At 39.4% G+C, this 72,089-nt stretch overlaps 2 protein-coding genes across 2 annotated transcripts; both read right to left on the bottom strand.

The window, feature by feature from the left end:
• Positions 1-33,831: 33,831 nt before the first annotated feature.
• Positions 33,832-34,809, bottom strand: LOC128745829 (uncharacterized). The gene has a single exon (XM_053842900.1). The coding sequence runs from the start codon at positions 34,807-34,809 to the stop codon at positions 33,832-33,834; it is 978 nt and encodes a 325-aa protein (XP_053698875.1).
• A 671-nt stretch (positions 34,810-35,480) lies between these two features.
• Positions 35,481-38,805, bottom strand: LOC128745828 (uncharacterized). The gene is made up of 2 exons (XM_053842899.1): positions 35,818-38,805; positions 35,481-35,570 (listed from the first exon to the last, which is right to left on the bottom strand). The coding sequence occupies exons 1-2, from the start codon at positions 38,803-38,805 to the stop codon at positions 35,481-35,483; spliced, it is 3,078 nt and encodes a 1,025-aa protein (XP_053698874.1).
• Positions 38,806-72,089: the final 33,284 nt, after the last annotated feature.

The following is a 72,089-nucleotide window of genomic DNA, read 5'->3' as shown; positions in this document are numbered from 1 at the left end:
TAGTCTATTCCAGTCCGTCCTTGACCAGATACTGCAGGGAATTCCCAAAGTCAAATCATTCATTGATGATATTAAAATCGGAGGTAAGAATGAGCAGAAACCTCGTGAAATATTTAAACTCGATATGAGTCGATTAAACCAGCATAATGTCAAACTAAACTTTTAAAAATGCGTGTTTTTCGCACCGTCGGTTTACTATTTAGGTCACGCCACAGGAATCAGACCGACTAAAGAAAAGATTGAAGCTATAGTAAATACCGTGACCGCACATAATTGCGATCAACTCCTAATTCCACGCAAATGCTATGCCGTGACAAAAGGAAACCGTCAAAAGTACGATGCGATTTTCGAAGTGGATGCAGTAACGTATCATAAAATTATGGCACAAGGAAAATTATTGTGTAATTGGGATAGCTGTCGAAAATTCGATGGGTTAGATGTGTTGAGATGTTATAAATGCTGCGGCTATAATCACAAAGGGGCAGATTGTACAGAAAATAAAGAAATAAATCCTGCTACTATTAATCATGCGGCATGGAGTGAAAAATGTCCTGTTTATGAAAGTCTTAAGAATAAAAAGAAGAAAACCATAGAGTCTATGGCATAGACTACAGTATATAGCAATCAGGTATCGAAGTGACATATGCAAATGTTGCGATTTGCAGTCATATTGATGAATTGAGATTGATAGTTCAACAGCGTAATCCAAAAATCGTCATCTTATCCGAAACTCATTTGACACAAAATCACGATATATCACAGCTTGAGATAAGTGGATATGATATGATAAACTGTCTATCACACTCCAGCCATACGGGTGGACTATCATTTTACGTTAGTAAACGACTAATGTGGAAAGTAATTTCCAATGAATCAGAATCTGGAAATTGGTTTTTAAGTATTAATGTACTTTGAGGAGAAATGGCAGGTATTTATGCAGGTGTCTATCACTCACCAAATGCTGGAGATGCATCGTTTTTAAATTGTTTTGAACATACTTGGTTGCCCAAAATTATTGATGAATCAAAGCAAATGATATTAGTCGGAGATTTTAACATTGATTGGCTGAAGGATAATGATAGACGAGAATTTAAACATGTTATAGAATCAGTAGCGCTAAACCAAATAGTAAATTTTGTCACTAGAAAAAATATGCGTCTCTATATGTCTGATCATGAAACTATTGGGGTGGTCCGAATGCATATTCAAAGCGAAATTGAGTCCCCGGCCAAACTAAAGGTAACATCGTGGAAAAACTACTCTAAAGGAGAACTACATTATGATTTACGAAGACGGTTGGAAAATTTCGAAGGGATTTCGGATATGAACCATACAGCTAGTCACCTTAGCGATTCTCTTGAACAAAGTGTGGCAAGCATGATTCGAGAAAAGGAAGTAATCGTATCTAATCAATGTGAGTAGTATACAGCTGAACTAGCCAAATTGAAAACCGATTGCGACTAGGCCTCAGTGAAGTCTTTTTTATTAATTTTTTTTGGTTTTGTTTAACGAGTAGGGAAATCTGCTATCAGACACCTGAGAAGACAACTCAGGGAGTGGGGTTTGGTATCCCGACCCCCCTGCTGGGGCGTGAGGATCCAGACCCACTAAAACCCTACTCGAGTCTCCAGCCTCAGTCCTCCCTGGCACCACCTTATCGGCATTACTTCAGGGAGGGGCTATTGTGCTTAACGCACACTCTTAGATAACTACTGGACTATGGTAGTTAGGCTGTTTATTCGCCGTTGATCGGCTTTCCAGCGGTTTTGTAGCTCAAGTACGATCTGGGTAGCAGCCGCATTGACCGCTCCCCAGACATCCGAGCTAGAACACATCATTTGGACTAAGTTATCCGGAGTAGTGTCCTGTCCGCTCACTGCCATCATGCTGCTTCTCACGCCCGCGAAAGGAGGGCATATGAAGAAAGCATGTTCTGCAGTTTCCTCAACGTCCACGCATTCGGGACACGCGGGGGACTCCGCCTGCCCAAACTTGTGCAGATACTGTCTAAAACAACCATGCCCTGACAGAATTTGCGTCAGGTGGAAGTTGACTTCGCCGTGGCGCCTGTTGACCCACCCGGATGGTTCCGGGATAAGTCGGTGTGTCTACCGGCCTTTTGTGGAATTAGACCATGCCCGCTGCCATGTGATCATCGAGGCCGATCTTGTGGTACTCCGTATGCCTCTAGTTCCACGTTGGTTGAAGCACTCTACGTCCTCGCTGATGATGATACCAATAGGCATCATACCCGTTAAGACGCAGATTGCTTCATGTGAAACTGTGCGATACGCATTAATAGCCGCTTTAATGACCATATTCGGGATACCGTCTGGCCCCGGTGCCTTGCTCACCTTTAGGGATTTGGCGATCTCGATGAGCTCCTCGTTCGTAACCGTCACTTCCTCCCCGACCTCCAAACCGCCGTCGATCACGTTACTTTGGATGTTCGGCTGGGAGGCCGACCATCCTTCGCGATGGTCTGAGATACTGGAACGTCGGTCGTGGGACGACTCAGCGGGCTGGGGCCAGGGCCTTGGCTCGTGGCGCGGAAAGAGGCCCTCGATGATCCGCTCCAGCATCTCTGGCGATTGCTCTGCGGGCGCCATCACGCCCTTGGTCTTTGCCATTACGACCCTGTAGGCATCACCCCACGGATTCGCATTGGCACTAGCACATAACCTTTCAAAGCAGGCTCGTTTACTAGCTTTTATCCCACTCATAAGCGCTGCGCGTGCAGCAACAAGTGCTACCAACATTCAACCCTGCCTTCGTCCCAACGAGCTCTTTGCATAATTCTCCTCGCACGAAAGCAGGCTCCGCGGTGTTCCGCAATTTCATCTGTCCACCAGTAAGCCGGTGACCTGTCATACCTAGGTCGACCTTTCCTAGACATGGTAGCGTCACACGATCGCGACAGTACCTCAACCAAATGATCAGCGTTCGGATCGGGCATACCGCGATCACCGCACTCTCTCCGGATCGCTTCCACAAATACTTCGGGATCGAAGTATGATGTTTTCCATCCACATTCCATCCACGGGTGGTTGGAGTGTTGGCTCTACTCGCCACCTGCCGCCTCGTTATCTGACCGACACCATAGCGGACCGCCTGATGGTCACTGTGAATGTAGCCATTGTCTACCCTCCAGTCTCCTATCAGACCAGGACTGCCGAATGTCACGTCGGTGATAGACTCCGCACCGTTCCTACTGAAGGTACTTGTGGTGCCGACGTTGGCCAAATCTACGTTGAGCTTTGCCAGAGCCTCAAGCAGAATCCGACCCCTATGCTTCGTGCGACGACTTCCCCACTCTACCGCCCAAGCGTTAAAGTCTCCCGCCACAACCACCGACCTTAGACCAGTCAGCGCAACTGATACTCGGTCTACCATCCGCGTAAACTACTCGATAGACCATCTTGGCGGAGCATAACAGCTGCAGTAGAACACTCCACCCACTTTGCCAACCGCAAATCCCTCGTCTGCGGTTGACACAACCTCTTGAACCGGGAACCTGCTTGTCGTCCATATAGCCGCCGTCCCGGACCCATCCGACACCCAGTTGCCGTTTCCGGCAGGGACGCGATATGGGTCCGAGATGATGGCAACGTCCGTTGCCGACTCGGAAACTGCTTGGTGTAACAGCTGCTGAGCCGTGCTGTAGTGGTTCAGGTTGAGTTATGTCACTTGCACTATGATCGTGGCTTGGTCGCCGGCACACCAGCCGGGCACCTTGGACCTCCCGTTACGTGCTTTGCGTCCCTTTTACCGGTACAGGTCAAGCACTGGGGAGGCTTCGCGCAGTCCCTTGCTTTATGGCCAACACTGCCACATCTCCTGCATAATTGGCTCCTATCTGGCCCTTTGCAGTTCCAGCCCTTATGCCCGTGCTCGAAGCATCGGAAGCAAGCCTTCGATTGCTTCAGCACGCTTAGTGGGCATACCGACCACCCCACTTTTAGCCTAGCAGCTTTCAGGGCTTCGTTTCCGTCCGCCAGCGGAAGTCGTATGGTGGCTACCTGGGTCCCGACAGGACCCTTGCGCAGACGAACCGCCTCGGTTGCCGCCACCACTCCACTTTGCTCTTTGAGGGCCTGTACGATCTCACACATATCGGTGATCTCATCCAGGTTTTTAAGCTGGAGAGTCATTTCTGGTGTGAGAGCACGTACCTGCACTCCCTCCCCGAGCACTTCTTCCGCTATCGACTTGTATGCGGAACTCTTCTTGGTGGCGTCCTTCTCCAACTCAAGGATCATTTCGCCCGTGCGTGAGCGGCGGATGCTCCGCACGTCCGCGCCCAGGTCCTTGAGTAGGGCATCTCCTCTCATGGCCTTCAGAACCTCCGAGTATTTCGACCCGTCGGTTTTCAGGATAAGAGCGTCGCCCTTCTTCGCTCGCTTCCATGTCGGTTTAGGTGAAGCTTTCTTTTTGGTGGAGCTTCCTCTTTTCTTTCTCTTAGCCGTGACCTCGATCCGCCCGTCTTGGTGTTTCCCGCTGCTTGGTCGGTTGGCTCCACCAACTCGCTAGCCTGAGGACTTTTACCGATCAGGCGTTTTTTTGGTCCACCAGGGGTGCCATCCCCCGGGGACTGTCTCAGACGCTTAGCAGATGCCTTACCGCTGTTGGTAGCGCTCTCCGTGGCTTCCAAGGCCACGTTGCGACACGTCGTCAACGAGCAGGCATCCGTTTGTACCGACTGCGACGCCTTCACGGTCTTCACCTCTCCTACATGCGCCACGAGGTCGTTGTGCACTTTGGTCGCAGCACACAAGGTTCTCCGAAGCATGAGCAAGCTCTGCTTCAAGTCCTTGGAGAAATTGCCGCGACCTGACGTGAACTCGATGATTAAATCGAGCTACTGTGACGCGGCTACCACTTTGGGTAGTTCCTCCCTATTCTTTCCCATCGCCTTGATTAGCGATGGGCCGTTCATCGCTGTGTCTGGCGTGGCAGGCGTACCGCTGCCCTTGCCGCCCACACTAGCACTTCGGGTTGCATCCTTCTCCACCCTTGGTGGAGAACGTTGGATGCCTCCCCTCGCGAAAGTGTTTTCCACCGTATCTGCACTTGCTGTAAATTTGTTTAAAAGACTCATTTTGATTCTAAAGGGTCCCACTTCAAGCCGCTATCCAAACCCATTTGAAGTAGTCGCTTTAATGATCCCATGGCGATCTATGGAACAGGGAGAACCATGCGAGGGTTGGGGCAGCGCCTTATGGGCAACTGCACCTCAGAGCCAGATCGGCGTAAATCAGGAAAAAGCCCGGTGGTCACCGGTCGATAGATTTGGAACGTACTTGAAGGCCTGCCAGGTTTTATGGGACGGAGACACATGCACCGTTTGCCACCTCGCCGTTTCAAGTCGCTATCACGTGACTTTACTAGGGGAGCTCGTCGCAAATGCCACCCCTAAGTCGTGTTGTATATCGTGTCCGAATCATGTCCAATGACATAGCCGCCAGTTTACCGAAGTTGAAACCTTACTGGCATCGGCCCCAATGGGTCCCAACGGACCGTTCAGACACCTTGTAGACCAGAAGTTTAAGGTCTAGGTGTCCCTCTCTCCCTGTCTGTTTACAACCACGGGTCCAACCAGAGGGGAGTTTCTGGTTTTTCCCGGGACTTGGTTGTATTACCAGCTGGCACCACGAGGAGGTAGGGATAAGAGTTGCTATAACTGAAAGTGGTTAGGTTACACTGTTATAGCCATTCACCAGCCTTAGTGAAGTCTAGAATGACTGGACAGTTACGACATTGGAACGAATATAAGCGAATGAGAAACCGGTATGTACCGGCTATAAAGCAATCCAAGGGAAGAATCATACAAAATGAGATTGAATCCTGTCGAGGCGACTCGAAAAAGTTATGGAAAACTTTGAAGAAGCTAATTAAACCTCTAGTAGCTATCCAAATGTTGTCTTTGATATCAATGAGCCAAACTTATCAAACGAAATTATTGCAAATAAACTAAATAGATACTTCGTGAATAGCGTGATCGAATTGCATGACAGTATTCCAGTACCGAGTGCTACTAGATGCGATGACAACAGACAGACCAACCGGCATTGGAGAGTATTTCATCAGGTTTCGATGGCTAAACTGATAAAGATTGTTGATTACCTGAAAGTGTGTGGCGGCGTGAAAAACGTGAACACACGCGTAATGTGGGATGCTTTTGAAGTTATAAAAAACCCACTACTGTCAATAGTAAATAAATCGCTAGCACAAGGGGAGTTTCCTAGTGCGTGGAAAACATCACTAATTGTACCGCTTCCGAAAGTTTCTAATTCGAAAAATCCCGCAGATCGACGACCGATAAACATGTTACCATTATACGAGAAGGTATTGGAAGTAGTCGTGAAGAAACAATTAGATGAATTTCTGGACGAAAATGAAATACTGCTTAACGAACAATCCGGCTTTCGAAAGAAGCACTCGTGCGAAACATCACTTAATATATTGCAATATAAATGGAAACAAGCAATACAGGACAAAAAGGTTATTTTGGCTGTGTTCTTGGATCTGAAGCGAGCATTTGGAACCATTGATAGAACGAAACTGATAAGAGTGCTAAGGAAAATTGGATTAGAAGGTACGGTTCTCAGCTGGTTTGAAAGTTACTTAACATCTAAACACCAAATGACAATATACAATGGAGTGGTGTCCGAGCCAGTCGACGTTAAACTTGGTGTTCCGCAAGGCAGTGTGCTAGGACCATTACTGTTTATATTGTATGTAAACGACATAAAAGAGACGATAACCGTTGCAGACGTGAACCTGTTTGCGGATGATACAGTGATGTTCGTTACTGCAGACAACATCCAAGAAGCATACACCTTGATAAGAACAGACATTAGTAAAATAGTTGAGTGGCTCAAAGAAAAGAAGTTAATGTTAAATATAAAGAAAACAAAATACATGTTGATCACTAACAAACAAAGGAATGGACGCGAGGAATCACTTCGTATTGACGGAGAAGACATAGAACGCGTAAAGGTAATGAAATATCTCGGCGTAATGGTGGACGAAAAATTGAACTTCAATGAACATATAGGTAAAAAAGGCGGCACAGAAATTCGGGGTACTTTGTCGAGTTCATAGCAATCTAACTACAGAAAAGAAGATTATGTTATATAAAGCAATAGTGGCCCCACATTTTGAATATTGCGCGTCAATTCTATTTTTGGCAAACAAACAGCAAAAAAGAAGAATGCAACTGATTCAAAACAAGGTAATGCATCTCATTCTTGGCTGTGATAGGTTAACATCGATACTTGCAATGAGACAGTGTATGCAGTGGTTGTCTGTTGAGCAGAGAGTTTTGTACTGTACACTTGTGTTAGTTTTCAAGATAAAGAACGATCTTACTCCAAACTACCTAACGGAAAACGTGAGATATGGCTCAGACATTCGTATAACACAAGGGGGACGCCTGATATTCGTCTGCCAAGATACACAATGGCATCAACGCGAAATTCGTTGTTCTTTAAAGGTTTTAAAGCCTTTAATAATTTACCTGGAACACTAAAGGCAGAAACAAACCTGACGACGTTCAAGAGAGAATGTTTAAATTTGATAAAAGTAGGTCATTTAACGTAATATTTTAGGCAGATACGCATTAAAACCTACGAGGGTGGCTGTGACGGGGCATGAGTCATGGCGTTAGATGCTTCCTAATCGGTTCACGTCTCGCTAGGTGCGTGTCTAAATGGAGGAAATTGTGTAGAAGAAAGAGTACACTGATAATAAAACTTGGTTTATAGTACGAAAACGAGCGTTTGCTTTACGAATTCTTTCGTTGTTTTCTACCACGAAGTAGATTCGTAAAATCAATCCTGAATGTTTTGTACATATTAACAAAGCTACATTCGTACGAATTATTGCATTTTACAAAATGGTTCGTAGAAATTTACGAATGCACGAAAAGGCTGTCGATAAAAATAGTACTAGATTTCACTATTTGCCGATAGGTGTCAGTATGCTCTGTTACCGACACCTATCGAAAAATAGCGAAATCTTTATTATCTCTGAAAAAAGCTGATTTTATCGGGAATCGAACTGAGCTCGATTGTCATACTTCTTTACGAACAGCCGACGACGCCGCAAACCACAGAACCGCAGGTACTGCATACCAAGAAGGTCATAATTGCACAAGTCTATTTTCTCTTCATACAATATTCGCATCCCGTTTTCGTCGATAATGATGCCAGACAACAACTGCACATCAAATGGGTTTTGATGCTAGACAGCTACGAATGCGCTCTCGTAAAAAATACGAACCATTCGTAATAACAACATTTGCGGTAGACAATAAGCCTACGAATGTTTTTAAATGGTTGAAATTATTTGTACCAGCTACGAATATAGCATTACGAATGTTTTTTCAAAAACAATACAAAATTATATTCTCAGTGTAGCTACGCTAAAGGCGATAATGATACTGGTCAGTTGGCTAAGGCCAAGGCAAGTTAGTCTGCTAAGCCAGAACCTTTTCCTGTTGCTTGCAAAGGTGAGACATTTATAATTCCGATCACTCAACCTAAATAGTCAATTTTTAGAAAATTGAACCAGAATCTGTAGTAAATGAGCATGCTCATTTATTGTGCTATATGTTAATGTGTGAGTTGTTGAAAACTGGCTGCCTTTGGGGCACTATGCACTTTAAAAAAAATAAATGTGACAGGCAGTAGCAAAACACGCCATTATAATGTATTTTCTTAGTCGAAGTGCTAAGCGCACGATCAAATTTGCTAAGATCATAGCAGCATGGAAAAATATTACCTTCTCGGGTATTCTATAATAACAAGTAGGGTAAAGTGGTGCAGAATGCACCGCTTAAGCAAAACATCATTTTGCAGAGCAACGGTGCGTTTGTTCCACGTTTTTCAACTTCTAAAAGACTTTGGGATCTTTTTTACACTATCTCCTGATGAAATTTCCTAACAAGAACCGCTATTTTTTGTTATTTTTGATGATTTGTAGTAGGAGTCAAAATCATTATGTGAGGCAAAACGCCAAAACCCGTTGCCAAAACGCACCAAGTTTGCCCAGCCAAGCATTAAACGCAACCAGCAAATTTTACATATAGTCACGTGTTGTATAAACTCCTGAAACTAGGCTTCAAAAATGACGGAAGCGTTTGTTATAGCGTTTGTTATAGGTCGCTGTGGCATTTTTGTATTTATAGCATATTAAAGGATTTGCCTGGAATGTGTAAATGTGTCTAGTCGCCGGTAGATGTAACCGTTGACAGTTTCCCGTGTAAATGCGTGTCACCTATGTTGCCAAAATCGAGACCCTTTTTCGATATAAAAAAATTTAATGTTAATGCTTTAGAAGTTGACGAAATATCGTTAATCACCGATTGCAACCATTTTATGTTTAAAAAGTCCGCCAAGAGCTATCCGTCCGGTGCAAATAAGTTATTGACACCCTGCGGTAAGACGTAATTCTACGGCAATAAGAATATCATTGTTCGAAACCACATAACTTTTGAAGTAGGACTACTTCTTTGATTTCTATATTGGGGTGCACTTTAGAAAAACGAAAAGGGAACATGTAACGAAAAGTGGTTATAGTTTGCACGCTTATAACTCAGTCATCCGTCAAAATTCTAAATTCTAGAGTTATTGGTATCAATCGATTGGAAATTTTTTAAAAAATCCATTACAACACAGTAGATTACATGTTTCCCTAACGGACGTTTAATAATTGAGAAAACAAGAGTCGAATATTCAATACTTCATTATTTGCATTTTTTTGCCCTAGCACGGATGACAGAAATATATACGAGATGAGCTATAGGTTAAGCCTTTCCTTACCTTCTTCGGTCACCAGCTTTCGTTGGAAACACATCGGCAAGCAGTTAGCTTGCGACTCATCGGACAGTCAGTTTTCGAGTCACATCCGTGGCATAATTTTAAAGGTTGTATTTGAAACATTGTTTGCCTTTGCCTCGGTGCGCGTCATCCGATAGCTTGCGACGCATCGGACAGTCAGTTTTCGAGTCACATCCGTGGCATAATTTTAAAGGTTGTATTTGAAACATTGTTTGCCTTTGCCTCGGTGAGCGTCATCAGTCGCTCACCGGCTTTCGTTGGAGACACATCGGCAAGCAGCTAGCTTGCGACTCATAACATCATAAACATAAAAGTCTATCTTGATTACAGATCCTACCAGTAGCGTTTGTCCCATAAACAGTATTCCCACCATTAATTCACACACCAATAACCTATCTGATGGACGAAAGTAGACAATGGACACAACGAGTTAGAAATTTGAGAATTCGAGATTAACAAACGGACCTTTTCAGGTCCACTATTTAAATTTGCTGAACAGTTGAAATTATGAATTTCTCACATGTAAGAACACAATCCTTTACCTTTCGTTACTCGCGTCAACTCCGATTTGTAGGCATGCTAAAACGTAACAGAATTCTCTCTAATACTAATGCCACTTGGTGAAAAACTTATGGAACTTTTTCCACCATTTGAAAGATCTTTGTCTGCGGATCAACCTTACTGAAAACAGTAATTTTATTTATTGCTAGTTTCCCGAGATATACCGAGATAAAGTCAACGGTTCACAGGTGTTGTACAAAATACAACAGCGCAAATAAACCGTCCGTTACTGCGCAACAGGGTCATGTCTGGTGACACATTCCAGTGTTACGGGACACCATCCTTGCTATGCAAATCAGTTGCTATTCCATCAAATCCCTGGCATTCAAGTGGAAGATAATGTCCTTGTTAATCAACTATTTTACAAAGTATTTGCCAAGAAATTAGTGAAACAGGAAGGTGTCCCGTAACGCTGGAATGTGTCTGGTACACAACCTTTTTGATTTGATTTTCACTATTATCTATGTTCAAAACTTTATGAAAACGTCGAATGTGGCCCAATTTTATTGTAATTGTAACAGTTGAATGAAGAAAACAGAAAGGAGAAAGTTTCATAATTCGCTTGTCGAGCTCTCGAGTATACAAATTTTATGAATATTAATCTAATGTTAATTATGATCATTAACGCAGGCAGAAGATGACTGGTATGGGGATTGTCGTCAGACTATATAAACACAAAACATTTCCGATCCATTTGGTACAAGTTGACAGTAGTTCTATACTTTAACAGCTCATCATGATGTGATCGGAATTAGATACACCTGTGATCGGAATTAGAATCACCCGTTAAAATTGATGATCAGAATTAGGTGCACTGATACATTACACTTTGACGCATTTTTTGTAACTTTCGGTAAATAATTTTGGCATTTTTATATTTTTCCATGAAATATAATTGAAAATACTTGCTAAAGACACACACCATGTAAATAAATGTCACAACTTTATTTTTCAGTGAGGACTCAAAAATGAATCATGCCTTAGGTGAGCGGAATTAGGTGCTTTCTCGGTACTAGAGATGCTTTACCGGTTTTACTGAAACCGGTTTTACCGGTATTACCGTGCTGTTTTTCAATACCGAAATATCAGTATTTACGCGATCAAAAACCGGTATTTTCGGTATTTTTTTACATGGTAAATTTAATGAAAAAATAACTCAATAAGCTTCCATTGCCGTTCAGATTGTTAACGTATAGGGCGAATTCAATTCAAAGACTCGAGGTTCTGAAAATAACAGCTCAATTATATAATTTTAACAAACGGAAAATATTTATCTAAATATCTATGATAGTGACTTCAACAAAAATACAATTAAGAATATTGCGCAACAGTAAAAATGTGCGATACACATTGTAGCTCTTCAGAAAGTCTTCAGTGAAAAATTACGGAGTGCTTTAAAAAATGTCGTAGCATATCACGGAAAAGGAGTTCGTTTATTGACCCGTTGTTGGCAATCCTCAACGGATAGACAGGATGACTATTTTCTGAAATCACCATCAAACATTGCATAAAACCATGCATGCATGGATATGCAGTTTTTTCCGACCATGTTCAGTTCCTGATCTATTATTTATCCTCCGTTTTAAAATACGTGTCTCAAAATTCACTAATGCTCTATGACACTCAAAATAATTCAAAAAACCAGTAAATATTGCAATTACCTGGCACCACGTATCACAGCATGTTTCGTATATTTCAGCATGAACAGGGCTTAATAAAATTAGTAGAAAAATAAGCTGTCAATTTGGACCACAAGACCACATATTTTGGTATTACTCAAATTGTATGCAGTTTCCCAGTATAGTCTGACTCGTTTTAGAGTTGACACGATAAACACTCTTTCCATACTTATTTCTTTCTAAGAGAGCTAGTCACTTAGCTGTTCCAAAATATTCAGTAGCATTGATTAATGGAAAAATTTTCTAAAAATTTTACAATTTTTTAATGTATTTGTCAAGTATTGGCTTTTACCGGTTTTTTACCAGTTTTACCGGTATTGAATTTATCAATACGAGGTTGGTTGAATTTATCAATACCGAAAAACCGGTTTTCGAAATACCCCCTCGGTATTGGCATCTCTACTCGGTACCCCATCTCCAAAAAAAAACGTAGGTGATATGCAAAGCTACTCGGGACTTTTAAGTTGTAATTAATAATTATGTATAACAGCTAGTAGAAACGAGTGTTTTTTAGTAGTTTTTTGGCAACGGCAGGGTTTGGGTAGATAAACTGTTTAGCTTGTCTACAACCCTGTGTTTGATTCCAACGGGATACTATTTCTAGCTTTTCTCATGTCATCAATTCGCCTTTCACGGCGCATGTCGAGGTGCCCAAAAACGGTTCAGGGCCAATAAATTGCTGAACCGATCCTTATCTTGCTAAGTTGTCAGCAAATTTATTGCCCTCGATTCCGCAGTGACCGGCACCCAAAGCAATAAAACTTTGTTTTGACAGGAGATCTCCCTCAATGATGTGCTGCACTCCCTAATTTGGACACACATTTGGCGGATTTGAGTGCCAGTAGTGCTGCTTGGCTGTCCGTGAAGATACCGATTAAAGACTGACGTTAATCTATTCCCTATATGTTTGTTGACTATTGGGATTTAATTCTCGGATTTTTTTCTCGGCTTTATCAGTCTCAAAAATGTCAAAAACGAAGTTGGTCTACATCCGACAGTTTCGATGATTTATTTCATCTTTTTCAGAGGAATCTATAAAGTATAACGTAGTGTTGGTTTTCCGTTACCATAAGATCTTTTTTCTATGTGTTTCATGTTTGGTTTACTTACAGAAGATTTATCGTTTTGTCGTTAACTGTGTTAGTGTCTAACATTGGTTGTCTCAATTCGCTCAATTCGACCGTATCCTAAACCGCACTGCTCAAACAACCAAAAGCAATGTCCCCAACTGCAAACAAAATGCCATACATAACAGTACCCAAAAACCACTACCACCCGAAACCAAAACACTGCTTTGTCTAGGCTCAAAATTGGCACTGCCATCAACAATAACACAGAAATACCGTTCTACCATATGCCAGCAGATATTGAAAATGTCCTAAAGACCAATCCAGACACCATAATACAAGATGAAACAAGATGCGCCATTGCAAATACAGTCCAAAACTACACAACAATAATAATAAAAAGGAAAAAGACGAACTCTCAAGATTCTGCGAAAAAAGCCACAAAAACAACAAGAAAATTCTTCCATGATAACCCGGATATCCAGCAATACAATCCGACAAATGCAATAAAACGGTTCTGATAACAGAGGAAAACTACAAACAGAAAATGCTCAATATGCTCGACGACAGAAAAACATATCTACCAGTACCACGCGACCTGACATCAAGATTTCAAAGGATAAACAACGAATTCGTAAAACGTCTACCTGAACCTGAACCTCATCGAAAAACAAACAGCAACACACCTAACGACCTACAATGCCACCTGCCACAGAATATACGGACAACCGAAAGCACACAAACCAAATCTGCCGCTAAGACCAGTAGTCCCCAATATGACAGCTTCAGCCTACAATCCCAAAAACGCTCAATCCCAAAAACGCTGGTAACACAAAACATAATCTACAAATGGGAAAAAATCAAAGCCAACACAAATATAAACCTGGATCTGTTTATCGAAATAGTACAATTCTGCATCAATTCAAGCTATTTCAAATATAACGAACAACACTACCATTAAATTTTCGGAACCGTGATGGGTAACCCCCTCTCATCAACCCTAGCCGAATTAGTCATGGAAACTCTTCTAGATACAGTTACAAAATCACTATCATTCAAGCCACCGTTCATAAAAAAGTATGTGGATGACCTACTCATGGCTATTCCTAGTGAGGTCCGGTAATCGCTCGATTAATCGTGTAATCGATTGGGCATGGAATAATAGAATACTGCCGGCACGAGTAGTTTTTTTTTATTTTGACGTAGGACTACGTCTTACGGCAAGTTTTGAGATAGGGTGTCATTCCAAAAAATCGAAAAATGCGAGCGTCACGAAAAATGAAAGGTTTTGAGCGCTAATAGCTCAGCGGTTTTCCGATCGATTTTCAATATTCTTACACCAATCGATCGGAAAATCCTCTAAGAATTGACCCAAGTATGGAAAAGTATAGATTCTTGATAGTGAACTATTGAAAAATTGAAAATAATGAACCTATGTTTTACCAGAATTCTCGCTTCGTGATTTGTTGGAAGATTCTTAACGATGATCTAAACCTATACCAATTTGATATCTGTGCTTGGGAAGTAAGCCAAAACAAGTGACAAAGTTTCCTCATTTTAACAAGATTTCTTAACAACGCGATTAAACCTAGACAATTTTGATGTCCTTGCTTGGGAAGTACGCCAGAAAGAGTGACAAAGCCCCCTCGTGCCAACAGATTTCTTACGAACGCGATCAAACCCAGTCCAATTTGATGTCTGTGTTAGAGAAGTGTGCCAGAAAAAATGACACAAGCTCGTTGTCTCAACAAATCGCAAATTCTTTACTGCGAGACGATTAAACCTAGGCGAATTTGATATCTGTGTTGGAAAAATATGCTACAGCTGTAGTGTTCGGTTATAATATGACTTTGTATGAATACGCATGCTTGTCGTTTCATTAGTGTGGTGAAAAGATGTGCTGTTGATAAAATAGGATTGAATTGGTAATAAAAACAAACTTTAATTTCAGTAAGGTAGCAGGAAAGCAATAGTTTGTGTCCTTGAATTTGTTAAATTGTTTTCAAATGCACATAGAAATAACTCTGAAATCTTTTGAGAATCGAACGTATGCAATGTTACTACTTTGATAAATGTTACATACAACATAGTATGTATATATGTTGCATATAGCATGTATACATGAAGAATCGAATGATTACATGCATGAATACATGCTACTATCACTATAAAGAGACTTACGTAGTCCTGCGTCACCTATATATGCGGTTGTGTCTTGCACACAACCCCTCTGATTTTGTTTTATGTTAGTTCATTTTTTTTAAGTTAGTTCATTTTTAGTTTAGTTTAGTTAGTTTTTAAGAGTAGTTCATTAATCGAATAGTTCGAAGGAGGTAAAAATACGAATAATCCCCATTAATCGTTCATTATCGTCCAATTAATCGAATTATTAAACGAAATATTCGAATATTTATAATCGAATACTACTAGCACGAATACTGAACTAATCGATAAGTGCATACAACGCTAACCGATTAATCGGTAATCAAATAATTTTTTTGAAACGATGGTTCTACAATTGATGAAGGGACGGTACGGGAAAGAAATGAAAATTTTTTTTGGTGAAGGAGGGGAAGAGCGGAAAGGAACCGGATTCGAACCCACAACACCCGCCAGGGCATGTGGTTCGCTGGTACTTGTACCTTTGAACCATAGAGGCGCTGGACAAAAGGAGACCGCAAAATCCACTCCTCAAGCATAGCGACGCGTTTGGTTGGGTTATCGACACATATTGTGCCGCTTCCTGCATCAATTGCAGATTACCACCGAGCGAGAAGTTTTAATCTAACTACTGTTTACTTTCAGGACGACGACACTATGCCGGCCCTTACGACTTGAAAGCGTTTCAAGTCGTAAGGGCCGGCATAGTGTCGTCGTCCTGAAAGTAAACAGTAGTTAGATTAAAACTTCTCGCTCGGTGGTAATCTGCAATTGATGCAGGAAGCGGCACAATATGTGTCGATAACCCAACCAAACGCGTCGCTATGCTTTTCAAGCCTTTCAAGTCGTAAGGGCCGACATAGTGTCGTCGTCCTGAAAGTAAACAGTAGTTAGATTAAAACTTCTCGCTCGGTGGTAATCTGCAATTGATGCAGGAAGCGGCACAATATGTGTCGATAACCCAACCAAACGCGTCGCTATGCTTGAGGAGTGGATTTTGCGGTCTCCTTTTGTCCAGCGCCTCTATGGTTCAAAGGTACAAGTACCAGCGAACCACATGCCCTGGCGGGTGTTGTGGGTTCGAATCCGGTTATAATCTCAGGTTACAGCTTGGTTCGACTCATGCACCTTCCAGCATTGGACAAAAGGTAGGAGTCAAAATGACTACTTGTCAAGCATAGCTACCTATACCACCCCCCCCCTTCCTTTCCGCTCTTCCCCTCCTTCACCAAAAAAAATTTTCATTTCTTTCCCGTACCGTCCCTTCATCAATTGTAGAACCATCGTTTCAAAAAAATATTAATATATGTATGACCTCATTCCAAGGTCAAGACTGAAAACTTGAGATTAGTCTACTAATCAAATAATTGAAAATTTCGGACATCACTAGCTATTCCTATACAGGGTGCTTCACGTTTTATGTCGGTATGTAAACGCTGTATAACTTTCACATTTACCAACCGATTTCTTTCATTAGATATGTTTTGGAAACGCCATTTCAGTACAATTTTCACCATGTATCGCTTCACACCGAAAGAACGGCCAAACAGTCGCTCGAACGGTTGACGCTGAGCCTAATTTTTGGAATACAATTTTGATGACTGACGAGGCTAGTGATGTCCGTTAATCGTTCGATTAATTCAACTAATCGAATAACACATGGAATATTCGAATAATTTTTAATCGAATACTCCCTACACGAGTAGTTGAATTAATCGAATAGTTCAATGAGTACGAATAATGCCCGAATAATTTCCGGTAAGTCGAAATTATTAATAACGAAAATTTCCGGTAAGTCTGGTGTCAAAAAGAGATGATATGGACTGGCCACCCAGATCACCTGACTCAACCCCCCCGGACTTCTTTTTATGGGATTATCTGAAAAGCAAGGTTTACGCCAACCAGCCACAACCCAGGATTACCTATGCCTCGTTGGTTTGGTGGCCAAAAACAAAAGAGAAAGCTACTCATCTAAAGCTAGAAAGACTTCAAAGGCTAGCCACTCTCTCAATAACAGGTGCAATGAGCAGTACACCGTCGAAGGCATTGGATACTTTACTTTATATGCTTCCACTACATCAATTCATACAATTAGATGCTGAAAAGAGTGCTTTGAGGATCAAAAGATCTATGAACCTCTTTGATGGTGATTTTACAGGTCATCTCAGTATTCTAAAGACTATTAGTATCAATCCTCTGCTAATCAATAATGAAGACTGGATGGCGAAAAAATACAACTTTGACCGAATTTTTCGTGTATTTGAGCCTAGGCGTGATTCCTGAGAAGATGGTGGTCCCGATCTTCGCCAAGGCTCGACTGTTTTTTACACAGATGGTTCAAAAATGGACAACCAAGTGGGAGCAGGGGTAACCGGCCCAGGAATAGACATGTCAATTTCTATGGGTAGATGACCAACTGTATTCCAAGCTGAAATTAAAGGAATTCTAGAGTGTTCTACTGTGTGCTTGCGCAGAAACTATAGACATTCAAATATATGCATCATATCCGATAGTCAAGCAGCACTAAATGCTTTAAAGTCGGCGACATGCACATCAAAACATGTCTGGAAATGTATTCAATCACTCCAAAAATTGTCTTGCCGTAACCAAGTCAACTTATATTGGGTCCCAGGTCACTGTGGAATTGATGGAAATGAGAGGGCTGATGCGCTTACAAGACTCGGATCTTCTCATCAATTTATAGGACCTGAGCCCTTTTGCGGCCTATCTGCTTCTGCCTTAAAAATGGAGCTGAAGGCATGGGAATGTACAAAAGTGGAATCAAATTGGAATAACACTTTCAATGCTAGGCAGTCGAAACGGTTCCAAACATTTCTATGACTCGCAAAATACTGGAGCTTTCAAAGAAAGATCTAAGCATCTACACTGGTCTAATAACAGGACATTGTCCGAGCCGCTATCATCTGAAGCTTATGAGAAAACTTCAAGATGATATATGTCGCTTATGTGGCATAGAAAAAGATTCGGAACACCTGTTATGCCGATGTCCGGCAATTTTTAATAAAAGATTAAGGTTCTTCGACAAACGGCTGCTAGAACCCTTTGATATTTGGAGCAAAATTCCCAGTACGGTAGTGCACTTCATCCGAAATGTATCACCGGACTGGACAAATGCTATTAGTCAAACAATGACGGTCGCTTCTAATAGTGGTGCGTCATCTTGACAACATAGCTATAGTAAAATGGGGAATATATCACAATAGATCAAACAAATGGTCGCAGTGATAAAAATACCCAACATGGAAAAAAACCAGCCACAAACTATTTACGAGCTCAAGGCAAATATTCGTACAGAAATCGACGCTATAACACCCGAGATGCTCAAAAAGGTAATGGAAAGCGCAGAAAAAAGGAGTCAGTTTGTAATTCCTAATAAAGGTGGCCACTTAATTGATATTGTTTTCAAAAACTAAACCAAGAAAATTTTAAGGAACCAAACTAAATTAAAATGCATTACTAATAGAAATCGGTTGTTTTTTCTTAAAGTTATTCCATGTTTTCATACCGACATAAAAGGTGTAGCACCCTGTAGACGAACAAGACCATGTACTAAAAACCCGAATTAATCCACCTAGTGGTGAAAGGAACCTTTGTTATACGGTCTTACTTGCTATTTGAGATAGAAATCGACACGTCTTCGGAACATAATTCATCTATTGGTTAACGTTGCGTAGTGCGTTGGTTTACATAAAATTGTTGGAAATTGAATAAGTTTACAAAATTTGAACAACATAGGAACACTTTTAAATTTTGATAGATCCTTTTTTCATGAAATTGCCGAGTAAGGATAAGTAAGTTGTTATTAATCTGAGTAAGTGCAAATAAAAGTAAGTTGTAAGTGGAAATCTTATCCTTTAGCATATACATTGTCTAGTAAAAGTCTAGTTCATAGGTTTTTGAACTATGCATAGTTTCCTGTAATATCATTCTATTTGAATCACATCAATAGAGTTTTCTTGAATAATTTTCATCAATTTTTATTAACTCACGCTGTTGTATTTTATACAACACTATTTGTACAATTTGTATTTTTACTATTTGTACAATTTTGTAGTTCATGAAAAAGTCATACAACAATTACAAAAAGAGCAAAAATAGAAAAACTGATTTTACAAATTCATATACAATAAATAAGATATTTCTATCTTTGCTGCAGAGGTAGAAGGTTACTGTCTTTAGCAAAGCTTCTTATAATAATATGCTCTAAAACTTTGCAGAACACATCAATGTGTTATATTCACACTGAAGAAAAATAATTTTTTTATTTCACTTTTAGGGGGATTAATCAAAATTTAAATTGCACCAGACGATAGAGCTTTCAATTTCAAGAAACTCTTCCAAAGGTTTGATAAACATAAAACCAAGTTTTCCTAGTCAAAACTCTAGTGGACACGTTTTCTTTGGTTTGGGGCTATTGTGCGCGCGAGTAACTGTGTTACAAAAGTGGGCACTCGCGCCAACTCGAGGGTTAATATCTTTTAACCGGTAAAACCAATTCTTATGCAATTTTGCATATATATTCATAGTGTCAAAACCTCTCGTTTGATATTAAAATAATTGAAATTAGGTAAATTATCTTGGTTAAAATCATTATAAATTATTGTTAATTTTGGTGTGGTGTATACGGCTGCTCATAACTTTCAAATTAAACGTCCAATCAAAAAACCATTCAATAGTGATCTATTAGGATATATTATCAAGTCGCAATGGCAAAGACCAAGGGCGTGATGGCGCCCGCAGAGCGATCGCCAGAGATGCTGGAGCGGATCATAGAGGGCCTCTTTCCGCGCCACGAGCCAAGGCCCTGGCCTCAGTCCGCTGAGTCGTCCCACGGCCGACGTTCCAGTATCTCAGACCATAGCGTAGGATGGTCGGCCTCCCAGCCGAATATCCAAAGTAACGTGGGTGACGGCGGTTTAGAGGTCGGGGAGGAAGTAACGGTTACGAACGAGGAACTCATTGAGATCGCTAAATCCCTAAAGGTGAGCAAGGCACCGGGACCAGACGGAATTCCGAATATGGCCATCAAAGCGGCTATTCTGGAGGCTCCCGAATTATTCGGGGCAGTAATGAGTAGATGCCTGGAAGCTGGACACTTCCCGGACAGATGGAAGCGACAGAACCTGGCCCTACTGCCGAAGCCGGGAAAACCTTCGGGTGTCCCCTCGTCATATAGGCCGATCTGTCTGCTGGATACTGCCGGCAAGGTGCTGGAAAGGGTTATCCTTAACAGACTCGTACAGTACACTGAGGGTACAAACGGTCTGTCAAGGAACCAATTCGGCTTCCGAAAAGGCAAATCTACGGTGGATGCCATCTTGTCTGTCACTAAGACAGCTGAGGTGGTGATCCAGCGCAAGAGGACAGGTATCAGCTATTGCGCAGTTGTCACGCTCGACGTGAGAAATGCGTTTAATAGCGCTAGCTGGGACTCCATAGCCAACTCGCTTCGGAACGTCCAAGTGCCGGTGTCGCTGTACAGGATCCTGGAAAATTATTTCCAGAATCGTGTGCTATGCTACAACACGGAGGAAGGTCAGAAGTGCGTTCCAATCACCGCAGGGGTTCCGCAAGGTTCCATACTTGGCCCGGTGCTGCGGAACGTCATGTATGACGAGGTGTTGAAGCTAAAGTTCCCGGTAGGGGTAGTGATTGTCGGCTTTGCGGATGACACCACCTTGGAAGTCTATGGTGAGTCTATCAGAGAGGTAGAGTTGACGGCTGCCCACTCTCTAAGCATTGTTGAAGATTGGATGCGATCCAGGAAACTGGACCTAGCGCATCATAAAACGGAGGTTATCGTGGTGAACAACCGCAAGTCGGTGCAGCAAGCAAATATCAGCGTCGGAGACAGCACTATTTCGTCAACGCGGTCCTTAAAACTCCTGGGAGTCATGGTCGATGACAAGTTCAAGTTCGGGAGCCACGTTGACTATGCCACAGCTATTTCGGCATTGTCTCGTGTGATGTCTAATAGCTCTGCGGTATATGGCAGCAAGCGAAGGCTATTAGCCAACGTGGTCCAGTCCATACTCAGGTATGGCGGGCCGGTGTGGTCATCGGCGCACAGTGGGACCATTCTGGAAAAAGGCGGTCAAAAGTCTTTTCTCGCTTTTCCTGACGTTTTCGAGCTTAGGTGTCTTAGGAGAAGTTTCATAAAAAAGTATTCTACATCTAATGACATGTTCATATAATTATATATTAAGGGGATAACAAATTTGAAAATATTAATTTTTTATAGAAACTAGATAGCATGGTCATGTGTTCGGCAAAGTTGTAGAACTTTGAATTTCATTAAACTTTGCCGAAGATACTAAGTATCTGCATCATATGGTTTGTGAGATATAATTGACTTTCTGTTGTGACCCCCTTAAAATCAGTTTCTTAAAATTCTTGTACATAAAACCTCATCTAACAGGTTCGACATGTTCTACAAACTTTTGGATACTATCAAAATACGTAACTTTCTAGAAGGTGTATATATCATATGTTGCTTTATTTGCTTTAAAAATGGATTTGAAGCATAAATTCCACCGTTTTTACAAGTATTTTTTTCCGCAAATAGGCACCTACTGGCAGCTAAAGTTAGCATCGTTTGAACCGCCATAGAATACAGTATAAGTGTGCCAAAAAATTTTGGCCGGGTCTTGCCGGGCATTTTGGTTATTTCAATTATGAATTACATACATATATGCTGGTTTTAGTAAGTTATCAGGGTTTTATTATTCGTACATGTTCATAATAGTTTCACAAGACCTCGTCCACGTCTGTTTCGCTATCTGTTGCAGAATTATTTTCGTTCTGGGATTTTTGTAAAAGTTTGTATGCTGCTGGTAACAACTGCATTGATTTTTTTACTGTTGGTCTTCTTAAAGTTGAAATCAATGGACCTGACGTCATTAACAATTTTTTGAAAACATTTTCGTTTGTCGATATTCTGTTCAGAAATCAGATTATTTCAATAATTACATACAATCATGATTCATTACTGTTAACATGTACGAATGATAAAACCCTGATAACTTACTAAAACCAGCATATACCGTATGGTCGCCATCCACCGCTCATTTAAAAACGATTCTAAGTTAGTTTGTCCATAGCAAATCTAAATTCAGGTCCATCGAAACCCAATTTACGTCATAAGATAGAGAAAACAATTGTGTTTACAAGAAAAATTTACTGGGTTTCTAAATATTTATTAATAGTGACTTTTTTTTAAGTAATGCAATCTCATAACCCCTTTTACCGCTCACTTGAAATATAATGATCCATTCACCGCCCATATGGGTGCCATTTACTGCTCATATTTTTTACTGTTACCAAATAAATAAAACCCGCGTTTTGACCTTTGTTTTGGGTGCGGCATTTATAGCAGAATAGAACGTTAATATAAATATTGTTGACTTATTTCACGTTTTTAGTAGAATAGTTTCTAAATAACCAAAGCAACAAGTTCGCTTGAGATGATAATGAACTTAGTCATTTGCACTCGGTCTTAATAAAGACGCGATCAAAATGTCGTTCTTCGTCCCTCGCTATAAAGATTATTTATTTTGGAAATGAGCTTTTATGAATATAGTGGAAATTTATGTTTAATTCGTATCATTAAATATACAAAATTATTATTTGTCAATAGTTTTTGCAATAATGAACCATTTTAAAAAGATATAAGCATTTTTTGTTTGAAATGAGCGGTAAATGGAGCTGAGCGGTGAATGGCGACCTTATGGTATGTATGTAATTCATAATTGAAACAACCAAAATGCCCGGCCAGACCCGGCCAAAATTATTTGGCACACTTATACTACATTCTATGGTGGTTCAAGCGATGCTAACTTTAGCTGCCAGTAGGTGCCTATTTACGGAAAAAATTACTTGTAAAAACGGTAAAATTTATGCTTCAAATCCATTTTTAAAACAAATAAAGCAACATATGATATATACACCTTCTAGAAAGTTACGTATTTTGATAGTATCCAAAAGTTTGTGGAACATGTCGAACCTGTTAGATGAGGTTTTGTGTACAAGAAGTTTAACAAACTGATTTTAAGGGGGTCACGACAGAAAGTCAATTATATCTCGCAAACCATATGATGCAGATACTTAGTATCTTCGGCAAAGTTTAATGAAATTCAAAGTTCTACAACTTTGCCGAACACATGACCATGCTATCTAGTTTCTATAAAAAATTAATTTTTTCAAATTTGTTATCACTTTAATATCCAATTATATGAAAATGTCATTAGATGCAGAATACTTTTTTATGAAACTTCTCCTAAGACACCTAAGCTCGAAAACGTCAGGAAAAGCGAGAAAAGACTTTTGATCGCCTTTTTCCAGAATGGTCCCACTGTGCGGCGTTAGGTACCAAAAGTTATCTAGCCAAGCTGGAAAGCATCTATCGCCTAATGTGCTTAAGAGTGGCGAGTGCGTATCGCACAGTTTCACATGACGCAATCTGCATCTTAGCGAGTATGATGCCTATTGGTACCATCATCAGCGAGGACGTAGAGTGCTTCAACCAACGTGGAACTAGAGGCATACGGAGTACCACAAGATCGGCCTCGATGACCACATGGCAGCGGGCATGGTCTAACTCCACAAAACGGCGAATAAACAGCCTAACTACCATAGTCCAGTAGTTATCTAAGAGTGTGCGTTAAGCACAATAGCCCCTCCTTGAAGTAATACCGATAAGGTGGTGCCAGGGAGGATTGAGGCTGGAGACTCGAGTAGGGTTTTAGTGGGTCTGGATCCTCACGCCCCAGCAGGGGGGTCGGGATACCAAACCCTACTCCCTGAGTTGTCTTCTCAGGTTTCTGATAGCAGATTTCCCTACTCCCTAAAAAAACCTGATTTAATCCGCCTAGTGATGAAAAGAACCTTTGTTATACGGTCTTACTTGCTATTTGAGATAGAAATCGACACGTCAGTGCAAATTAAAGTAAGTTGTAAGAGGAAATCTTATCCTTTAGCATATACATTGTCTAGTAAAGGTCTAGGTTTTTGAACTATGCATAGTTTCCTGTAATGCCATTCTATTTGAATCACATCAATAGAGTTTTCTTGAATAATTTTCATCAATTTTTATTAACTCACGCTGTTGTATTTTATTCAACACGTGTAGGGTTTTCAACGCCATATTGTTATAAAGTTACAAATCGTTGTTTAACTAACGTATATTCTTCAACAAACTTATTGTGAGCAAAATATCATAATTATTCAATGCATTAATAATTTAAATTGTTGGGAAAATTTATGCAGCAAAACTATCAGCAAATGTAAAATGTATCCGTTTGCTGGTTGTCGAGTAATTCGGAGTCAAAATTAGGGTATTCTTTATAATCAAAGTTCTACAGTTCCTAAACAAGCAAACATAGAGGTATAGTATATTCAGCAAAGTTGTGTATTTTTACTATTTGTACAATTTTGTAGAACATGAAAAAGTCATACAACAATTACAAAAAAAGCAAAAATAGAAAAACTGATTTTACAAATTCATACACAATAAATAAGATATTTCTATCTTCGCTGCAGAGATAGAAGGTTACTGTCTTTAGCAAAATTTCTTGTAATAATATGCTCCAAACCTTTGCAGAACACATCAATGTGTTATATTGTAGGGGGATTAATCAAAATTTAAATTCCACCAGACAATAGAGCTTTCAATTTCAAGAAACTCTTCCAAAGGTTCGATAAACCTAAAACCAAGTTTGCCCAGTTTGACTCTAGCACACGTTTTCTTTGGTTTGGGGCTATTGTGCGCGCGAGTAACTGTGTTACGAAAGTTGGCGCGAGTGTTCGACGGTTAATATCTTTTAACCGGTAAAACTAATTCTTATGAAATTTTGCATATATATTTGTAGTGTCAAAACCTCTCGTTTGATATTAAAATACTTGAAATTAATAAATTATCTTGGTTAAAATCATTATAAATTTTTGTTAATTTTGGTGTGGTGTATACGGTTGCTCATAACTTTCAAATTAAGCGTCCAATCAAAAAACCATTCAATAGTGATCTATTAGGATATATTATCTTTCAAATGAGACTAATAGCGCATAAATCGGTTTGGTCATCTCTAAGAAACAGGCGATAATTATTACCTTGTCAAAACAGGTTTTTTAAGCATAACTTTTAAACTACTTGTTTGTTTTCAATTAACAATTCCTGAACAATTTAGTTTTAATAATGGCTTTCATTTGATACTAAGATCGTTGAAATCGGTCATGTAGTTCCAAAGAAACCCGTGTCACGTATTTTTCGCATTTTTGCTTATAACTTTCAAACGAAACGTCGTACCACGAAACAACTCAATAGTGATCTACTAAACAATAACACCTTTCATACAAAAGTAATAGCGAACCATTCCGTTCAGCCATCTCTGAGAAACAGGCGATAGAAAAAATCATTACATACATACAAACACACACACAGACATCGCTCAAATCGTCGAACCCTATCGATTGGTATATGTGACTTCGGGTCAATTTCATGGTTTTCGACCAATTTTTAAACCTTTGTTATAGTATAACAAAGGTAAAACACAAAAATCAAAGACCCAGTTCCCAAAGACTTACAAAACAATTTAATATACAAAATACCATGTCAAAACTGTGATGTTTGCTAGTTGCTACATCGGAATGACAACAAACATGCTTAAAACGGGAATCAGTGGCCACCGGACACACTACTACACCTGGTACAAACTAGCACAACAAGGTGCAACACAGATCCACAAATTCAAGCCCTATAAGAAAAGACAGCACTTTTACATCAAAGTATTACACAAAATCACCGATTCAATTTCTAAGAAACGAAAAAAATTATAGACAGACTCAACAAACCAAATGCACTCCCGTTTATAGAAATATGTCACGTAGCCAAGAGAAAATAGCATCAACAAACGCACAGACACCGAAGGACTATATATATACATGTGTGGCAATGTTTGTTAAGTGGTGTTAGTGCAATGAAGAAATTTCATCATGGTGTGGGTGGAGTCGTAAATCGGCCAATCACGATGAAGCGTGAAGTGTCAAACTCCAAAAATTTCCTGATTTCTCAAGTAAGTGCGAGCTGCCTACGAAATCTCATTCATTGCTGGCATCGCCAATAAGAAATTTCAATCGAAACAAAGCAAACCATAGCCAAAATGACAGCGAACGATAAATTACATATACATACACCAACACAGGACACAACTTTCATACACAGACGCCATATAGGGCACGGGAGGGTACTTTCGGGCCATTAAGTGATGGCATCTATTTTTTCGGTCTATGGCCTAGTTCTAGTGGAAGAACAGGTGGTTTTGACGTTCTATGAATAAAAAATAGTAGATTACTTACAGTCTTGAGAAAATTGTTACAACATATTAAAATTATATGTCGGCAAAGTATTTTTTTGGCGAAAGAAAAGGCAAATAGGCTGAATTTAGAAACCTGCTGAAAATACCATTCCGTACCCTAACTGTCAGGAAATTAGTAGACAGCGAAAGGTGAAAACACAAAAACGTAGCGTACATCCAGCAACCAGTACACGTTGCAGTACAACGCTTAGGAGTGATAACCGCCAGTAGAACAGACACAGTTTAGAACAATAATACAGTGAATTACAAAAAATCACAACAACTACAGTGAGAAAAATTTTAACGCAAAAATAGTTCCAAATTATTAAAATAATTACAGAGTAATATCCATAGCTTAGAGGGACACCATTTTTAAAAATAAAACAGACAAGCAAGACAACCAATGTTAGACACTAACACAGTTAACGACAAAACGATAAAGCTTCTGTTCGTAAACCAAACACAAAACACATAGAAAAAAGACCTAATAGTAACGGAAAACCAACACTACGTTATACTTTATAGATTCCTCTGAAAAAGATGAAATAAATCATCGAAACTGTCGAATGTAGAGACCAAACTCGTTTTTGACATTTTTGAGACTGATTAAGCCGAGAAACAATCCGAGAAGTTAATCTATTCCTAAAAATTTTTTCCAACAGCCAGAGAAAACAGCAATGACCAACGAAGAGTCGAATATCTACACGCAACATAATCCACACGCCCTTTCTACGTGAAAAATCACGTAAATTTCCCTACAGGGAGTTATATGACTTTCAGTTGAATATTATTGGAAAATACAATAACATCTCTCTGATTTCCACATAAATACACGCATACTAATGCAAACTACGTTGAATTCACGTAAATAGTACGGGATAAGTTGGATGGAAAATATTCACATAACTTTTCCCGTAATTTCGACGAGAACATTATTTTGAGTGTATGTAACTGGAAATACAGTAGCATGGATGCAGTTTCGCAGGAAAATTGCTGGCAGGATATTTTTTATAGTTTTTAAATAAATTATAATCAAGTAAATCATAAACATACACATTTCCTGAAAAAGCTTTGCGCTCTGGTAGACATAAACTTTCTTCACATGCTTCTACTTTGTAGTTTTCAAGCTACTGTTTTGTCATAGAGCAAGGATGTGCATGAGATCTGTGATGTACGATATGTTGTATGCGAAGCTGCGTTCGCATGACTAGCAGCTACATTGAAAATTTAATGATTTAGCCAAAAGTTAATGCTGAATTTTCTTTTTATGTTTTTGCTGAAAGTTAATGCTGAGTTTTCATTTTATGTTTCGCTCGAAATGATATTTTTTTATTATTCGTAGGTTTAACATATGCGCCATGAAGTAAATATAAAATGTTTTATTGACAATTAAAAATTATAGCCCTTCTTGCACACTGCCTTTTTAGAATTAAATGTTATAAAAACGTGAATGTCTATGCGTGTTTTATGTTTTCTCTTTTATAGTTAAATTTTACGCGGGTAAATAGCTCTGCATGTATTGTGTACGCACTTTCACATAATATACCGCGAAAAGGCGAAAAAGAAATCTAAACATTTTATATCGATCGTTTTACTACCAAGAAGTCTCGCACCGTTGAATATGGCGAACACATAAAACTTTATAACACTCACTATAAAATGTTTGTACTTTTTTACGTATATTGTATGCAATATTAAAAGATTACTCCCTCTCTATGGTCGACAGTTTCCGTACAAGGATGCTGGTGGTGCTTTTGAAACGCTCACTAACAGAAAAATGTAAGATGATCGTATTTAAATACGACCGCTTGATTGATTCAGGACCAGACATCGTCATTGTTTACTAAAAACTACAAGGTATACAGCCCTAAGGATTGTACGAAAGGGTGACATAGGACTATAGCAGATCATTATATCAAAGACTAATGTATTCTGCATTTCTGGCATATGTAGGGGAAAGTCCTCCAGCGCCGGAGAGCTCCCAATTCCGGACACTTTTGACTTTCATAGTTCAAATAGTGCACCTTAGTAGTTGATATGATAAAATCAATAAAAAGACCAAAAATAATCATGTGTAATAGGTCAGAATCAGTCATGAAAACAGAGATTTGTTTGTTTTTATCTAATTCCGATCGAATTGTTATGTTTCAGCTGATTTTCGCATCAACATCACAGTATTATTCGCTTGCATAAATTTTTTTTTTTCATGTATAAAATATCTTTCATTAAATATTTTCCAAGCTCCATAGTTCATTTTTCCACAAAGTTATTCAATTCGTTAAAAAATATAAACTGTACTCAGTGATTCCCGTCACCCAGTACCGTACACCGAGCCGTCTCCCAATACCGGGCAGCAAAATGCTTTGCTTGGTTCAGTCAAATTCTTGAATGTAATTAAGATTTTGCACTAAAACTGATTGAGAAGAAAGAAAACACCACTTATACCGAACCGATATCTTGAGAATTATAACAAGTATTATTTTATTATAAAAAAAGAAAGCAACCAGTTGATGATCAATTTTTCGAAGAAAACAGAAGGGCTTCAATGTAATGCGTAAAAAAAACCATTGACTTTTATGCAAATCAATTTTTCAAACATCTTTAGTCAACAGGTATGCAAGCAATAAGAGATTTTCAACATTTTGACATGTATTTTTCAGAACCATAAGCCCTGAATTGGATTATTTTGTAAGTGTCCGGTACTGCCCAAGAAACAATTTGAAGTCATAAAAAAACATGCCTATTGAACAAGTGCTTAACACAAGCGTTGGTAGCTGAACAACACTTGTGTTGAAAAACTTACTGGTTAAAAGTTCCATTCATCAAAACTAGCGCTTTTTTCCACAGTCTGTGTATTTTTTAATAAATCATCGAATAAAAGTTTAATAAAAATTTTTAACAAAACTCTTGTGATTAGTTAACAGTCTCTTAATAGTTAGTTGAAGATAAGCCACTTCTTTTAAAACAGAAACTGTTTTACAATATCTAATTCATTGTTGAATAACAAGCTCAAATGACGTCCCAAGGGACAAACCGGTAGCACTTAAAAGACTAGATGTGGAATAATTGATGTGTTGTAGCATCCGGTGCTGAATAAGCGAAATTGCTGAAGTACATGTTGTATAAAAGTCATATCCAACAATTTTCTAGCTACTAATCAACTTGTGAAACTGTCTTTTATGAGAGTATTCGAAGCACTACTATGAAGTGTGGAATAAGAGTCAAACAAATGGTGTACAGATGCATCGCTAAGTGCAGGTGTGGAATACCGGTTGCTTAAAGGAAACCATTTGGAATAAGAGTGAATGAACGTTGCGCAAACATATCAGCAGTATTATTGAGAGCAAGTATGGAATAAAAGTGAACTGAACGTTGCACAAGCGAATTAGCGCCATTACAGAGAGCAAGTGTGGAATAAGTGTAGAATAAGAGTAGAATAAGAGCTGAATGAATTTTGCGCAAACGTATCAGCAGCATTACTGAGAGCAAGTATAGAATGAGCGTGGAATAAAACTGGAATGAACGTTGCGCAAGCGAATGTTCATTCATTATAGAGAGTAAATGTGGAATAAAATTGGATTGAACGTTGCGCAAGCGTGTCTGCAGCATTACAGAGAGCAAGTGTGGAATAAAAGTAGAATAAGAGTGAAATGAGTTTTGCGCAAACATATCAGCAGCATTATTAAGAGCAAGTGTAAAATGAGAGTGGATCAAAAGTGGAATGAACGTTGCGCAAACATATCAGCAGTATTACAGAGAGCAAGTGTGGAATAAGAATGGAACAAAAATAGAACGAACGTTGTACAAACGAATCAGCAGCATTACAGAGAACGAATGTGGAAAAACAGTTTAATGAACATTGCGCAAACGAATTAGCAGTAATGCTGAGAGCAGGTGAAAAAGGAGACTGGAATAAAAGTGGAATGACCTTCGGGCAAACAAATCAGCTGACATCAAACTGAGAGCCAGTGTGGAATAAAAGTGGATTGAACGCTGCACAAGCGAATCAGCAGTATTACTGAGAGCAAGTGTGGAATCAAAGTGGATTGAACGTTGCGCAAATGAATCAGCAGCATTACAGAGAACAAGTGTGGAAAAAGAGTTTTATGAACGTTGCGTAAACGAATTAGCAGCATTGCTGAGAGCAAGTGTGGAATTAGAGTGGAAAAATTGCTTAGAGCAGATTCAGAATTACAACCGCCTGATGGCAACTAATAATACCAATAACTTTATGAACATTATGAAATTAGATCCATTTTATTTTACTTTATGCCGATGACATTTCGAAGGACTTTTAACTTGCATCAACACTAAACAATCAATAAGCAACCGTACTCAGATATTTACTGAGAGCAAGTGTGGGATGAGAGTGGAATAAAACTTGCGCAAACGAATCAGCAGCATTACTAAAAGGAGTCGAATAATCGTCTTACAAACGTATCAGTAGCACCAGTAAAACAGGTGTGGAATAAAAGGCGTTTGATGGGTTTGACACCAATAACTTGAATGACACTTTATATTTTATATTTTATACTTTAAATTTTTATTTTTATACTAGCTGACCCGACAAACTTCGTGTTGCCACAAATTAATCTGTGTTGTACATAAATCATGAATCTCGGATGATCTTTGTCACAATCTCAAGTTTTGCAAGCCCCCAGTGGGCGGCGCTTCCGACGGCGGGTCACCGGCAACACTCGCGACCGTCTCGTCCTGAATGATCTAGTGTTACTATAGATAGTTTTTGTGGTCTTGTATTGACTAATGTTTTATGGAAGAGTCTCGAATTTCTCGAGTTCGATTAGTTTTTGAGTTTCGCAAAAATTTCTGTTTTATTTGTATGAGAGTCCATATCCCCCTACCACAGGGGTGAGAGGTCTCTGACTATCGTAAAATAAATTCAAGACTCCAAAATCTCCCACATGCCAAATTTGGTTCCATTTGATTGATTAGTTCTCAAGTTATAAGGAAATTTGAATTTCATTTGTATGGGAGCTCCCCTCTTAAAAGGGGAAGGGGTCGTAATTCACCATAGAAAAAATTTCTGCCATCTAAAACTCCCACATGCCAAATTTGGCAAATGGAACCAATTTGCTTGATTAGTTCTCGACATAAGAGGAAATTTGCATTTCATTTGTATGGAAGCCCACCCTCTTAAAGGGGAGATGGGCCATAACTCGTTTTCTAAAGAAGAGAGGGATCTCAATTCACCATAGAAAAAAATCTTGCGTCCAAAACCACTTACATGTCAAATTTGGTTCCAATTGCTTGATTAGTTCTCGAGTTATGAGGAAATTTGTTTTTCATTTGTATAGGAGCCCCCCCCCCCTCTTAAAGTGGGGAAATCCATAGAAAATATACCATAGAAAATATTCTTGCCTCTAAAAACACCCACATGCCAAATATGGTTCCATTTGCTTGATTAGTTCTCGAATTATGAGGAAATTTGTATTTCATTTGTGTAGAAGCACCCCCTCTTAAAGTTGGGAGGGGTCCTAATTCACCATAGAAAATATTTTTGGCTCCAGAAACCTCCACATGCCAAATTTGGTTCTATTTGCTTGATTAGTTCTCGAGTTATGAGGAAATTTAAATTTCATTTGTATAGGAGCCCCCCCTCCTAAAGTGAGTAGGGGTCCCAATTCATCATAGAAAAAATGTTTGTCTCCAAAAACACCCACGTGCCAAATTTGGTTCCATTTGCTTGATTAGTTCTCGAGTTATGAGGAAATTTGTATTTCGTTTGTATAGGAGCCCCCCCCCCCTCTTAAAGTTGGGAGGGGTTCTAATTCACCATAGAAAATATTCTTGCCCTCGAAAACTTTCACATGCCAAATTTGGTTTCATTTGCTTGATTAGCTCTCGAGTTATGAGGAAATTTGTATTTCATTTGTGTAGGAGCCCCCCCTCCTAAAGTGAGGAGGGGTCCCAGTTCACCATAGAAAAAAATTTTGTCTACAAAAACACCCACGTGTCAAATTTGGCTCCATTTACTTGATTATTTCTCGATGTAGCCGCAGATCAAGTCTTTCGGATTATTGGGAACAGTATTCGCGATGAGTAGTTTGAAGGTAAGTATATTTGACCGAAAGAAGTAGCGAAAAGATACACCGGTGTGATCTGCTATGCAATATATTTGTTACTAAGCTGCCGACTGCTGAGTGCAGTGGGCTTTTATCGATCGATATGCAAGGAGAAAAGCTACCTGAGTAATTAATCGATTCGGTTCTGATAATAATTAATTGAGACGGGAAAGCTGATTTTATGCATTCGTGCAGTTGGTCGTCCCTAAATTACGATATGCTTTAACATACCGGCCTCCGTTAAAAAGGCGTCTTTTTAACCAATTTTATCTCTTCATTAACCCTTCTGTTGCTACTAGCTACTAATCCAGGTCTCCTTCACTTAATTAAACTGTAACTTATTCTAATATAATTTCTTATGGTTTCTTCTTGGTTTATATATATGCTAATATTTTTTTCGTTCACTATTTTCAGCCTTGCGGGTTTCATAAGTTGCGTTTGACGATGTCTACGAATATGTCCCACGGTTAATTGCTCCTCGGTCTGCTTCTATTTTCTGGTTTCATAGGGTCGTTCCTGTCCGCTATGCGTGCGTCGGTTTTCTCAGTGAGGTACCACACACTCTTGGTTGCCTTCTGGATGTGATGCATGCGTTCGGATATTTCTGCCAATTTCACAAGGGAAAAGCCTGTCGTTCCTCCGATTATCCTTGTTGGTCGCTCCGAAGACTGCCGTAACATGCTGGAACAAACATATGCGGCTTTTTTAATCAATAAATGAGAATAGAAACAACACTTAACTGGAATGGAGGCTACCGGCCTCCACGGGTCCATTCCGGACGATGATCGTTGGCATCTAGCTACTGAGCGTGCTAGTGCTTAGGCGAATTGGGAGTCATCCTTCAGGGTTCCGGTGCGTAGAATCAGTCAACAGGTAACAGTGGGTGCTCTTCATCCGCTCGGCGAAGGTTCCACAGGATGACATCGTCGCAGCGCATTATGGAGGAAAAAAAAATCATTGAGTTTTTTGCGAGTTCATTAACATATAAAGACTTACAAGGATGGGAGGCCAGATGGCCTCCCATGTTGCGCAGTGGAATACACTGCGATCGTTGGAAGGATGGATCCTTCTTACTGGTCAGTGGCTTCCCCACCAGTTTGCTGAATCGGTAGTACGCAAATCTTGGAGATGCTTCGTCGAAATTCACCGTCCTTCGTTCGGACCGTGACTACGCGGATATGATCGTCGTCGCCCTTGAAACAGTTGACCACTCTACCTACTCTCCACTTGAGGGGTGGTAGATTGTCCTCTTTTACCAGCACCATGGTTCCTATCGACACGTTGTTCCGACGTTGCGTCCATCGAGTACGAGGTTGCAGTCCCGAAAGATATTCTGACTGCCACTGCTTCCATATTCGACGAACATATTCTTGAGTTTGTTGCCATCTATCTAAGTGATTCAGTGGGATGTTTTCGAGATTTGGCTCTGGGATGGCTGTCAGAGCGCGGTTGGCAAGAAAATGCCCGGGAGTGAGTACCTCTAAATCGTTAGGATCGGAGCTGAGTTGCGTAAGTGGGCGAGAGTTTAAGCAGCTTTCTATCTGAGTTATCAGTGTCAAAAATTCATCGTGGTAGAGGATTACGTTGCCAATAGTACAGCGCAGGTGTTTCTTTAAAGATTTGACGGCAGCCTCCCAGAGTCCTCCAAAATTCGGCGATCTTGGTGGGATGAATTTGAAAGTAATCCCATCTTCACTGCAGTGGCGAGTGACCATCTCCTGATGCAACTGCGATTGAAACAAATGGGCTAGTTCGGTGAGCTCTCGTTTGGCTCCCTTGAAGTTAGTGGCGTTATCACACTGGATGAGTTCAGGCTTCCCTCTGCGAGCTACAAATCTTTTAAGTGCAGCTATGAACGAGCTAGTCGAAAGATCAGCGACGCATTCTATATGAACCGCTTTTGTTACTAGGCAAACAAATATAGCAATGAAGCCTCTGACGAGAGCTGCCTTCCGTGCAATTCGGTACTGGACTGGTCCACAATAATCCACCCCAGTGCGAAGAAAAGTAAAGGCAGGCGTAACGCGTTCGGGGGGTAACTCGCCCATTAATTGCTGCAACACCGTAGGCTTGCATCGAAAACAGTTGACGCATGAATGGAATATTTGTCTCGTAAGATCTCTAATTCGAAGTGGCCAATATTTTTCACGAATTACTGCTATCATGAGCTGTGGACCAGCATGTAGCAGTTTTGTATGATAGTGTTTTGCTATAAGTTCAGTAAGTGGATGTTTGTCTGGCAATATCAAGGGATGCCGCTGATCGTAAGCTACATGGGCATGACGTAACCGGCCTCCAACACGCAATATTCCATCCGTTATCACTGGAATAAGGTTTTTAATCCGTGAGCTGGGCTTAACTTGACCGCTGGAGGATAATTGTGCTAGTTCTGGGGCAAATCTTTCTGCTTGGGCGAGTTTGACAAGAGTTAGAGTGGCATAATTTATTTCTGCGGTTGAAAGAAATCCTGTTGTTCGACTCGAACGATTTTTTACTTTGCAATTATTGGTGAAACGCAAGATCCATGTGACTACACGGACTAATTTTCCAAACGATGAATAACTCAAAAATAATTCATTTGTAGGTGCAATGTTGATCGAAAGTGCCACTACCTTTTGTTCCAATAATTCTGATGGAACATCTTCTAGCTTGGGACGTACTAGTGGTGGCCAGAATCTAGATGACTGAGACAACCAAGGAGGGCCATTCCACCACAAAGTTAGGTTAGCGAGTTGAGTAGCATGCATTCCTCTTGATATGACGTCTGCCGGATTTTCGGCACCTGGTACATGAGCCCATACTCCTCGGGCTGTAATTCGTTGGATTTCCGAAATGCGATTAGCCACAAAGGTCTTCCATCGTGACGGACAGGCAGCCAGCCAGTGAAGAACGATGGTCGAATCCGTCCAGAAAAAGCATTTATAGGTTAGATTTAGACTTGAGGCCACTTTTTCAAAGAGGTGACTCAACAACAATGCACCCGATAGTTCCAAACGAGGCAAACAAGTGACTTTTTTAACTGGAGCCACTTTGGATTTGGCGGTAAGCAGGTTTACATATACGCTGCCTGTCGATGATACGGCCCTTATATAGATGCACGCTCCGTATGCCTTCTCGGAGGCATCACAGAATCCATGTAGTTCCAAACCAATTAACGCTGACGTGGATACCACCCAGCGTGGTATTTTTATTAACGATAAATCTCGGAGACCTTCACTAAACTCGTTCCATTGTTGATTTTGTGACTCGTTCAATTGATCATCCCAATCCTTTCCATCTCGCCAAAGATCTTGCATGAACTGCTTAGCTAAAACAGTAACCGGTCCCACGAGACCCAGTGGATCGAAAAGTCGTGCTATATTAGACAGCACCACGCGCTTGGTGATTGGAAATTGTTGATTTTGTTTAGGAGGCTCAAACAAAAACATATCAGCTGCCGTATCCCACTGAAGTCCAAGAGTTTTGATTGGCGAATGTGAAGAATCTAATTCCAACACTGTACGTTGATCTCTAAATGTGACCGGGATTGGCTCAAGTACAGCAGAATTATTAGAGGGCCACTTGCGAAGCTCGAAACCTGCAGAACGGGTTATGCTCATCAATTGCTGGCAAAGTTTTTGCCCTTCCTCGATACTATCGGTTCCAGTAAGTAAATCGTCCATGTAAAAATTCTTTCCTATAGCTTCTGCTGCTAGTGGAGACACTTCCAAGCTGTCACGAGAAAGCCTTTGAAGGCATTTTGTGGCGAGATAGGGGGCTGACGAAGTACCATAAGTTACTGTTAATAGTTGATACTCTCGAATGGTTTGCGATGGAGAATCTCTCCATAGTATCCGTTGAAGAGGCTGGTCAGACTCGCAGACTAATATTTGTCTGTACATCTTTTCGATGTCCGAAACGATAGCAAACTGTGGCACCCGGAATCTTAAAATCATAGTCAGAAGATCATCCTGTACGAGCGGTCCCACCATTAAGGCATCGTTCAGAGATACACCGGAATCTGTTGAGCATGATGCGTCAAACACGACTCGTAATTTTGTCGTGACGCTCTCGGGACGCACGACACAATGATGAGGCAAATAATACGAAGGCCAATCGTTCGCCGAATTCTCGATTTCCCTCATATGGCCGAGACGTATATATTCATGAATGAAGTCGGAGTAAGCATCTTTCAGTGCTGGATTAGCTGACAAACGACGTTCGAGCGAAAGAAATCTGCGAGTAGCAATCTCTCTCGAATTTCCTAGTTTAGCAATTACCGAGTCTCTTTTCGGTAAGGCGACAACAAAACGACCGGTAGAATCCCGAGTCGTATGTTTGGCGAAATGACTCTCACAAGCCGATTCCTCTTCCGACAACGTGCTCTCCATTCGACAGCTCTCGAGTTCCCAGAACCGAGATAATTGTTCTTCTATAGACGGTGCAGCGCAAAAATGAGCCATACTGGTTGCTGGCCTTGAATTGCATTTCATACGGCCCGAAATCACCCATCCTAACGCAGTATTTTGCAGACAAGGTTTATCAGTACTGCCCTTGAACTGACCTTCTCTCAACAAATCGTAGAAACTCTCAACGCCGAAAATTAAGTCGATAGAACCGGGTTTAAAGAACGACGGGTCAGCCAGTGTGATGTCTGATGGCCAATCAAAATCGGACACGTCAACAGTTTGAGTAGGTAACTCCATCGTTATTTTTGGAAGGATGTGAAAGTTCCAACTAGCACTGAAGCTAGTGCCATGCGATTGCAGCTTGATAATAGTTGAGTATTTGGATATTGTAGACGACAAGCCAACGCCGCTGATTGGTATAAAATCTTTTTTGCGCTTCGCGTTTAGTTTTTGAACGAGTTGCTCCGATGCAAAATTTAGTTGGGATCCAGAGTCGAGCAAGGCACGAGCCCACAAGAATGATCCGCTGGAATCGAACACTTTCACTAAGGCAGTTGAAAGTAATACGGTTGTAGGTACCGTACATCGGTGGCTGGTTGATGGCATTGAATTGTGACTGGTTGAAAAGGCTGATACTGTGGGGGTTGGGTTCTCAAGCGACTGTGAATGACTAGATGATCGTGAGGGTTGTAAGAGCTTGCTTGCTACGGACGACGAAAGAGGAGGCTGCACTTCGGGCAATGCAAGGTTGGCATTTTGTGGTTGATTTGGTGGATTCGAATTAGTGCGTTGATGTAGCATCGTATGGTGCCTTTTATTGCATACGCGACAAGCTCCACTAGAGCAGTTTTTAACTAAATGTGATCGTGATAGGCAGTTTATGCAAAGCATATTTTTCTTTGCAGCTTCGAAACGTTGGGCAACTGTCATGGATCGAAACTTTTCGCAATGATAAGGTGAGTGTGCTATTTGTTTGCAGAATGGGCAAGAATTTTGCGGAGGCGAGACGGCTGGGTGAGCAGTTTTCATTTTATTTATTGAATGTTGAAGAGAGGGAGTGAAGCGTGTAGGTTCCGAAGATCGATTTTTGGAAGCAACGACAGATTGCAATATCAGACTATGACTGCGTAGAAAATCGATAAGTTCCTCGTAACTGGGTACATTGCTGGACTTTCGATGCGTTTCCCATTGGCGCATAGTAGACGGATCGAGGCGAGAGCTAAGCATAAAAACTAGTAAGGTACTCCAGTTATCAGTTCGTTCCCCCATTTTCTCTAACATTAAAAGATTCCGTTCATACTCATCGATCAACCGGTTAAGCGAATCGTGACACTCTTTTTTCATTGGCTCGACGCTGAACAATGATTCTACGTACGATTTAACGATCAAGTACTTATTTTCGTATCGTTTTTCCAGCAATTCCCACGCTACTAAATAATTTTCGGAGGTTACGTCAATCACTTCTATCACACGTTTGGCTTCACTGGTTAAGGACGAATTCAGGTAGGAAAATTTATCAACATTACTAAGTTGCGGAGCAGAATCGATAAGCGATTTAAACGAATCGCGAAAGGTTGGCCAGTCTTTCGTACATCCACCAAACTGTGGGAGTTTGAGTTCCGGTAATCTTACTCGCAACTGGTTAGTAGGTGCCATTGGGGTCGATGGGACGGGATGAGCGTTAGTCTGAGTTGCGAATTGGTGACGCTTGCGAATTTCTGATTGGAGAAAACCCTTCAATGTAAGGTAAGTAATTTCGACTTCAGCACGTGTTTTTCCAGAAGCTGCTATTGTTCTATCATGACCATCACCATCGCCATGTTCTAAAAATTCTCCCTCATCTTCTAACAATTCTAATTCAACGCGAAGTTCCTCATATTGAGCAAAAATCGATTCCAATCTCTCTACCCATGAATCCAAATTATCTCTATCCTTCTCCTCTGAATAATTTTTTATCAAATCCGACATTATCTGCAGAGAATCGATACAAAATCGTTCTTTCTTGGTCAGCTTTTTGATTTTACTCGCCATTTTGAATTATCCTTATCAGGACAAAGGGATCGATCAGAATACAACCACGTGCCTTAGTCTGCCAGCAATTTTAATGAAATCCTGAATTTCGTTAGTTTCAACCAGTTAATTATGTCCGAATTGCGAATAAACTATTGCCGACACACTAATGAGCACCGTACCACTTCAGAGATGCATGCAATAAGCAAAGCGTACTTACAGACGTTATCCGTAGAACCAGAACCCAAGCCACGCCACGAGACGGTAACCAAGCCAAGCCAAGCCACCCAGCGCCGATGGATCCAGCAATGACCAGCGCTGATGAATGGAACAAAAGAGCGGCAACTTCGATAGCACTATATCACTGATGCGGTAGAATTATCACTTATTGCCCGATATCACAAGCAGAGTATATTTGCAATTTTGGTTCACGAGAGTACTTTTTTATATCACCGTTATATCACAATTTGTTCGTTTGAGTTTACGAAAGGTTTTTTATTTTTGCACAAATGTCTCACAGTTCTTTTAGGCTTCACTATGGCCCTCAGGCCACTTATCACCTTTGCGAATATCACACCCGACGCGAAAATCGCGAATACTTTTCTCAATAGTCCCTTGATCCGGCTCGAAGGACCAGATTTTATGTAGCCGCAGATCAAGTCTTTCGGATTATTGGGAACAGTATTCGCGATGAGTAGTTTGAAGGTAAGTATATTTGACCGAAAGAAGTAGCGAAAAGATACACCGGTGTGATCTGCTATGCAATATATTTGTTACTAAGCTGCCGACTGCTGAGTGCAGTGGGCTTTTATCGATCGATATGCAAGGAGAAAAGCTACCTGAGTAATTAATCGATTCGGTTCTGATAATAATTAATTGAGACGGGAAAGCTGATTTTATGCATTCGTGCAGTTGGTCGTCCCTAAATTACGATATGCTTTAACACTCGAGTTATGAGGAAATTTGAATTTCGTTTCTATAGGAGCCCCCCCTCTTAAAGTGGGGCGGGGTTCTAATTCACCATAGAAAATATTCATGCCCTAGAAAACTTTCACATGCCAAATTTGGTTCCATTTGCTTGATTGATGCTCGAGTTATGAGGAAATTTGCATTTCATTTGTACAGGAGCCCCCCTTCCTAAAGTGGGAGGGGTCCCAATTCATCATAGGAAAAATGTTTGTCTCCAAAAACACCCACGTGCCAAATTTTGTTCCATTTGCTTGATTAGTTCTCGAGTTATGAGGAAATTTGCATTTCGTTTGTATAGGAGCCCCCCTCTTAAAGTGGGGAGGGGTCCTTATTCACCATAGAAAATATTTTTGCCCTCGAAAACTTTCACATGCCAAATTTTGTTCCATTTGCTTGATTAGTTCTTCAGTTATGAGGAAATTTGTATTTCATGTGTATAGAAATCCCCCCCCTCCTAAAACGGGGAGGGGTCCCAATTCATCATAGAAAAAATTTTTGTCTCCAAAAACACCCACATGCTAAATTTGGTTCCATTTGCTTAACTACTTCTCGAGTTATGAGGAAAATTGTGTTTCTATGGTACAGGAGCCCCCCCTCTTAAAGTGGGGAGGGGTCCTAATTTACTATATAAAATATTCTTGCCCTCGAAAACCTTCACATGCCAAATTTGGTTCCATTTGCTTGATCAGTTCTCGAGTTATGAGGAAATTTGTATGGAAGCCCCCCTTTTTAAAAAGGAGAGGAGTCATAATTCCCCTTATAAACAGGGGAGCGGTCTCAATTTACCATAGAATAAATTCTTGTCACCGAAAACACCCACATGCCAAGTTTTGTTCTATTTGCTTGATTAGTTGTCGAGTTATGCAGAAATTTGTGTTTCATTAGTATGGGAGCCCCCCTCTTAGTGGGGGGAGGGGTTTCTAACCATCACTAAAACCTTTCCTGGCCCCAAAAAACCTCTACATGCATATTTTCATGCCGATTGGTTCAGTAGTTTTCGATTCTATAAGGAACATACGGACAGACAGACAGACAGACAGACAGACAGACAGACAGACAGACAGACAGACAGACAGACAGACAGACAGACAGACAGACAGACAGACAGACAGACAGACAGACAGACAGACAGACAGACAGACAGACAGACAGACAGACAGACAGACAGACAGACAGACAGACAGACAGACAGACAGACAGACAGACAGACAGACAGACAGACAGACAGACAGACAGACAGACAGACAGACAGACAGACAGACAGACAGACAGACAGACAGACAGACAGACAGACAGACAGACAGACAGACAGACAGACAGACAGACAGACAGACAGACAGACAGACAGACAGACAGACAGACAGACAGACAGACAGACAGACAGACAGACAGACAGACAGACAGACAGACAGACAGACAGACAGACAGACAGACAGACAGACAGACAGACAGACAGACAGACAGACAGACAGACAGACAGACAGACAGACAGACAGACAGACAGACAGACAGACAGACAGACAGACAGACAGACAGACAGACAGACAGACAGACAGACAGACAGACAGACAGACAGACAGACAGACAGACAGACAGACAGACAGACAGACAGACAGACAGACAGACAGACAGACAGACAGACAGACAGACAGACAGACAGACAGACAGACAGACAGACAGACAGACAGACAGACAGACAGACAGACAGACAGACAGACAGACAGACAGACAGACAGACAGACAGACAGACAGACAGACAGACAGACAGACAGACAGACAGACAGACAGACAGACAGACAGACAGACAGACAGACAGACAGACAGACAGACAGACAGACAGACAGACAGACAGACAGACAGACAGACAGACAGACAGACAGACAGACAGACAGACAGACAGACAGACAGACAGACAGACAGACAGACAGACAGACAGACAGACAGACAGACAGACAGACAGACAGACAGACAGACAGACAGACAGACAGACAGACAGACAGACAGACAGACAGACAGACAGACAGACAGACAGACAGACAGACAGACAGACAGACAGACAGACAGACAGACAGACAGACAGACAGACAGACAGACAGACAGACAGACAGACAGACAGACAGACAGACAGACAGACAGACAGACAGACAGACAGACAGACAGACAGACAGACAGACAGACAGACAGACAGACAGACAGACAGACAGACAGACAGACAGACAGACAGACAGACAGACAGACAGACAGACAGACAGACAGACAGACAGACAGACAGACAGACAGACAGACAGACAGACAGACAGACAGACAGACAGACAGACAGACAGACAGACAGACAGACAGACAGACAGACAGACAGACAGACAGACAGACAGACAGACAGACAGACAGACAGACAGACAGACAGACAGACAGACAGACAGACAGACAGACAGACAGACAGACAGACAGACAGACAGACAGACAGACAGACAGACAGACAGACAGACAGACAGACAGACAGACAGACAGACAGACAGACAGACAGACAGACAGACAGACAGACAGACAGACAGACAGACAGACAGACAGACAGACAGACAGACAGACAGACAGACAGACAGACAGACAGACAGACAGACAGACAGACAGACAGACAGACAGACAGACAGACAGACAGACAGACAGACAGACAGACAGACAGACAGACAGACAGACAGACAGACAGACAGACAGACAGACAGACAGACAGACAGACAGACAGACAGACAGACAGACAGACAGACAGACAGACAGACAGACAGACAGACAGACAGACAGACAGACAGACAGACAGACAGACAGACAGACAGACAGACAGACAGACAGACAGACAGACAGACAGACAGACAGACAGACAGACAGACAGACAGACAGACAGACAGACAGACAGACAGACAGACAGACAGACAGACAGACAGACAGACAGACAGACAGACAGACAGACAGACAGACAGACAGACAGACAGACAGACAGACAGACAGACAGACAGACAGACAGACAGACAGACAGACAGACAGACAGACAGACAGACAGACAGACAGACAGACAGACAGACAGACAGACAGACAGACAGACAGACAGACAGACAGACAGACAGACAGACAGACAGACAGACAGACAGACAGACAGACAGACAGACAGACAGACAGACAGACAGACAGACAGACAGACAGACAGACAGACAGACAGACAGACAGACAGACAGACAGACAGACAGACAGACAGACAGACAGACAGACAGACAGACAGACAGACAGACAGACAGACAGACAGACAGACAGACAGACAGACAGACAGACAGACAGACAGACAGACAGACAGACAGACAGACAGACAGACAGACAGACAGACAGACAGACAGACAGACAGACAGACAGACAGACAGACAGACAGACAGACAGACAGACAGACAGACAGACAGACAGACAGACAGACAGACAGACAGACAGACAGACAGACAGACAGACAGACAGACAGACAGACAGACAGACAGACAGACAGACAGACAGACAGACAGACAGACAGACAGACAGACAGACAGACAGACAGACAGACAGACAGACAGACAGACAGACAGACAGACAGACAGACAGACAGACAGACAGACAGACAGACAGACAGACAGACAGACAGACAGACAGACAGACAGACAGACAGACAGACAGACAGACAGACAGACAGACAGACAGACAGACAGACAGACAGACAGACAGACAGACAGACAGACAGACAGACAGACAGACAGACAGACAGACAGACAGACAGACAGACAGACAGACAGACAGACAGACAGACAGACAGACAGACAGACAGACAGACAGACAGACAGACAGACAGACAGACAGACAGACAGACAGACAGACAGACAGACAGACAGACAGACAGACAGACAGACAGACAGACAGACAGACAGACAGACAGACAGACAGACAGACAGACAGACAGACAGACAGACAGACAGACAGACAGACAGACAGACAGACAGACAGACAGACAGACAGACAGACAGACAGACAGACAGACAGACAGACAGACAGACAGACAGACAGACAGACAGACAGACAGACAGACAGACAGACAGACAGACAGACAGACAGACAGACAGACAGACAGACAGACAGACAGACAGACAGACAGACAGACAGACAGACAGACAGACAGACAGACAGACAGACAGACAGACAGACAGACAGACAGACAGACAGACAGACAGACAGACAGACAGACAGACAGACAGACAGACAGACAGACAGAAATCCTTCTTTATAGGTATAGATTATATCACTTTATTTCACATCATACCGACGACATTCCTGTGAACTTACATCAACACTAAATAGTCAATTAGCAACCGTACTCAGATAAAGCTGCCAAATTTGTTATGTGCACGATTGTTTAAGAATGAATAGATGTGATAAAGCGAAATACATTGCTTTAGTACAAACAGTTTATTAAATGTTTAATATGTTCGGAATAAAGGCTTCTAAAGTAATCTTGTACAGCAGACGCGTAACATGATTTAAGAAACTGCTCTTCAACGCTTAAATGTATTTTAGCCCGTTTTTGTTCCACGCTTGACAAATTTAAGGGGACATAAACGACTAAAAATTTTGAAAAAATTATTATTTTTTCATTTCATATTTTGATTCTGCGGTCTTTTCCGCTTATTTTGATACTAAATTTGTAATGATCCGACCACGGGAAGTGACCGAAAAACGATCATACACATAAGTATTCCAGTACGGCGTGGAACAACCTCGGCGGAATAAAACGCCGCTCCTGAAAAACTATACTATTATACTATAACAAAGGTTTAGAAATTGGTGGAAAAACACGAATGCGAACCGAGGCCCGGAGGGCCGAGTCACATATACCAATCGATAGGGTTCGACGAACTGAGCAATGTCTGTGTGTGTATGTATGTATGTGTGTGTGCACTTCATTTTCTTTCGCCAGTTTTTCGGAGATGGCTGAACCGATTCATTCGATTTTACTTTTGTTTGAAAGGTACTATTGCCTAGTGTATCACTATTGTGTTGTTTCATGGTCCGACTTTTTGTTTAAAAGTTTTGAGTAAAAATGTGAAAACTACCTGACACGATTTTCTCCGGAACTAGACAACCGATTTCAATGATCTTAGTACCAAATGAAAGCTCTTGCTATAATATAAAAATTGTCAGGAACCTGTTTTGACAAGATAATAATTATCGCCTGTTTCTCAGAGATGGCTAAACCGATTTTTGTGCTATTAGTCTCATTTGAAAGGCAATATAGCCTAATAGATCACTATTGATTTGTTTTTTGATTGGACGTTTAATTTGAAAGTTATGGACAATTAATTAATCAAAATTAACAATAATTAACAATAATAATTTTAACTAAGGCAATTTATCAAGTTTCAATTATTTTAGTGTCAAACGAAAGGTTTTAACACTGCGAATGTATCTGCAAAATTTCATAAGAATTGGTTTCGCCGGTCAACAGATATTACCCAGTAAACCATTTGGTTTGTATATCTCGATTGCAACTGAGGTATACGAAATCATATCTGAACGAAAAAGTTATATTTCACGCCATATAAGAGCATATATGTACCAAAGTGGAGGCGATATACGTGCGAAAATTTTGACAACTATTTGTAATTCTATTTTGCGCAGTTTTTATAACACTCAACTAAATACTCCTGAATATATGATATAGATATAATCAAATATTGCAATTGTCTATCCTGCTTTATAATTCACAGTCATGAATTGTATATGAAGACACGCACGACTGCAAAACAACTTATTGTTCACTTCGATTTGACATACTCTAATCATTATACAACTCCAATATGAAATTGACATGAAAACGATTTAATGTGAACTTTCTATTACGATTTTGTGTTATCTGGGTAACCCTCGAACACTCGCGCCAACTTTTTAACACGGTTACTCGCGCGCACAATAGCCCAAAACCAAAAAACATGCGCATTAGAGTTTTTACTGGGCAAGTTTTCCCAGTTTTAGATTTATCGAACTATTGGAAGAGTTTCTTGAAATTGATAGCTCTATCGTCTGGTGCAATTTAAATTTTGATTAATCCATTAAAGTGAAATAAAAAAATTATTTTGCTTCAGTTTCAATATAACACATTGACGAGTTCTGCAAAGTTTTGGAGCATATTATTACAAGAAATTTTGCTGAAGACAGTAATCTTCTATCTTTTCAGCGAAGATGGAAAAATTTTATTTATTGTGAATGAATTTGTAAAATTAGTGTTTCTATTATAGCTCTTTTTGTAATTGTTGTATGACTGGTTCATCTATTACAAAGTTGTACAAATAGTAAAAATACACAACTTTGCTGAATATAGCATAGCTCTATGTTTGCTTGTTTAGGAACTGTAGAACTTTGATTATAAAAAATACCCCAATTTTGACCTCGAATTACTTGACTACCAATAGACGGATACATTTTAAACCTTTTACATTTGCTGATAATTCCGCTGCATACAGACCCATTGTTCCATATGAAGAAACGAGAAAAAGTTCCAGTTGAGATCAATTGCGGACTTCACATGCTGCTTGCTTCGTTTCTGTGATGTCGGCTTATGCTGATCTATTTTCCTAACAAACCTTTCCTAACGTTTTGCTCATAACAAGTTTATTGAAGAATATATGTTAGTTAAACCATGATTTGTAACTTTATAACAATATGGCATTTAAAAGACCTTTACTACGCAATGTATATGTTAAAGAATATTATTTCATTTTACAACTTACTTCTATGGTGAATGACCCTTTGGGTTAAAACCACTCAAAAAAAAAAAAAAAAAAAAAAAACTTACTTCTACTTTTACTTGCACTTACTCATATTAGGAACAACTTGCTCAGCAATTTCTTGAAAAAAGAATCTATCAAATTTATAAGTGCTCTTATTTTATTCAAATTTCGTGAACTTATTCAATTTTCAAAAAATTTTATGTAAACCAACGCACTATGCATCGTTAACCAAAAGATGAATTATGTTCCGAAGACGTGCCGATTTCTATCTCAAATAGCAAGTAAGACCGTATAACAAAGGTTCCTTTCACCACTAGGTGGATTAAAACAGGTTTTTCTTTTTTCTCTGTGAAAAAGGTACATAAAGTTTGAAAATCGTGGTTTTCCAGGAGAGGCGTTTTATTCCGCCGAAGTTGTTCTACGCCGCAATGGAATGCTTATGTGTATGATCGTTTTTCGGTCACTTCCCGTGTTCGGATCATTCAAAATTTAGTATCAAAATAAGCGGAAAAGACTGCAGAATCAAAATCGGAAATAAAAAATTATGATTTTTTCAAAATTTTTAGTCGTTCATGTCCCCTTAAACTGGAATATCTACTGGTCTGAGATGTGTTCGTCGACGGCTTCCGATCGACAAGATGTAAGTTCGAATCCGGGTGAGTGAAAAAAGTATAATGGCGCCCTTGATGAATTTTGAGTCAATCAATGATTTCCTGCTAAGTTTCTCTTTAAATTAAAATAATACGAATATAAAAATGGACATGAAAATAACGAAACCTAAAAAATGAAATAAATACTTTCTACATATTTTTTTCTTTTTTTGCTTATCTAAATGTTGAAATACGTCCCAGGTAACCGCTAAGCACTGAATTAAGCTTGAAAGCTGCTCTAAATTTGCAAGTTACATGCTGCCAAATATAATTCAGCATTGTCAAAGCATAGCAGCTTTAAAATGGCATTCTCAATGCTGAATTAATATTTACTTGAAGCACTATGAAAAGCTGATTAGATGCTCTAAGCAAGCTTTATTGCCGTTACCGGCATCAAAAGAGATTTTGAACACTGCTCACACTTGCAGGAAATCTCCTTGCGAACGTACGCGTGATAACAGAAAAAATGCTTCCCTCTCTTTTTGTCTTGCGCAAAATCCTGCACCGCCGATTGAATAAACATCAACACGAATCTATAGGGCATATGCATACGGATAATATGCAAGAAATATTTCTATACATGTATGCCATCACATAAAAAGAAAATAAAAGGTAGGTAATTCTCCCAAAGCGCAACGTATGGAAGATATGTGAAAAACAAAATCTTTCCCTCCATTCCGCCTTGATAAGCAAATCAAACATCCGAGTTAAGAATTTCGGTAATTTAAGTAGAGCTATTGGCAGCTGACTCGTAACTACCGTTTACAGATCAACTAGTGAAGGCGTTGCCCTACTCCTCTATTCCTATTCCTATCGACAGATTGGCTGGCGGTTCAATTGGCCTTGCCAGCGTTGCTGATATTGTTCAGGGTTTTGCGTGAGAAAAAAAGAAAGTGAAGTATTTTTGCTTTTGTCAACACTCACGCGTTGACAGTTCAGCACGAGATTTCCTGTAAGTGCGAGCAGCCTACGAAATCTCTTTCAACGCTGGCAAGGCCAATTCTAACCGAAAAAGAAAATAACAAAAAGCAATCTTGAAACGTCAACAAAGTACGCCATATAAGCATAACAGAGAGGGAAGATAAAAAAGGATGTACAATATATTTTTCGCATTTTTTTATGTTTGACGTTTTACCGTTACGCAACAGGCGTTACGTTTTATGACTTTTGTAAAGCTCCAAGCACTAATGTAGCCGGATATTTCGCCAAAACCGGCTTTCTAGCAGCTTTTTGTGGGCATATTGAACTATGCTGCACGATATGGTGTGCACCATAGGCTAATAAAAAGCTAGATTTCTGCTTCTTTAAGTGCTCACTGGTTACTTGGGGTACTGAATAAACGTTTTACTATACGTTGCATAACAGCCATTCAAACACATCTTCCACGCCCTAAACGTTCATTAAGCAAAAATTGTTCCTTAGGTAATGCTTGTCGAAAATCCTAATAATCATAAGCTAAAATATCATCACAGAACAGAAGTGGAAGTTCGAACAATCGTTCGAGCAAAACCTGGCACACAGAACAGAAGTGGAAGTTCGAACAATCGTTCGAGCAAAACCTGGCATCTACGGTCTGGTCTAAAACTCTACCAATAAGTAAGAACTTTGACGACTTCTTGTTTTGAGTGCACTTGTCATTCAAAATTTCGTCTAAACGAAATTCCTCAACTCGTCTAAATATTTCAGCTTTACTTCGCACATAGGAGTATTTGATGCAAAATGTTGGCCATAAGTCCAAAATGGAAAATGCATGATTTTATCTAAATATCGTTTCTATTATCACAATAGAGCACAAGTCACGGGAGTTGTGCTCTTGCCGGATTGATTGATATTTTGATTGACTGTTATTTTGGATAGCAGTTTTCAAGACGCATCCTATCGTTGGGTATATAAACCTGAAAATCTGAATGAAATATTATTTGTTTAACATAAGTGAGCATTTTCTTCGTAAAGAAGAATATTTTTCAATAATTTTATCCAGCTTTTTACGAGTCGTAATGGCGAACCGTATTATCTGTGTTAGTGTGTTCGTAATATTTGGACCAAAGTAAATTGATATATACCAGGTATATGACAATGCGAGCTGTCATATACACTTTGCACTAACACATCTACACTAGTTCTGAGATTTCGAGCATTTTGTATGGAAAATTAGTTAATTTTTTAAAAAAATCGTTGGATACGCAAGATTTGTCTATTTTTTTTCTCACAGTTTTTATGTTTATGCTTAGAACATTATGTCTAGTATGTATTTTCATGAATACAATGAAGTGCAACATTTCAAATTGCAAGCGGAAATTTTTTCGTCAAAACGGTATCAAGATGTCTCAAAGAAATGTCATTATATCGCTTTCCTACAAGTAGTAAAACAAAAAAGATTTCTTTTAAAATGCTCGGACATGATTGTTCAATAAGCAGCATGAGCAACATTGTTATCCGCCCGCGATATTTTTCGTTTGATTTCTGGTAAGCTTTTAAAGTGTTAATTATCTTCTAAGACCGTTTTGTAGCAATCTAAGATTACTTTTTATGGTTTTCTACGTAGTGTTGAGAAGGGTAAATTTATGATAAAAAGGTATCATCTTGGAACAGTGACTTCAACTTAAGATTTTCAAGCAGTAGCACAAGCATCTATTCGAATAAAACTATTTTTTAAAAGAAGACATCAAATGCAGATATTCAAGAGCATCATTCAAGCAAAATGTTGGATGGAACGTGTTTTAATTTAAGCAACCGTATACCGTATTGATCGTGAAGTATTAGAAACATTAATTCATTTTTCAATTGCACATCGAAATAGTTAGTCACCCATGTTCTCAAATTTTTTACGCATAATAAAGAAGGCTACAAGTGCAAATGACTTAAAAATATATTCCTTACATTTCATTGTAAATATTCAAATATTTCTCTGGAATAATATAGCTGCATTAATTAATTACAATTAATTTAGTTTTAATTTTCATGCAAGTTCCACCATATTTCAGAACTATTTCTTTTTCTTTCTACACACACTAATGCAACCCTCGATGGTCACATACCTGGTATATATCAATTTACTTTGTATTTGGACAGCGTTTTTGACATTTCGTAATTACATCGCACGTTTTCTTTCCGCACGTTCACGTTAAAACTAAAGGAACGTGCGGAAAGAAAACGTGCGATGTATTTAGAAAATGTCAAAAATGCTATCTAAATATTACGAACGCCGTCCGCCATTATAGCATGTAAAAAGCTGGATATGCATTTATGTATCCAGCTTCTTCGAGCCATAATGGCGACTGTCATTCGACTCAGTTCGACAAGAACAAAATATATTTGTCATTATGTTTACGTATATATGTATACACGCATGTACATATGCATTTACAGGCATAGGCGTCACACACACAAACCAATTTTATGTCACATACAAAAACCAGTTAGCACCGCCTAGTTAGCTTCGAGGTACGATGCTGGTCTAACAAGCCATCTCGGCTTGGCGGGGATTGCTAGTTAGAGTCAGTAGGATCGTTGCACTGGCCCCGTAATTTTCCTGTATTCTAACAGCCGGCTGCGAAGTCTGTCGATAAAAGAGGGTAATGTCTAGAGACGGTATAAATCCATGGCTTTGGCTTTTTACACAAACCAATTTAGATTCAATGGATTCGACCGCAATAAATTTTATGAAAAGCTCTGAGGTAACAAGTTTATATATTTTTGGATAGAACTAAGTGTAAATTGGATTATCTGAACAACCTTAAGCGAAACTGAAATAAACAGCAGCTTTCACATGCTTTTGTGTGCATTCGTATACGTTCGTGTGTTTTCGTGGATAAAAGTGACTCGTTATCGCCAGGTTCGCTAGTATCTGTAGAAAGTAGCATGTACGTGTTTGGATTTCCTCTTCCACTTCTGTTCTATGATAACATATTAAAGTAAACTTATAGTTGTATGGTACCCCAACAAACATCGAAGCTGAATTAAAATGCTACTGATTTGGTCACAGCTGATTTAACTCTGAATACAGGTGGTAGACGCTGAATAAATTTAAGCAAAGGCCTCTGTATTCTATAAATGATTAAGCAGCCAACCAATGCGCTGTAAATCAGCTGCTTCACATAATAGTGTCACAAGCAGATTAGGCGCATCTTCAACCTCTCCACAACCCGTCAATATTCTCAATAATTGTTCTATACTAGCTAAATAAACGATTTGTCATCTTAATAAACAGCCCTCCCACGAAACATTTATGCGCTGATTAAATATTTTAGCAGCATTTTAGCATTGAATAAAAATTATGTAAAAAATTCTACAATACTTATTCAGCCGAAATTGGAGAACTTATACAGCCTATTTCGCTTAAGGCAGAAAAAACACTTGTTAAGCGATTATATCGCCCTTTATATAACCTCCGTGCGCCTTATTTCCAGTTTTGCGCAAATTGGTTATTTAAAAACGCGCAAAAGCCTCTGTTAAGCTCCATTGCAGCTTCGAAAGCAGCTATTAGCAAGTACGAAGCTTGATAAAATCACCAAATTTACATGTTTAAGAGCTGAAAAAAGGTTTTTATTTCTAATACTAAACCATAGTTCAGCCACAGGTAGAATAAATTCAGCTATAAAAGCGTTTGATCAGCCTGAAATTGTTACTTGAGTAGCTGCTTTCAAAGCTGCAATGGAGCTTAATTGAGGTGAAAAAAGGTTTTATCAAGCTGCATAAAGTACCCAGGTAACCAATAAGCATTTCCAATGCAATTTAAATGCAAGACAATAAGCATTTAAGTTGCCTTAAATGCTACTTAAATGCTATTTTGGCAAAATATGCGGCTACTTTACTGCTAGCCCTCTTATAGTGCTGACAATGCTTATTTGCAGCTAGTTACCGACAAGAAGAATCTAAATAGAATTATCGATGCCAATTTAGAACAGTTATGCAGTCAAAAAGCTGATAAACAGCAACCTGCAGTATAAAACGCCAGGGATGCTAATAAACGATTGATTTACTGCTTATACTAATGCTTATTGGTTACCTGGGTAAGCACTCAAATGGTGTTTGACCAAGCGATGTTTAAGCTAGTTTAAGTTTTTCCAAACCAGCTTTTCTCCATAAACAAGCAGATAAACAAGCTTAGTAGCAGATTTTTCTGCTAAACAATCCGCTTCTAAACAGCCATAAACGTAGAACCATTTTACGGTTGCGTAAAGGTGTTAAAGTTGCTTTATAAACCAGTAGACGCTTTCATTAGGCTCACAGTTTTCAAACTACTTTAAAGCTGCTTCAGGGTGTTAAAGTGGCTTTACAAACTAATACCAAGCTTTCATTCGGTTTACAGCACATATACTGTCAGATCATAGAGTTTCGCAATTAGACTGGCAGCAAAAATATATGTCATTTATCGACATTATCAACTGTCTCAAGTGTAAAGATAGTTTCACTGTCTGTTCTGCAGATGCAGATGGGGCGGATCATACGGTGAGAGCTTATGAATCAGAAGATGGCGGTTCAATTCCCGAAAGATGACGACATGCAATTTTAATTAGCTTGCATATACGAATTCAAGTTATTCAAAAATTAAAACATAGCATACGACGCCATTGCAAAATAAATATGACGCGTCCTATTCTTTTTAAAATTTAAACATAGATTATTTTTTGGCTGCATAAAGGTTGATAACACGTTGATTAAGCGACTGAAAAAGCATTGCAAAACTATTTCTCGTTCTAAAAATAGAATTGACAGCATTGCGCAAATTATCGTAGGATCGTTGCACTAACCCCGTAATTATCCTGTACTCTAATAACCGGCTGCGAAGTCTGTCGATAAAGAAGGGTCAAATTCTCAAGACGAAGTTTATACCCATGGCTTTGCTTTGCTTTGTGCTGAATCATCCCGTTTTACGGTTCATTATAAATTAAATACCTTATGTACCCTTAAATCATCAATGGGCCACTAAATCCGGGTCCCACGACTGACACTGGAGTGGTTATTTGACACCATTGTACTTCCATCAATTTCATTTTATCAAAGCGATGTGATTCGATGTTCCGCATGAAGCTTGAGCCTAACAGAAGGCACAAAAAATTATCCGCCGAACCAGGTACCGGATATTCCCAGAACCGATGCTTATGTGACCATTTGCCTTCAAAATGTCTTTATTATACTTTCAATAGTCATACCATAAGACTAAGGTGATGTGGTTTGACGTTCCGCAAGATGAATCATCCTAAAATTCAAAATTGCCCCCAAGTACCGGGTAGTTCCATTAGTGTTATTTTGCCAAGCCGATGTGATTTGATGTGCTGCAAAATGAATTATCTCAAAATACAAAAATGTCCCCGGAGACAAGTGGTAGATGTTCCGCAGCCGACGCTGAAGCGGCCATTAGTCAACAAAATACTCCGAAATTTACCTTGGGTGTCAGTTTTGGGTCATAACTTTCAAGCGAGGCAAAGAAAATGAAGTTCGGATTGAAAATGGATGAAAAAGAGCAAGCTCAAAATTTGGGTTGTTTTTGATGATGCTTTCGTTTAGATGGACCGATAATACAAATTAATTGGGGAATCAAACGACATGCATTGTATAACGGGAGCAAATCATTTGAATTTATAAGAAGCAATAAATTGAAATAGCTTACAGAAGACAACTATACAAAAACTTTTTAAATTAGGAATATCGTAAAAAAAAGAATTCATAACTACATATTTCATCACTTTACCCACTGTCCAGGCAAATTAGACAAGACACAGGGGGATTAAAATACCCAACTTTTGTTGTTGTTTTGGTTTGACTGAGCGAACTGACAGATTCAGTTGGTTCGACTAGTTGAATTTCATAACGGAGACAACAGCTAATAATAGTAAAATTGTAATAAAAATACAGTGTTTAATTGCTTCCTGTTTAATACTTCCAACCAGCAAGTGGGAGCAAAACCAAAACTGATAAATGCTATACGGACCATATGTAGAATCTGACAGCCTCACCAGTCCCTAGTGGCGAGACTGGAGCATTTAGACGAGTTGGCAAGAATGCCAGAAAGAAAAGTGTTATGAATTTTCAAAATGTATCATCGAGACGAGAATCAAAATCAACATGCGGCTTGTGATCTTAAACAAATTTTATGTAAGAATTGTTGATGTGCGACTGTATTGGTGGTTTTTATGCATCGGGAAACACTTTGCAACGAAAAAAAAACTCCAGATGCAAACAAATCGCGTATACGTATACGCGGCGATGTGTGCGTAATATTCTTGTCAGCAATCTCTATGCTAAACTTCCAACGATATGCGTAACTGGTGTAACGTATAAAACAGGAGTAAAATCAAAAGTCGCGTTGGTATAGATTTTGATTTTTATTATTGATCACCTGCGGCTAGCGGCAACTACATTAGCATGTTTGAGAGATGAAAAAACACCTAATTTTGATCACACGGTGGCAACTTTGACGTTTTCGAAAAAATAGGTGAAGTCAACACATCTGGATCACTTTTATGCTAGTGTGCGGCTAGTGTGCTTGTAAAAGAATGATTAATACGATATTTCCGTAGCAGCAAACTTAACTTTTGTAGCGGCATCATCTGTTTCTCGCCCGAAAAGTGAAGTTTTATGTTAGACGAATGTAAATCATTGTTACCAATGCACTGTTTTTGAGATTCCTAGAAAATTCTTCACTTCTATATAACTAAATTGATACATGCATGATTGAGTTTTTGTTGGTTTGGTCGCGTGAGCATAAAGATTATTAACACCTTTTTGCCATTTCCGTACAAGAATTTCATAGAATAGTTCTGGCAACTTTGCTTTGGGTCAGCTAGTCTAAAGTTGGAAAACTGTGTAGTAAATTTTCCGTGTAAAAAGCCACTTTCCACCGCCAGGTTCGCTAGTATCTGTAAAAGGTTGGAGTTACGAGTTTTGATTTTAACTTCCACTTCTGTTCTGTGATATCATCTTCCACCTTTGTATAGCGGTTGAACAACAATATATTATACAACATTGTTAAAAACCTTTGACAAGTGCTTTTGGATTATTTAATTACAGCTTCTGGCTACAAAAGTTTGAGAAGCGTTGCAGATGCATCGGCAAATGCTGCTTAAAATGGTTCTACTTTTGATTAGTTGAACAGTTGTGGCATAATAATTTTATTGACGCTTATTTTTTGAGCTATATGGGTCATTCCACGTCAAGCGCCCGAGTCACCTGTAAACGACCTTCTCGGATTTTCATCTCGGCCAGATTGTTTGTTTTGGGTCAAGAAGCAAAAATCCCAAGTTTGGTGCCGATTCGACTTTCCCTCGATTTTTGGGAACCCCCCTCTTATTAGAAAAAGTATCATTTTCGTCAAATCCGCTTATTTTCTTTTGCTTATATCTTCGTAAATATTCAATTTAGAAAAAAACTTTATTCTACATTTTCATGGGAAATCATCTGAGATATCCGAAAAAAATACTAGTTTTTTGCGGCAGTGCTGCCAAATACTTTTATTTTTGATCTGAAAACTAAATTAGTATTTTTCTCTCAATGAGTACAATTTGATCTCAAAAATTTCAACACCATCGTATTCCTCAGACTTTTTTACATAAGAATCGCTCAAAACTACGAGGTGTTCCGTCCCGTTCTCGAGATATAGCGTTTTGAAACAAACAATTTCCAATTTCTCATGTAAAACTGTAAACAAAATGAAACTTCCTAGCAATAAGCAAATAACAAAACAAGCCAAATTAATCTGGTTTAAACTAATGCACAAGGATGGTTCGATCACTTTGACTCAATTTTGATTCATTTGACAGTACCGTCTCAGCTGAGCAAAATTTGACAATGTGATGTATGGGACATTTGTAGAACTAGTTTTTACCTACATTTTTACTGAATCAAGTTTTGCTGTATCTTTTGTATTTACGGTGCTACAATGCTAGTACCTCTTTATTAACTAAATGAACGTTCATTTAGTCACTAAAGAGTTACTAGCATTGTAGCGCCGTAACTACAAAAGATACAGCAAAACTTTATTCAGCAAAATTGTAGATAATAACTTGTTCTATAAATATCTCATACATATCTTTGTCAAATTTTGCTCGGCTGAGACGGTACTCTCAAATGAATCAAAATTAAGTCAAAGTGATCGAACCATCCCTGCTAATGCAACATTGGGCAGTTGTGGAAGCACATAAACAATATATAATATAACAAAAGTTTGTTTTTGAGCGTCTTAGCAGAATACGAAAGTTGAGTGAAAGAAAAATCAAATCTATTTTCACAATAAAATTCCACTATTAGTTTTAATTCAACAGATACGCTTTTCACCTTCTACTTGAAGGTTTCATAAATGTCTGTTTTCGAACTGGGGTGACATTGCGATTCTCATTTCGAGTGATTTTGGTTCGCTTCGCCCATTTGTTTAACATGGTCGAAACAAACCAAAATCACTCGAAACGAGAATGGCAATGTCACCCCTGTTTTGTAGCTTCGATTTTTCTTTCATTCCAGAATATAATATAGTTTTTCCTAACAGTGATGCCAACTTTACAGTTTTCACTAGTATTGGAACATAATACATATCATAATCCATAAACAAAAACATAATCCATAAATCCAGTAGAATCAATATATATAGAATGCCAGTGTCGCTGTTTTTCTATAGGACTCATTGTGGTAAACATGATGCTAACAATCTGTATCAAGTCTGTGAATCGGGAACTTCGTTGTCAAAGTTGCTCATTGTTATATAGGGTAAGGAATGAGTTAAGCAGTGTCACCTATTTTAATCAGTTGAATATAAATGAGCCGAAAATGCAGTTTTTTATTCATATTTTCAAAATCTTTTGATAGGATCATCTTCACAAATCACTTAACCATACATTTGATTCACACAAACACAATTTATTGGGTTTCCGACAAGAAATATGATGAATTAAAAATAGTTGTCCAAAAACGTACATTTTTCAGCTGCTGAAAGCAATCGCCACCTCGCTACTAACGAATCCATCACATTTTTCAGCACTGATTACAACCACTCTAAAAGTCAAGCACTCAATTGTCACATATCATATTATTCACTCTCTTTCTTCTATTATCTAAGACTTTGTCACTAGCCGAAAGTTTTATTATTTTCTAACAAAACTGAAAACAAATTCTGAATTGACGGAACCTGTTCACCAGTAGCTGCAGCTGATGAACTATCGTGTTGCCAAGACACTGTTTCGGTTCTGGAAATAAGAATTTTAAGTTTGAAATTAACTGAAACCTCCTATGGTGAAAACGTGGTTCAATACTTTCAAGAGAAATGTATGTTCATAATTAATTTTTCTTTATTAAAAACAACACAAAAGACAGCTTTTTCAATAATTTTCGAAGATTTTCTCGGTGATTTAATAAAGCAACGATGTGTTTCAATGTTATTTGCTTTGACAACACTGTTCTGAGTCGGATCGTTTGTACTGCTATATGTTTACCTCTTTTGTTCTCCATTCCCACCATCCTTATGAACAGCGAGTGAGACGTCAAACTCGCAGTTTCCCATAAGAACACCAGAGAATAAAAGAGACGACGAATACCGTTTGCCGAACGGTGCGGTGAGTGTATGCGCCGATAAACAATTTAGACAGATGGCATTTTACGCATCTATGCCGATACGCTATGCCGATTACGCATCAGATGCCGATTAGTAGGTCGCGGATAGGAACGCGAACTTACTGAATAGGGGGAAAAGTTCGAGGGATTTTTTAAGGGGACGTAAAAAAAATCAGATTTCAGGATTGCTTAAAAAAGCACCTTGCGGGTGAAAATGGGTTCGGTCTGTTCAAAATTAGTTCCGCCGCTCCAACTTTTAAAGCGAAAAATCAAAAGTTTAGCTCAACAATAGTGTCTTCCAATGGTAACAGCTTGAAGAACTAAAGATAGCAAGAAGATTGGTATGCTGATATCCCCCACTTAGTCAACCTATCGCTTGTAATAAGGTAAAGCAATCAGTGACCCGCTTAGACTGCTTAAAACTAGTTCTTTACCCTATCTGTTCTTTATCTGTGCGCTGGTTGGTGCTGTCATCAGTGCGTCCGGATGAATAGAAAATTTTTCTTTTCGTCCGGATGAATAGAATCCCACAACTGCGCCCTTTTGCACCGACTTTTTCAGAAATTTGAAGCAAGCGAAGTTTCCAATCACATTACTTGGCAGCCATAATTGAAATTTTAAACTGGTTGTCAAAGTTTGACAATGAGATTCCTCTTTTGATGAATCTCAGGCACACCCACATTTGCATATATAATGTAGATACATTATCTGAACATGTGTGATGTTTACCACGCGCACTGCAGCGACACTGGCATTCTATATATATTCTTTGATTTTAAGTCACCGCAAATTCACTATCTTCAGGTTTTGTTGAAAATTTCACCGAAAATTTTTCAACAAAACCTGAAGATATTCTATATATATATTGATTATACTATAAATCCATATCAATATTTTACATCAGTATTAACAGTATTAACATATTTTTATTTCTCCAAATAATTATTTCCTTCTGCTTATTTTTTTGATACTTTAGATGCAGTCTCTGAATTTGATTCGGAAACCGTCATTATAACAGAGTTGGTACTAACAGGAATTGCGGCATGCATAGATCGGATACCAGGAATAGATGCTGCTGACAGGAAGCGATCCTTCAATATTTCCTTTTCTTCGCAACATTCTGCGGTCGACACGAATTTTACATTTAGGTTACAATTATTTAGCGCCCGCTCATGACGGAATTTATCGAAAGATGCTAAACGATGCGTATTACTCCGGCGAAGAACTAATTTATTTCATATGAATTATATAGAAACCTAAACAATGATATATACTGCTCATTTCGTCAATCCAATACAGATTTTCAATAAAAGCAATTAGGCTTTGATAATTTTTTTGCATTTTACTTTGGACAAGTGAATGGTATTGTTGCATAGTTGACATTGTGTCTTCTCTGCTGCTAGCCATCTCACATGGTTGAAGGCATGAGAATCTAGGAATTGTTTGTTTGACTTTTCGTTCATTCAATTTTCGTATTCTGCTAAGACGCTCAAAAATAAACTTTTGTTGTATTATATACTGTTTATGTGCTTTCACAACAGCGCAATGTTGCTTTAGATTAAACCAGAATAATTTTGCTTTGTTTTGTTTTGTTATTTGCTTATTGCTAGGAAATTTTATTTTGTTCATGATTTTACTTGAAAAATTGGGAATTGTTTGTTTCAAAACGCTATATCTCGAGAACGGGACGGAACACCTCGTGGTTTTGAGTGATTCTTATGTAAAATTGTTTCCTTAATTGTTGTCTTATGTAAAATTGTTTCCGAAGTCTGAGGAACATGATGGTGTTGAAATTTTTGAGATCAAATTGTACTCATTGAGAGAAAAATACAAATTTAGTTTTCAGATCGAAAAGTATTTGGCAGCACTGCCGCAAAAAACTAGTATTTTTTTCGGATTCCTCAGATTATTTCCCATGAAAATGAAGAACAGAGTTTTTTTTCTAAATTGAATATTTACGAAGATATAAGCAAAAGAAAATAAGCGAAATTCACGAAAATGATGCTTTTTCTAATAAAAGGGGGGTTCCCAAAAATCGAGGGAAAGTCCAATCGGCACCAAACTTGGGATTTTTGCTTCTTAACCCAAAACAAACAATCTGGACGAGTTTGGTGAAAATCCGAGAAGGTTGCTACAAGTTTGTACTTTTTCTCAGTCACTTGACGTGGAATGACCCATATGTAACTACTGCAGCATGCTGATGTTGAATAAATTCTCCACTTTTGGGCGAACAAGACTTGAACAAATGTTTTGATTTTTTATAAATCGATTTTTCATCAATATATAGCTTAATTATATTGCTTTTAGTGACATTTCCTTAATCAAGAATTGTTTCTTGGGTGGGAGACACAATTTTTAAGTAATGATTGTTTTAAGTGTCTAAACAACAACGTTTATTTTCAGCTTCTAGGGTAGATATACAAACATCTAGCTTGGTAGTACAGATTCAACTGAGTTAATAAGAGTAAGTTGATGGAGTGACGAGGCCCTGCTCTAGCTTTATACATGTGTATGTGTGTTAACAGACCCTACGATCGGGCGCTTGACGTGGAATGACCCATATAACTCAAAAAATAAGCGTCAATAAAATTATTATGCCACAACTGTTCAACTAATCAAAAGTAGAACCATTTTAAGCAGCATTTGCCGATGCATCTGCAACGCTTCTCAAACTTTTGTAGCCAGAAGGTGTAATTAAATAATCCAAAAGTACTTGTCAAAGGTTTTTAACAATGTTGTATAATATATTGTTGTTCAACCGCTGTACAAAGGTGGAAGATGATATTTTAGCTTATGATTATTAGGATTTTCGACAAGCATTACCTAAGGAACAATTTTTGCTTAATGAACGTTTAGGGCGTGGAAGATGTGTTTGAATGGCTGTTATGCTACGTATAGTAAAACGTTTATTCAGTACGTATTTCAACATTTAGATAATCAAAAAAAGAAAAAAATATGTAGAAAGTATTTATTTCATTTTTTAGGTTTCGTTATTTTCATGTCCATTTTTATATTCGTATTATTTTAATTTAAAGAGAAACTTAGCAGGAAATCACTGATTGACTCAAAATTCATCAAGGGCGCCATTATACTTTTTTCACTCACCCGGATTCGAACTTACATCTTGTCGATCGGGAGCCGTCGACGAACACATCTCAGACCAGTAGATATTCCAGTTTAAGGGGACATGAACGACTAAAAATTTTGAAAAAATCATGATTTTTTATTTCCGATTTTGATTCTGCAGTCTTTTCCGCTTATTTTGATACTAAATTTTGAATGATCCGAACACGGGAAGTGACCGAAAAACGATCAAACACATAAGCATTCCATTGCGGCGTAGAACAACTTCGGCGGAATAAAACGCCTCTCCTGGAAAACCACGATTTGCAAACTTTATGTACCTTTTTCACAGAGAAAAAAGAAAAACCTGTTTTAATCCACCTAGTGGTGAAAGGAACCTTTGTTATACGGTCTTACTTGCTATTTGAGATAGAAATCGGCACGTCTTCGGAACATAATTCATCTTTTGGTTAACGATGCATAGTGCGTTGGTTTACATAAAATTTTTGGAAATTGAATAAGTTCACGAAATTTGAATAAAATAGGAGCACTTATAAATTTTGATAGATTCTTTTTTCAAGAAATTGCTGAGTAAGTTGTTTCTAATATGAGTAAGTGCAAGTAAAAGTAGAAGTAAGTTGTAAAATGAAATAATATTCTTTAACATATACCACAGACAAACAGACGGGACACTCGCGTTAATTCCATCGTCCAATCAAAAACTACTCATTTTTCAAAAAAGCATGTTTCGCAACATGGCCACACCGCGGCGCGCGAGTGTTGCTTCGAGTTTTCAGTATAAAACCATACAAATGTAAAAACCCTACAGTATGAAAATCTGCAAACGCAAGCTACTCCGCAACATGCATAACAGAGGGTGCTAGTGTGCAAGCAAAATGTGTAGGACGATAGTTTTTAAAGGATTTTCTTCTATGTGTCGTGTCAGTTCGTCAGTGCATATACATTGCGTAGTAAAGGTCTTTTAAATGCCATATTGTTATAAAGTTACAAATCATGGGTTAACTAACGTATATTGTTCAATAAACTTGTTATGAGCAAAACGTTAGAATTATTCAATGCATTATTACTTTAATTTGTTAGGAAAATAGATCAGCATAAGCCGACATCACACAAACGAAGCAAGCAGCATGTGAAGTCCGCAATTGATCTCAACTGGAACTTTTTCTCGTTTCTTCATATGGAACAATGGGTCTGTATGCAGCGGAATTATCAGCAAATGTAAAAGGTTTAAAATGTATCCGTTTATTGGTAGTCAAGTAATTCGAGGTCAAAATTGGGGTATTTTTTATAATCAAAGTTCTACAGTTCCTAAACAAGCAAACATAGAGCTATACTATATTCAGCAAAGTTGTGTATTTTTACTATTTGTACAACTTTGTAATACATGAACCAGTCATACAACAATTACAAAAAGAGCTATAATAGAAACACTGATTTTACAAATTCATTTACAATAAATAAAATTTTTCCATCTTCGCTGAAGAGATAGAAGATTGCTGTCTTCAGCAAAATTTCTTGTAATAATATGCTCCAAAACTTTGCAGAACTCGTCAATATGTTATATTGAAACTGAAGCAAAATAATTTTTTTATTTCACTTTAAGGGGGATTAATCAAAATTTAAATTGCACCAGACGATAGAGCTTTCAATTTCAAGAAACTCTTCCAATAGTTCGATAAATCTAAAACCAAGTTTTCCCAGTAAAAACTCTAATGCGCACGTTTTTTGGTTTTGGGCTATTGTGCGCGCGAGTAACCGTGTTAAAAAGTTGGCGCGAGTGTTCGAGGGTTAATATCTGTTGACCGGCGAAACCAATTCTTATGAAATTTTGCAACCAACCGCAACAACCGGATTCGAACCCACAACACCCGCCAGGGCATGTGGTTCGCTGGTACTTGTACCTTTGAACCATAGAGGCGCTGGTCCAGCGTAATCTTAGGTTACAGCTTGGTTCGACTCATGCACCTTCCAGTATTGGACAAAAGGTAGGAGCCAAAATGACTACTTGTCAAGCATAGCTACCAATACCCCCCCCCCCCCCCCTTCCTTTCCGCTCTTCCCCTCCTTCACCAAAAATTTTCATTTCTTTCCACTACCGTCCCTTCATCAATTGTAGAACCATCGTTTCAAAAAATATTAATTTATATGTATGACCTCATTTCAAGGTCAAGACTAAAAAACTTGAGATTAGTCTAAATCAATAGTGATCTATTAGGCTATATTGCCTTTCAAATGAGACTAATAGCACAAAAATCGGTTTAGCCATCTCTGAGAAACAGGCGATAATTATTATCTTGTCAAAACAGGTTCCTGACAATTTTTATATTATAGCAAGAGCTTTCATTTGGTACTAAGATCATTGAAATCGGTTGTCTAGTTCCGGAGAAAATCGTGTCAGGTAGTTTTCACATTTTTACTCAAAACTTTTAAACAAAAAGTCGGACCATGAAACAACACAATAGTGATACACTAGGCAATAGTACTTTTCAAACAAAAGTAAAATCGAATGAATCGGTTCAGCCATCTCCGAAAAACAGGCGAAAGAAAATGAAGTGCACACACACATACATACATACACACACAGACATTGCTCAGTTCGTCGAACCCTATCGATTGGTATATGTGACTCGGCCCTCCGGGCCTCGGTTCGCATTCGTGTTTTTCCACCAATTTCTAAACCTTTGTTATAGTATAACAAAGGTAAAAAGAAAAGAAAGAAAAGAAAAAGACAAAATTTTATTTTTTCAGGTAGCTATTTTTCTTCTTTTTTGTTTTTCTCAAGCTGTGTTTTGTTTACGAAACTGAGAAGTTATACAAGCCTTTGCCAAGCTACTACCAACAAAACAAAAAAAAAGTTTGTTCCAATACGTTGTGTAGTTTCTGAGAAAAAGGCACATAAAGTTTTAAAATCATGGTTTTTCAGGAGCGGCGTTTTATTCCGCCGAGGTTGTTCCACGCCGTACTGGAATACTTATGTGTATGATCGTTTTTCGGTCACTTCCCGTGGTCGGATCATTACAAATTTAGTATCAAAATAAGCGGAAAAGACCGCAGAATCAAAATATGAAATGAAAAAATAATAATTTTTTCAAAATTTTTAGTCGTTTATGTCCCCTTAAATTTGTCAAGCGTGGAACAAAAACGGGCTAAAATACATTTAAGCGTTGAAGAGCAGTTTCTTAAATCATGTTACGCGTCTGCTGTACAAGATTACTTTAGAAGCCTTTATTCCGAACATATTAAACATTTAATAAACTGTTTGTACTAAAGCAATGTATTTCGCTTTATCACATCTACTCATTCTTAAACAATCGTGCACATAACAAATTTGGCAGCTTTATCTGAGTACGGTTGCTAATTGACTATTTAGTGTTGATGTAAGTTCATAGGAATGTCGTCGGTATGATGTGAAATAAAGTGATATAATATAAAAATAAAAATTCAAAGTATAAAATATAAAATATAAAGTGTCATTCAAGTTATTGGTTGACCAAACTCGTGACTTTAGTCATGACCTTGAAATGCGGTCAGGCATATATTAATATTTTTTTGAAACGATGATTCTACAATTGATGAAGGGACGGTAAAGGAAAGTAATGAAGGATTTTTTCGGGAATGAAGGGGAAGGGTGGAAAGGAAGAGGGGAGGGAGGGTAATAGGTAGCTATGGTTAACAAGTTGTCGTTGTGACTCCTGTCTTTTGTCCAATGCTGGAAGGTGCATGGGTCGAACCAAGCTGTAATCAGAGATTATAACCGGATTTGAACCCACAACACCTGCCAGGGCGTGTCGCTCACTGGTACTAGGATTGGGCGATACCGTATCGATACCCGCGATATCGATACTCGAAGGCCGATATTTCGATATATTTCATCGATACTTACGACGTCGATATTATGCTAAATCGATAATTTCATCCCGATACTGTTCTGATAAAGCGGGATATGCAGCTGAAAAAATATAGACTAAAACTAGGTCAGAAAATGCTCAAAAAAACAAAATTTTTAGGATTTTTTCTCGCACTGTTTTCTTTTCAGGTAGCTACTAAGCTTAATTCTCAAATTTACTTCATTAGAAATGACCTCGACACAGCCGTTTTCATGCTAGACGACTTGAAACGAGCCGAACTGTGCCGATTTCGGTACAAGTGCCGAACTGCAAGATTTGTTAAATTTGTTATAATCTTAACGATCTGGCAACCGTGCGAGATGATTTTGACACCTGGCAGTGCTCCCATTTCATATGTAAAATTGAACCGGAGATGTGCCGCTTGATATCTTTGAAGTGCCACGGCACAATGTGCTGAGTGTCCGACCACTTGGAATTGACTCGTATGCAACACCTTGAACAATGTCACTTACATGTTTAACACTTATTGAATAGTAAGTGCGTACGATATGCGATTTTCAGCAATTCAAAACTGACCAGAGAGCACATAGAGTAGTATTGGGCGTTGAAGGCATAAAGATTTTCAAGCTTTTTACGCGCCATAATAGCGGTGAAAGTGGCAGAGGTGGGACAGAGATCGAGCAGAGCTAGAACCGGAAAGGAGCAACTCCCGGCGGAACTCTGCAGGAATGGCCAAGAACCGCCAGCAACGACACATCACTGGATGGTTTCAGGGGTTTGGGAGAGAGCTGCCGGATGAGTGGATTGAGGGTGTGGTTTGTCCCATCTACAGAAAGGGGGATCGGATAGATTGCTGCAATTACCGCAGCATAACGCTGGTCAAAGCCACCAACAGATTTTGTTACGTCGTCTATCCCCGGTGGCTGGAGAGTTCGTAGGGTAGTACCAGGTGGGCTTTTGAAGGCCCGTGCTACTACGGATCAAATTTTTACTCTTCGGCATGTCATCTAGATGTGTCGGGAGTACAACCCATCATATTTTTGTGGATTCCAGGACAGCATACGATTCAGTCGGGCGTGAACAGCTGTGATGCGGTTTTCCGTACAAAGCGACGTGTCCGAAATAGAGATGTACTGGAGCGAGTGATGTGTTGCGTGCGTGTTTTGGGGGCACTCTCTTTGCTCAACTTGTTTTTATTGATTAATTTTTATGAATCCCTTTTTTTGAGTAGCATTTCCTAATCCCAGAATGCCGCCTTAAATAGTATCGATAAATCTAATATCGATGCTTCACGAGCGATATATCGACGGTATCGATAAAGCGGCGGATTTGATATTGATATTCAATTATCGATACTTTCGGGAATTTTGCCCAATCCTAACTGGTACCCGTGCACCTTTGAACCACAGAGGCTTTGAACTCCTCTTCCGGACGAACGAACGTCGGACGAACAGCGTCACACGCAGTACCTTGCAAGTCGTAAGGGCCTGCATAGTGTCATCGTCCTGAAAGTAAAAAGACGTTAGATTAAAACTTCTCTGTCGGTGGTTTCTACAGTAGGTGGAGGAAGAGGCACAATTTGTGTGTCTAAAAATAGACCAACCCATGTCGCGCTATGGTTAATAAGGGGGGTTGTGCAGACTTCTTTTGTCCAGCGCCTCTGTGGTTCAAAGGTACACGGGTACCAGTGAGCGACACGCCCTGGCAGGTGTTGTGTTGTGGGTTCAAATCCGGTTATAATCTCTGATTACAGCTTGGTTCGACCCATGCACCTTCCAGCTTTGGACAAAAGATAGGAGTCACAACAACAACTTGTTAACCATAGCTACCTATTACTCCCCCCCTTCCTTTCTATCCTTCCCCTTCATTCCCGAAAAAATCCTTCTTCATAACTTTCCCTTACCGTCCCTTCATCAATTGTAGAATCATCGTTTCAAAAAAAATATTAATATATGCCTGACCGCATTTCAAGGTCATGACTAAAGTCACAAGTTTGGTCAAGTGTCATTGAAGATTTTTTATTTACTTTATATGAGCAATCTGCCCTTTAAAACTTCAAAAGGGCGTAACTCAAAAATTCGTCGATCGATTTTTTAAAAATTGGCTCAGAGGTGTAGGATGGCAATACAAACCAACTGGCATTTTCCGTTTAAATGACATATTTTCTTTTTTAATAACGGTGTTTTGAACACCACAGGGTTGCCACAGGGATTCTGTGTTTTTTGTTGGAAAAATCTGACAATCTGTACGACGAGGAAAAATATCTGTGCAAAAACCTGTCCAATGCAAAACAATGAGAGTGAAAGAGATAGAGAGTCATTTTGCTGACTATTTCCGTCTCTTTCACTCTCATGTAAAAGCTCAAAAATCTGTTTAATCTGTGTAATTTGGCGAAAATCTGTATTCTATGCATACAGATTCTGTACAGGCGATTTCTTTCAAATATCTGTTAAACACAGAATAATCTGTGCATGTGGCAACCCTGGTGGCAACAACTTGTTCACTGTTTCTTGTTAACACAAAGGATTAAGCAAAAACTAGATATCAAGAATTTTACTAATGGTAAAGATTAACAATTGCTACACGGGTTGTAAAATACTCTTGTAAACACGTTTACTAACTAAATTAATGGTACTTTGAATCTTCTCCGCACAGACATTGGTATGAAAATGAAAACAGGTTACAGTGTAACTTAGAAATAACGACATAAGAAATATTGTAGTTACTAGGTGACGCGACGTAGTTACTAGGTGACCACAATAGATTTAATATTGGTCAGCGTAACCAGGACGAAGTTAAAGGTTACGTGCTACTAGAATGTAACTGAAATGTAACCTTGTACGATTAACATTGCTGGTAAACTGTTTTATTCAAACTGAAACTATTCTTTGATATTAAATTAACACTTTCTTTTCACAACAATCACTAAAAATACCTTTTCCCGATATCCATGAACAATGTCTATTCAGAATTATTTCATGTGTAATATGCCGAAAATTATACAAAACTTCAAGAACGATGGTGTAGTTAAAACCAAAGGCAAAATGGCTATGGATTTGATAGCGAAAACAATTTATTTTTTAATGATTTCTAGGTGAATGTGTAACGAGGTTACAAAAATAATAAATACGAGTAGTTTTTAAATTCAAAAGTTGAACTGTCGGAGTTGATGGTTAAAGTCCCTCGAGAGTGCTAGGATGACAGAACGCAGTAGCTCAAAAGATTTGCTTGGTAATTTGCTTAGTAACGCACAGTGAGGTATTAACCAATCAACGATGGGCACGTAAAATCGCAATTAATCTAGCCATTAGATGTCGGCTAATCCGATAGCAAAAAGCGTACTATGAGACATTTCTATTCGAGTCGTCTTTGAAGTCGGTAAAAAAAACTAGTCAGGTCACATAAAGAAAAACCAGCTAGTGAAACAAAGTTAGTCCTGTAAAAAAATTATTCGTCACGTGAAAGTGTGATAGAAGAAAAAAAAGTATAAGTAAGTTCCCGATAAATAAAAAAAGGCTTGTTATTTACCGAATAACTTTTATAGAAAACGTTAGAAGCTTGAACAAAAAAATTGTAACACGTGAGCTGAGATATAAGATAGCAGAGTTACAGGTAAATGATGATGTACAAAGAAGTGACTAGTTTGCTAATTGACTAATTCGGCGTTTGAAGGTTTCCTTCAAACGAAGGTGCTAGGTTGGGGCATTCGGAATCACGGAAATTTCGCGGGCGGATAACAATGTTGCTCATGCTGCTTATTGAACAATCATGTCCGAGCATTTTAAAAAAAATCTTTTTTGTTTTACTACTTGTAGGAAAGCGATATAACGACATTTCTTTGAGACATCTTGATACCGTTTTGACGAAAAAATTTCCGCTTGCAATTTGGAATGTTGCACTTCATTGTATTCATGAAAATACATACTAGAAATAGTGTTCTAAGCATAAACATAAAAACTGTGAGAAAAAAATAGATAAATCTTGCGTATCCAACGATTTTTTTAAAAATTAACTAATTTTCCATACAAAATGCTCGAAATCTCAGAACTAGTGTAGATGTGTTAGTGCAAAGTGTATATGACAGCTCGCATTGTCATATACCTGGTATATATCAATTTACTTTGGCAGATACGGTCGAAGTCGTCGATGAACCAGTCTACAAACTTTCTGACAGCATAAAAACCACAGCCAGGATTTGCAGCACTATCCGGACACCCCTTCAGAACATGAGGTGGATTCATCGGCCACCCACCAACGTTTTAATGCGCATCGATTGCAACATTCATCCGTATCCCGCCAGCTCCATGAACCACTGTGCTACCGTGGTGAGTTAAACGCCGAATTGGAAAGTGGTATGATTAGGCAAGGGCAAGCGTGCTATGTATAAGTCGGATGTCAGGCGCAAACGCATGTAGGTCGAATCTGGACGATTAAAAATGGAAATTAATCATATTTCAGTTTCTTTGCTAATATTTTCGCGTTCCATATAATACGCGTTCCATCTATCTATTCATTCGATAGTCTGTCGTTAGTTGGTTGGTCAGATCTATTGTCGTTTGGAAGCAAACACCTAGAGTTTCATCGGGCATTTAACCATTGCGGCTTTGCGGCAGCTTTGCTGCCTGGCGCATAAGCAAAGACCGTCGTTACCCTCCCACGCACGTTACATTTGGCGCCCAACAAACGGGTTTTGCAAGAAAGCTTAAAATATTTTTGGAACGTCTTAGCATTAATCTAGATTCATTCGTCGTATTTTAGACTATGAAATTCGAGAGCCTCTTATTATTAGTTTTTTGTAGATAATCGCGTAATATGGAATTAGTACGATATTGATGGTTATGTTTAAGCAGGTTTAAATCTTATTTTTTTTATTTCCTAGATTTAAAATATACATACTAAAATACTAGTTCAATTCGTTGTAGAATAGGTATAGGCTAGTGGTTCAATTTGAACGAAATGGCACGCAGCACAGAGAATGTGCAGTTTATGTGGGTAAACCCAACACATTTGACCCCCGATGAATTGGAGTATGAGGTTAAAATTCGTTCCCTGAATTCGTCAGGTATGGCAAGAGAAGAACTTCAGCAAACATTGTACAGAGAGCAAAGCAAAGAAGAACAATCACCGAAAGAGTTAATTTCAAAGAAAATGATAGTAGAAGAAGTAAATTTAATTCAAGCGAAGTTAATTCTAATAAGACAGGGATTAGAAGTGACCTACGATGAGCAACTAATTACTAGATTGAAACATCTATATTTACGAGCCAAAAGATCACCAGCGTTAGATCCCTTACAGGTTCAAATAAGAGAGGATATTCTAGACGAAATTGAAATGCTGATCGATCATTTTGGAAAGGAAACAGATGTGATACATAGAAGTAATATAGCAGGAAAAGACCGTAATAGGTCGGTTAGAATGTCGTATAGTACACAAACTCCTTATCGAGCGCCATTAGATAAATCAATTACTCGAATCGCAGCATATGAGTTCCCTCCACCGATACAAATTCCAAGGTCAACAGAGATGATGCCTCAAGATAGAAATAATACCTGGAATGTTGAAGCAAGAGAATTTACACCCAATGGGAGCAGAATCGCGGGGCAGATAACGGAGATTCCATATACCCCAAACCAAATGAGTCAACCAGGAAAAGTAGGTGATGCGAGTCAAGAACAAGGCGCCGGCGAAGTCGCTCCACAAATTCCGCGAGATGATTTAGAAGGAACGCTGGGTGATAACTCATCAGCACAAGGCGAATCCATACTATCGACGAGAGACATTGGAAAAGTCGTGGAAGAGGTCTTGTCAAGTAAATTGGAAACTATGGTGAGCCAATTGTTTGAAAAATTCGCAATACAGCATCAGTTATCAAACGAAACAAGGGATAGACAGCCAGTCCTTTCGGGACCCGTGTATAGTGAGACCAATGCGATTAACCAAAGTGCGATCCAGAATAATCAATTTAGAAATCTAGCAAATAATTCAATAAGACTAAATCCGTTTTTAGAGTACGGAACACAAAGGCAGGAAGAACCGGTACCTAGTGTAACGCGGCCTGATGATTTTGCGGGAAGAACTAGGGAACAGCATGTCTCACGTCCTCCAGACAGAATCAGAGAACAGCGATTCTCGAAGATATCGGTCGATAAATGGCCGGTAAGATTTAGTGGTGAACCCAGAGGATCATCAGTAGAAGAATTTCTGAAACGAGTAGAGACTTTAGCAAACAACAACATAACTACAGAAGCAGAACTGTTAGGACAAGTAAGTTTTCTAATGAAATCTGACTCCATAGCAGAAGAGTGGTACTATACCTACAGCAGCAGGTTTACGTCTTGGAAAGTTTTCAAATATATGCTGAAGCTACGTTTCGGATTGCCGAATACGGATAAAGTGACGGATAAGCAAATACGGGAGCAAATACGGGAGAGAAAACAACAACCAAATGAAACGTTTATTGCGTTCGTTTCGGAAATTGAGCGACTATGTCAAAAATTATCGAAGCAAATGGACGAAACGCAAAAACGGAATATTGTAGTGGACAATATGAAGGATAGCTACCGTCCACATTTAGCGTTTATAAACATGGAGCAGATTACACTCAAAGCTTTAACAAGTTTATGTTTCGATTTAGACAAAGCGTGCTATCAGAACTATGCTCAGAATAGACGGACCTTCAACGTTTACAACGTGGAAAAAGCGAAAGAAAACGGGGAAGATTCGGAATACAGTGAAGAGGAAATTAATGCAGTTGAGTTCTCTAAAAACCGATCAAGACCAATACATCAAGAACCCAGGAAGGAACGACGTGTGGAGAAAGAGCAGGAAGAGTCCGGACAAAATAACATTTTATGCTGGAATTGTCGCCAGTTCGGTCATTTTTGGAGGGATTGTGTTAAACAGAAGAAGATCTTTTGTCACATCTGTGGACAAATTAACGTGGTCATCAATACGTGCCCAAACAACCATCGATTCAAACAGGTGGATGAAAAAAACGAAAGTCGGGAAAGGTCATAGGAGGAGACGCTTTCCACTCAGTGAACCATCCTCCC

This window comes from Sabethes cyaneus, chromosome 1 (genome assembly GCF_943734655.1).
Source record: "Sabethes cyaneus chromosome 1, idSabCyanKW18_F2, whole genome shotgun sequence".
Classification (NCBI taxonomy): Eukaryota; Metazoa; Arthropoda; class Insecta; order Diptera; family Culicidae; genus Sabethes; species Sabethes cyaneus.
This window is presented reverse-complemented; position numbering and strand designations above follow the sequence as displayed.

Coding starts and splice junctions, on each gene's coding strand:
- LOC128745828 (XM_053842899.1), bottom strand. CDS start 38,805: ATGGCACCTACTAACCAGTTGCGAGTAAGATTACCGGAACTCAAACTC. Junction 35,571..35,817: donor CATCGACAGGCAGCGTATAT/GTAAACCTGCTT, acceptor AACGAATTACAG/CCCGAGGAGTATGGGCTCAT.
- LOC128745829 (XM_053842900.1), bottom strand. CDS start 34,809: ATGGGCGAGTTACCCCCCGAACGCGTTACGCCTGCCTTTACTTTTCTT.